This window comes from Schistocerca cancellata, chromosome 8 (genome assembly GCF_023864275.1).
Source record: "Schistocerca cancellata isolate TAMUIC-IGC-003103 chromosome 8, iqSchCanc2.1, whole genome shotgun sequence".
NCBI lineage: Eukaryota > Metazoa > Arthropoda > Insecta > Orthoptera > Acrididae > Schistocerca > Schistocerca cancellata.
Genome location: NC_064633.1, coordinates 358,024,621 through 358,096,709, shown reverse-complemented (window position 1 = coordinate 358,096,709; position 72,089 = coordinate 358,024,621). Strand labels below are relative to the sequence as shown.

The 72,089-nt window shown below is 42.7% G+C and overlaps 1 pseudogene; it reads right to left on the bottom strand.

Moving 5' to 3' along the window:
- Positions 1 to 42,309: 42,309 nt before the first annotated feature.
- LOC126095969 (5S ribosomal RNA) lies at positions 42,310 to 42,426 on the bottom strand (annotated as a pseudogene).
- Positions 42,427 to 72,089: the final 29,663 nt, after the last annotated feature.

Sequence of the window (72,089 nt, the reverse complement as noted above, 5' to 3'; positions counted from 1 at the left end):
AAGACAAATAGTGCTGATGCATTTCGCGTGTATCGGCGCATAAAAGAAATACGGAGAAGTCCTCTTTCCGCGCCAGGGTTGAAGAACACAGTTAAAAGTTCGAATTAACGGCCCGCCGCTCGTGGTCTCGCGGTAGCGTTCTCGCTTTCCGAGCACGGGGTCCCGGGTTCGATTCCCGGCGGGGTCAGGGATTTTCACCTGCCTCGAGATGACTGGGTGTTTGTGTTGTTCTCATCATTTCATCATCATCCAGGAAAGTGGCGAAATTGGACTGAGCAAAAAGATACGGGCGCTGATGACCACGCAGTTGAGCGCCCCACAAACCAAACATCATCATCATCGAATTAACTGGCGATTTTGGAATTGCTCCTGTGTGATCACCAAGATCACCAAATTTTGTCTCATGTGATTTCCGGCTGTGGGGTATCAGAAGGACGGGGTTTGTCAACGGAACACTAATACACGTTGGAGGTTGAAGATAAGCATAAGCATACCGGGTGAAGTAGCCAATATCTCACCTAAGATGCTTCAGGCAGCGGTGGGGCAATATCGAGTGATGTTCCATGCTGTCGTGGATGCAGCTGGTCGTTACAATGAGCAACGTTTATAACCTGCAACGTAAACACGATACGCAGTAACTTTTAACAAATATGACCCTCTCATGTGGAAATTGAAACGTGTTTCTTGCAATGGCTTATTAGTTATTTCTCTTCTGCATTTCCTTACAACTGTTTCCATAAAGTTTCATTGTCGTGTGATCGCTCGTTCTTCATGGACGCCCCTCGTAAGTAATGAAAGTTTAATTATAACCACCCTGTATGATGACTGAAGTCTTATTATTACCTCCCTGTCTATCAAATATATATAGTAACTGCTACACAGATGCTCGTGATGGCATGTATTACTTTTAAGCTACGTTGAAACAGTTTCCAGTTGTTCTGTGCCCAATTACAATATTCCAGCGTGTAGCCCAGTGGTCGAACCAGCGGTCCGCAAGCAGCAACCAGTCCATGAAATATTTCGTGTTCAGTTTCTAATACATAAAAAAATATATATTGTCTATTTATCTAATTATCTGGAATTTAACTGATGGTATTCGTTCAATCTTAGCTGGAATGTAATGGCAATATCAGGGGTAATGACCTACATATTAAAGTAATATTCTTGTAGGTATCAGTGATCCAATGCGGTTGTAATTCTTTATAGTATTTGTTCTCCGAAAATCGACCAAATTACTCTTCTACTGCATGACGTCCCACTGCTAAGTTCGCTACAGTCTGTCACACGAAAAGGAATTAGACTTCTCGCAACAGAACACTCGGAAGTTGTCTATGCAATGGCACTATGCGAGACTGAGATTGGTAGTATGATCCGTCCAAGGAAAATCTCAAACAGGAGGAAAACATTTTTGCGGTGAACAAAATTTCTCTCAGCAGAGTTCTGACCGTGCGCAAGTTCGTGGATTTTCTACCGAAGTCAATTTGTTGGAATGTCTATTCCGATGTGCAACACGTCGGGATTCATGCACACAGTGCCACTTGAAAATGTATTTTTAGATATTCTTCTTGTACAGTAGTGCCCAGCGTTCATAATTACCTTATTTCGACGCTCCCATTTCATTATATTTAGAGTTCCAGAATTTCACAAAATGGCTAACTTACAACAATAGATTCCATTTGCGTCATGCAAAATTCAGTACACGTCCATCTAGTCGAAATCTGAACATCAGAGTGAGTTATTTCGTTTCCTTCATAGCTTACTTGCTAAGTCCAAGTGGAACGCTCCACAGAGCGCATACCTACTCTCTCGCAGTGACAAATTAGAGATTCTCCATTATATATCAATCATAATAGCAGGTAATTATTAATATCGCGTATTTGTTTCAACGTGGTGAAGGCTCCTCATTGTTAACAATCGATCTGCTTTCAGATTGTTGCCCACATCATAGTATGGAAACATATTTTGTCGTCCGTTGCACAGTGACACGGCAACAAAGAGCCTTTAGCTTTATTCTTACTACTGTGAGCTGTACTGGGGCTCGAACCAGGAACATAGCTCCAACCGATTGAGCTATCCAGGACGGCTCACAAACTGTCGACACAGCATCAGTTCCGGGTAGTTTCAACGTGGTCAAGGCTCCTCATTATTAACAATCGATCTGCTTTCACATTGTTGACCACATCATAGTATGAAACATATTTTGTCGTCCGTTGCACAGTGACACGGCAACAAAGGGGCTTTAGCTTTATTCTTACTACTGTGAGCTGTACTGGGGCTCGAACCAGGAACATAGCTCCAACCGATTGAGCTATCCAGGACGTCTCACAAACTGTCGACACAGCTTCAGTTTCGGGTAGTATTAGTCATAACTATTATTTATGAAGTTCCAATAATTATTGTATTTTTCAGTCTACAGCGTTCAGTATACGAGGGTTGTTCAAGAAGTAATGGCGCACATTTTTTTTAAAAAGCCAATAATACGCATAGGTGCTTCACATTTGATGTTTTTTCTGTGCGCCAGTGAAGTTTCGAACCGTTCTGACAGATGGCAAAGCCTTAGTACAGCGTCAACATACGACTCACAGAACAAACAGCGTGCTGTCATTGCATTATTGTGTGCAGAAAAAGAAACCATGGTGAACGTCCATTCACGTTTGTGTGTAGTGTATGGAGATCCTGCAGATGATAAGCAGTAAATCTGGGCGATAGGTACACAGAGTTACAGCCTCAGGAAATGCAAAACAGAGCTCCATGGTCAGCCACGCTCGGGTCGTCCTGTCACGGCCACTGCACCAGACATGCCGAAACGTGCCAACGGCGCATTAAAACTCGAAGATTGGCTCTACAGTTGTCGGGCAGCATTTGAAGTGCGTCTGCAATGATCGAGATTCTCGGATATCCCAAGGTGTGCTCACGTGGGTTCCGCGAATGCTCACAGCGGACCAAAAGATTCACAGAAAGGTCATTTTATCTGAATTGTAGGAGCGTTTTGAGACCGACGGAGAAGCCTTTCTGTCACGGATCGTTACAGGCTGGGTGCACCACTTTGTGCCGGAAACAAAAAAAGGGCCGACCGCGGTGGCTGTGCGGTTCTAGGCGCTCCAGTCCGGAGCCGCGCTGCTGCTACGGTCGCAGGTTCGAATCCTGCTTCGGGCGTGGGTTTGTGTGATGTCCTTAGGTTAGTTAGGTTTAAGTAGTTCTAAGTTCTAGGGGACTGATGATCACAGCAGTTGAGTCCCATAGTGCTCAGAGCCATTTGAACCAAACAAAAAAGGCAGTCCATGGAGTGACAGCATTCTTATTCACCACAAAAGGAGAAATTCAAGACATACCCCTCTGTCGGAAAAGTCACGGAAAAGTCACGGCGACAGTCTTCTGGGATTGTGATGGCGTCATTCTCGTGGAATTGATGTCAAGAGATTCAACCATCAATTTAGAGTCAAGAACCGTTTCCGACATGTTCGATCGGGCAGGAATCCAGCAGAAATCTTGTTCCAACACGATAATGCACGCCCACCCACAAGTCTGAGATCCCGGCAACACTTCGCCAAATTGGGCTGGACATCATTGCCTCATCCACCCTACAGTCCAGACCTAGCGCCTTCGAACTTCCATCTCTTTGGGCCGCTTAAAGATTCTCTACGGGGAACACACTTTGAAGATGACGAAGAGTGTCAGTCATGCAGTGAAAACATGGCTACGCCTACAGGACAAGGACTTTAACAGCAAGAAACGCATGCTCTCCCACAACGCTGGAATAGGGCCATAGAACGTGATGGAGACTACTTAGAAAAATATGACATGGACAAGACATGCAATCCTGTCTCTTACAAATAAATATGTTCCGAGAAAAAAAAAGTAGGGCATTACGTACTGACGTAGACTGCTGAAATATTCTTTTTTGGTTGTAAAAAATAACCACACCGTTGTCAAAAACATCTAACAAGGGCAGAACGAAACACAAGCGCATTAGCTTTAATGTACAATGACCCGCAATTTTTTGAAGATGGAACTTCGATCCTGGTAGCGAATTTAAAAATGTTTAACGTGTAACGTCCCCTTTGAAAAATTGTATACGAGACTGTGCTTAACCTGACACACAATAATTTTAGCGCAACGCAATCTGACTATCAAAAATCCCTGCAAAAGAATGGCCCTGAGTAACATTAAACTATACTTTTCAGAAATCACTTACCTCACAAAAATCTTCGTTACTCGAACTACTGCAATACAGCGAGCGCCACTACTGCCAGCTAAATAAAAGATTCAAACTACTGAAGGCACTAACTACTGATAGGGATAGTTAGCAAATGAAAGATATTAATAGAGAACAAACAATGTATTTACCTTAATATTCAAAATTGACATCCAGTATTACAAATTATCAAAACACCACCATCTCTCTCCCCACATCCACCACTGCTGGCGGCTCACCTCCAACTGCGCAACACTACGCGCTGTTCACATCCAGCTGCCGCTCTACAATGGCAGACAACAATGCAAACTAGCCACAGACTGCACACAGCACAGCCAGTGATTTCATTTTCATACAGAGAGCGCTACGTGGCGGCGGCGTTACCAATATAAGATCCTAAACAGCCTACTTACATAAAGAAAACATAAACAGCTTACTTACATAGCCCCCATGCTCCCCACAAAAAATTTTTACAAATGGTGTTGGGCACTGGCCAATACAGATTTGAAAAAAAATTTTTCACAATTACAGTAACAAAGATATAAAATGCACACACTTATTGATACAATGTTGGTCAAAAGCTAAAATTTTCTCACAGTCCATAAAGATAGTCCTGATCATTCATCATAATAGTAATTACAGTTTCTCATTAGTAAAAGAAATTGCACACAGAAGTAGTGGATTTTCATGCAGTCTTGAAGAAGTAGTGTTGTCCTTCCAACGGAAAGACAGTGCTGACTCTTGACATGCTGACAGGTAATGGGCCACAACAGAGCAAACCCACAGCAGAGTCATTCGACGTTTTGAAGAAGATTGGTATGTAGGTCATCACAGAGTAGACCCACTGTAGTCCTGGTAGAGATTGTGGTATTGGTGGGCCATCAAAGATGCAGACCCACTGCAGTCCTTGTAGAGATAATGATATTGGTGAGTCAGGAAAGGTGTAGACCCACTGCAGTCCTTGTAGAAATGGCCAGCAGCCATCTGTTGTGACTGTGCGGGTGCACAATCACCATTGAAGAGTCTTGCAGTTAATATAGCAAGTCCATAACCACCACTTGTGCACTCACAAAGTTTTTGGAATTGTCCTTAGAACGAGCAATGCTGTTATCCAGTCCCTTGCTGAATTATCAACACACGTGCAAACACTAACAGTCCCTACTTCTCACATATTGTCCATATACTATGACCAACAGAAATGTGTGCAGTGAAATGGAACTTACAAGTTACTTAATTTGATGAACTGCTGTCAATTACAATTTTATAACATAAGAATACAATTACAAAGATACGAAATACATCATTAAAAACATAACAATACAGATAACATATGTAGTACAGGCTTTACAACAGAATAGAAATAAACATATACATCCGTGTTACTGGAATTATGACATAAGTACATACATAAAAGATCAGAATAACTTTCGAAACATCAACTTTACACATGAGCATTAAAACAAAACAGAATAAATAATGTCTAAGCATCTTTACAAAGTAAATTACAGAGTATTAGAAAAATTCTACAACATAGCTCTCATCAGCTAAACACATAAAGACAGGAAAAACACAAATACACAAGGGTACACAAATATATAGAGGGATGACACAAAAGGAAAGGACAGGGTTTGTTTTAATGCAGTATTTTGCATGGAGATCTCCCTTCGTTCATCATTATTCCCAAAAAGTCCTATCTAAGCCTACTTTCTGTATTCTGTTCACATCCTCTGTCAAAAATAGTTTTTCTCCACTGTACAGTATCCTTTTTTTTCTTTTTTTTTGCCCAAACCATTTTCATATAGCTTCTCAATACATTTCTTCCAAGTCATCATAGTTAGTTTCTTATATAGTCTACCCCCTCTTAAGCTAACTTAAATCTACTGAGCTCAGATGCTAAACTAAGGGACGAGGCAATGCAGCAGCATACAACAAATTAACACAAACAGCAATGCAAAAAATGCCAATTTGCAAAGCAAGCAGCAGTAAATCTAAATTAACAGATAAAATGCAAAATTACAACTAATATGAGCCAATGTGCAGCAACAAGGAAAGCTTAACAGAGTAATACAAAGTTAAAATTAGCAGCACTATGCCTGGCAAACAGCAGCAGCAAACATGACAAATCTCAAGCAGAAAAAATATTTCAGTAAAGACAACAATGCAGAAAAGGGAAATGTCTATTCACATCTTAATGTCTATGTAATTAAAGTGGTGCACCACAACAACTTATTGTAAAAAGAAATATTACCATGTACTTGAAAAGAAAATTATGTGTTACTGTTACTAGTTCCTTCTTATTGTTCTTTCCTTTCCAAGTGCTCCTTTTTTTAAAGAATGTGGATCATAAAATAATTATTTAATAGATCTGTTGACAGAAAGTGTTCACATTAGCAAATGCATTTTATTTTATAAAAGCAATGCTGCAACACAGCTGGAAACCAGATATCAAATGAAATAAGCAACTATGAAAAGCAAAGCATAAAAATATCATTCAGTAGTCATGTGACATTTCATAAGTGAGAAGAAATTCTCTCAACTCTCATAGAAAGACGCTTGTCATAGTCAGGTGTGCAGATGTAAAAATATTTCTTGTCATTTTATTAGGCATTTCAGTAAATATCATAAATTAAGAGCTCCACAGTGTTATCATATGTTTTTAATTTCGACCAAGTCGTTTTTGCGATGCTTTCTAGAAACGAATGTCATTAGCGGATGTATAGGCCTCCTTTTTTTTCTGCCTGTGCTTCCGGAAAGGCACACCCTAATGGCTTGTTCTCCAGGTGTCTGACACAGCTGTGTGCCGACGACGCATGTGCAGGTGGTCACTTAACATTCTTATGGAAATATTTACGACATTTTTCCGCTACAGAGACAGTCTCATATACAAAATTTCACAGGTCAATTTGCGTTGCAAATGTGTAGAAACCAAATCTTATGAATATAACAGTGTCCAAAAAATTTTCGCCGGCATTGTGATACATTCACGCATCTACACACACATTTCATAACTCTTAAAGTACGATTCTTGGTTTCCAACATCCTTTTTCACAAGTCAAGATTCCCTAACTTCTATTCATTATTCATATACATATAAACACGTAATCACATTCCTCATATATGGTAGCATCATCTTATTGACATAAGCATACCTCAACAGCATAATACACATCGTCATCGTAAAAATAACATCATAACACCTCAGTCAAATCTCAAAAACGTCATAGCTTTCTGCAATAATTTCAAAACCTAAAGAAAATTCTCTGCTCATTTCAGTAGTGTCATCTACCTCAAACGTACTTTAAAAATCATGATCTCATACCAAATACATCATTCAAAGCTCTCATAGTATCACAAAGGGTCCGAAAAAATATGAACAGTTCACAAAGTACAGACAGAATACAATTTCATAAGTGTGAAGTTATCCAACTGTTTAATTGCGTAAACATGTGTCACTGTCGTAGTAAAAAGGTTTGTCTCTCTCAGTTAAATGATCAGATAGCTGTGTAATTTATGTTTTAGAGAAATATGCTACCGATGTGTAAAGTTGTATAAGCAAATACCATATTAGCTAGGGCTCCTTGTGCTTGCCAAACACATGGTACACAAAGCAGGCGTGTACCCCCCTGAGATTTAATGTAATTATGCCCTCAGGTGTTACAGATTACAGCAATGGAATGAAATGTATCACGGAAAACTTTCTTTGTAATTCAAAAATCTTTAAAAATAAATGTTTTAAGTACAAAATTAATCACTCAAATACGTGTCCTGTAGCGCTAAATATGTGTCTTGCTGTAAGATAATCTCTGTGGAAGTGTCGTAGTTATTGTCCTCCGAAAGCTAAGTTCTGCAGAAGTCAATGTACTTACCTCATGATACACAAAAGTGAAATGCTTTGCGTATAGATAACTTAGTTATTACGCTTATTGCCGTGATGAGGAAAGTACTGTGCTGTAACGTATTGTTGTCCTACGGAAAAGGCTGTCTCCTTGTAGCAATAGCACAAAAGTTACTACTAAAACATGTTTTACTTTACAGAAGAATTCAGAAAAACTGTGCAGATATCAAACAGATACACCGCAAAAGCAACATTGTAAATTGTCGCTCATTAGTAACGTCGTGAAAAAATCGTGTAGCTGTCACATAAACTAACCACTGTCTCATCTGGTATCTCACTGAAAGTACCTTAAATCCAGAATCCACTCTCAAGCAAACCAAAATGTTGCATGAAAATTTCATTAGCAGTGCCGGTATATGTTCCAAGTATGTGAGCCTTATAGTCATTACATAATCGTGCAACTAACAAGCAAGAATGCACACACACAATAACACTGTGTCGCCTGTTCACAATAACAATGCATTCGTAATTTCTGTTTAAATAAGTTCTCTTGGTTCTTGACTGGATATTTAACTTCAAACATTGTTGCATGTTAACAGTTTCTCAGTGTGACAAATTGTACAAGTAGCGTGAAGTGAAAATTGCAAAGACTAAGTTAAAAAGCAGATTATCTTTCAATAAACGGTTCTACACGTGAAATGTGGTGTAACCCTTTGCTCTTCTCAGTACGCAGAGTTTCAACTTGAATGCAATTATCATGCGGTATTCGTCCGTAAAGAATACTGGAATTTTGCTCCAGGTTAGCGTCAATGTTATTTTTCCCTGAGCCAGCGGGCGCACGCGGCAGCCTGCGATGCGAGTCATTGTCTGTTCCTTTGTTGGCGCGCGTCGTTATTGGGATTAGGAGGCCTAACTTCCACAAATTCGCCTTGCCGAGAGGGCCCAGCTCTGTTTAAAGCTCGCCAGTTCTGATGAAATTCACGTCTGTCGTTTTGTCGGTAGTTTACATAGTTTCTTTCTTGTCTGTCACGTGGTGGAGAATTTCTCCCTGAGTCGTAACTGCATGCTGGACCGTTGCGTCTAAAGTTATTCTGTCTCCCTTGATAATAATTGTTTTGGTTCCCATATTGTCTGTTTCTCTGATTGTCTCTGTGATAGTCATTACTGCGGAGAGGTGATCTTTCCCTGTAATTATTACTACTCTGCCAGCGGTTGTCATACGGGTGGTGTCTATTTTGGTCACGATTTGTGTGGTGAGAATAGCCTTGTCGCGTCCAGTTATCGTTTCTGTCGTCACGGAATTGTGACGGATGTGACCTGTAGTGATTGTTTTCCTGTTTTCGCATCCCGCGACTGTCTGTGTCAATTTCTAATTCTTGTAACAGTCCCTGAAAAGCTTCAATGTCGTCTTTGCAACGTCCTGCTAAAATAATATGTCGCAAATTTTCAGGCAGTTTGATTAAGCAAATGCGGATGAGTTCTGAGGGGCTGTATGGGTTTGATAGGTATTGATTCTTGTGCAACATGTCTTCAAAATATTTCACAAGACTGGAAAATTCAGATTGTTCGAAGTGTTTCATCATTATGATGCTATGTTTTACTCGGTCTTGTGTAGCTTGAGACCAATATGCTGAGAGGAAGGCATGATAAAAATCTCCTTCACTGTGACAATCGTGAATGACCGATCGCATTCTTACACCTGGTTCATTCTCTAAGTAGCCACACATAAATTCTAACCTGTGTTCCAATGACCAGTTGGGAGGGAAACAATGAGAGAATTGATGGAGCCACGCTTGTGGATGAATGTCGTTGGCAGAATTCTTAAACGTTTTGAATTTACGTGTAGTAATGAACAGCTTATAGTCAAAATCATCATGTCGGCGAGTAGCACATCGGTCATTGTTATGTCGTGTCGGCGGTTCCATCTCAAAATTCGGTGTACCTTGCCAATTTCTTTCATAATTACCGAAATGCCCTGTGTTATTATTTTGTGGCTTTTGCGTATTTCTAAGTTCCTCTTCCCGTGTTGGAGCGCGAGTGTCCTCTAAAATACGTAATTCTTGTATTACCTGTGTCAGCTGATCTTGTACCTCCCGGATTTCTCTTTGGTGTTGCGTATTAATTTGATTCTGATTTTGTTTGAATTTCCTAATTTGTTCACACTCTTCTGTGTCATTAAAGACTACTGGTTTTGTGTCATTCAGATTATCATCTACCTTCGTAGATAAATTATTTAGCTGATCCGAAAGTTCAACTACTTTCTCTGATAATGAACTAATTTCCCCCATGTGTCTTTCTACTGTGTCCTTTAAGTTTTCCTGAGTTTTTGCAAGTTGCGTAACCGAATCGGTAGATGCAACTGAGTCCATTTTAGCTTGCAAGGTCTCATGATTTTCATGAACAGTAGTCTGCAGTTCTTTTATGGCTGCTTCGTGATTCTGTAACGCATTCTCATGACGCGAAAAAATAGGTTGGAAATGCTCACAAATTTGTGTTTTTACGTCATTACAGACCTTTTGACATTTCGATTCGATGTTATGTAACTCAGTAGTTAAATCTTCACGTGTTTGTTCAAGTGTGGTGTCTAACTTCTGAAGCTTTTGCTGTGTTTGTCCCTGATTTTGTTCCATTGTGTCTAACTTCTGACGATTTTGTTCCATTGTGTCCATCTTCTAAAGCTTTTGCTGTGTTTGTCTCTGATTTTGTTCCATTGTGTCTAACTTTTGAAGATTTTGTCCCATTTGTTTCTGATTTTGTTCAAGCGTTGTGTCTAACTTTTGTAGCCTTTGTCCCATTTGTTGCATTAACTGTAATAACAATGCACTAGTGTCTGAAACATGTTCCTCAGTGCTTTTAGGCAGTGAATTTGCACCGGCAACATTCACATTTTGACAAGCGGAAAATGTGTCTTGACTCATTTGAGAAAACGGTGAGGATGCAAAACCTGAATCTACAGTATTTGCAAAATTGTGTCCTATCATTTCGGATTCCTGAGGCGAGCTGTTGCCGACCGATCGAGCGATAATGCTTCCCTGTTCACTACCTGTTTCACTGCCTACACCATTGTTTGACGCCCGCTCCATTTCCCTATGCACAGTTACCAAATTACTACTTTGAATATTAGTTAATTCATTACATGGTGGGGCCAACACACTGCTTTAGTCTTCACTGTCATTTCTCAGTTTACTTTGGAGCCGAGTGTTACGTTTTTCACACGCCATTATTGTCACAATATTTCACACGATAACACATAAAAGCACAATTTGAATAGCAAAAATAAGAGAACACATTAACATAGTACTGAAAATAATGTCTAGTTAATTGCAGCTGCGAAATACTTGGTGCAAATCTACATGCATGCCACAACTGTTTTACAGTACAACAATGAAAGACTGCAACTACAAAGGAGATTCTCTCTACAATTACGCGCTAGCAATAAACAAAAGCTACACTAAATACACAAACTACAAGGAAAAATCAGAAGATTCCAGTGAGGTATCCTAGGCTAAGGGTCGACATATGAAACGTCCCCTTATAACAATTGTACACGACTGTGCTTAACCTGACACACAATAATTTTAGCGCAACGCACTCTGACTATTAAAAATCCCTGCAAAAGAATGGCCCTGAGTAACATTAAACTATACCTTTCAGAAGTCATTTACCTCACAAAAATCTTCGTTACTCGAACTACTGCAATACAGCGAGCGCCACTACTGCCAGCTAAATAAAAGATTCAAACTACTGAAGGCACTAACTACTGATAGGGATAGTTAGCAAATGAAAGATATTAATAGAGAACAAACAATGTATTTACCTTAATATTCAAAATTGACGTCCAGTATTACAAATTATCAAAACTCCACCATCTCTCTCCCCACATCCACCACTGCTGGCGGCTCACCTCCAACTGCGCAACACTACGCGCTGTTCACATCCAGCTGCCGCTCTACAATGGCAGACAACAATGCAAACTAGCCACAGACTGCACACAGCACAGCCAGTGATTTCATTTTCATACAGAGAGCGCTACGTGGCGGCGGCGTGACCAATATAAGAACCTAAACAGCCTACTTACATAAAGAAAACATAAACAGCCTACTTACAAACGAAATAACAAGATGTTAAATTATGATCAAACTGTTATGCACACCTCTCGATCCCAGTACCATCCCAAAATTAAGCACTTTTTTCGTTAATTATTAGATCCCTTCTTACTACAAATGACCTCAGAATTTTGCAAGCAACACGGATCAGAGGTGGGAAGTATGGAATTAATTCTGCTCAGTTCTCTTCCTTCTTGAAGGGGCTGGACTGAACAGCCATTACGTGTGTCGTATGCCTTCGAAAAACATCTTCGTTACAGGCCGTAAACATTTAGCGGTACTTGTGCGAAGCCGGCGCAGTACACTAATATAAACTGTCCATCTGAATCAAAAGATCGACCGAGCGAGGTGGCGCAGTGGTTAGCACAATGGACTCGCATTCGGGAAGACGACGGTTCAATCCCGCCTCCGGTCATCCTGATTTAGGTTTTCCGTGATTTCCCTAAATCGTTTCAGGCAAATGCCGGGATGGTTTCTTTGAAAGGGCACGGCCGATTTCCTTCCCAATCCTTCCCTAACCCGAGCTTGCGCTCCGTCTCTAATGACCTCGCTGTCGACGGGACGTTAAACACTAACCACCACCACCACCAATTAAAAGATCACTTTTGCGAAACACTGTAATTTGCACCCATTGCGATCCTTAAGTGTTAAATTTGGCTCGAATCTGCCTACAACCTTCCTCTTTAACGATGCAAAAGCGTGGCCTCCTAGAACGTCGCCCTTGAAGTCAAAGCCGCTTCAAACAGGAATGTTTCGACACAAGCGAAAGAAAGTACACAGCTCTGAAGTTCATATGATATGTGAGGCGGGTTAATGATGCCACACTGGCACCAAACTTCACCACAAATCTGCCCACCGCCATCGAGTACATGCCACACAATGGGAATGTCGTCACACTACCTCTTACCAACATTTCACAACTTCTTTTGACGCCTTTGCGATGGAGGCTAGAACCACGACACACTGCGCTGAAACCATGCAATTTTCTTATAAGTGGCCGAGGAGAACTTTGCAGACACATGGCCGCTCAGAAACGGGACGCAAAGACCTCAGAGGCTGGCACAAAAGACACCATTGAAAGCATCCCTTTTCCTGGGGCGTAGATTCCCATATATTTTGCAGTCGAAAACAATGGTTTTCAGTGCGTTGAGCAACAGGAGGATATTATTCAAAACGTTTGACACTGTCGATGCTCTCGGACGTTACAACCCTTCCCTAAGGACATTCAGAGTGCATGCTCGTTACATGTGATCTTACCATTTGGAGCGCAACGTGACCACAATTTTCGTTTTGGTGCACAGGTTGGAACCGCTAGGAACCGTTCAACCGCATTCGAAATTTGAACTTGATCAGAAGCAGCAAAGTATGGATAAAACGAAAAAGGGTACTTCTAACACTCCCCGTTTGGCAAAATAAATGGTGCCACCCAGCCACCTTTGCTGACCAGCTTAAAAATGTATGTGTAGAGACAGAACCAATATTTGGAGTCTCAGGCGCCTGCAAGCAGTCTACGTTGCTGCTGTTTCACTGCTACATTCCAGCTCTTGCGCCTGATAGTAAGCCGTCGGAGTTAGTCAAAGCGGTTGCTGGTTTGCAAGTGCCTAGGACTTGGTACGTATTTAAGATTCTCAATAAATTTGGGCGACCACGCGGAGTCGCCGCGTGGTTTGAGGTGCCCTGTCACGGATTGCCCGGCCCCTCCCGCCGGAGGTTCGAGTCCTCCCTCGGGCATGGCCGAGTGTGTTGTCCTTCTGCGTAAGTTAGTTTAAGCTATTTTCGGTAGATGACCTCAGCAGTTTGGTCTCTTAGGAATTCACACGCTCATATTTGAAAGATGGCCGGGTGTCACTGATGGTTTTGCCGAACTGGGAATTTGACAGTGTCGCATCCCCCCGTGATCATGTCACAGGACACCAAATAGGAACGCTAAAAAAGCGCCTTAGCTGCTTCCAGCCACGTTGAAATTTCGACGAATTGTTTTGCATTGTACCTAGTGGTTCCAGCCTGTACACGTGAGCAAAACTTGGTGTCGCGCTGCTGTAACGTTCAATTGGGATGCAGCCATACAAGGTACTCAGAGAAGGCCCGAAACTCCCGAGAGTGCCAGCAGTGTCAAAGCTTGTGAAGAACAATTTCTTGCTGCTCATCGCACTGCGAACTGTCAGTTTCATGGGAATCTACGCCCCAGGCAAAGGTATGGTTTATTGACGCTCTTTATGCCATTCTCCGTAGCAATTTCTTACAGATTCTGGACGGTGGTGTGTCTGGAAAGTTTTCTCAGCCGCGATTTCAACGTTGTGCGTCGCGGCCCTAACCTCTTGTGGCTTCTGGCTTCGGAGCCATTCATTCCATAATTTAGGTGCGACAGCAGTAGCTGAGGCATAACGTGGGGTGAGAGGCAGACGACAGATGGTACAGTGAGTACCGGTTCCGTGAGAGATATTCTGAGAAGCTTAAGCCAAAGGAGTCCATGCGCAAAAGCTCTAACATTCATGTATTTATATTTGCTAAAGTATAATTCAGATTTAATTGTCTGTCATGCTCAATACACTCTCGGTAGAGGGCTATCGTCTACGTACGTCAGAATTTTGCAAGCAAATTTCTTTAATGTTAGAATAACGATTTTCAGACGAAGTACTTCGTGAATCTTCAGATCACGCCGAAGTGCACTATGAAGCTAAGTGATATGGGCTGGCTAGTCAGTGGACCACGAGTGTTTGAATGGTATGTTTCGCATTGAAGGCCGCACAATTAAGATCATGAATTCATGCCGTATAAAACTGTGTCATATAGTCGCGACTCTGCGTGCAAAGCAGAGAACAGTGAAGTGTCCCTCACAAGGACACAGTTAAAACAGTGATCAAGCTTCAACAAGTGTACTGACAGCAAAAGCCTCTGGTATAGTGGCTTGGCAGAGCTGCTACCTAAAATTCGCCTGTCTGTTTCTAGTACGTAGTAACACCACTAGGATCTTCCCAGGAAAGTACACCTAAAAGGAAATAATCCAAGTTCCAAGAATGTCGTCCTGATTATGTGTAAAAGAGGCACAGAAGTGTCTATCCTTAATATAGTCTCAGTCCTTAGTGGAAGCAACGATGAAAGATGACAACAGATCCGTCCCTATGCTAGGGTTTGTAATGTGACAACATGCCATTTAGTGAAGGCCAGGCATAGTCAAGGCGCAAAGGTAGAGAAAGTGGACGCTTATGCCATCTGTGGGCCAGAATCTAAGGCAAAGCGGGAGTGCTTCCGCCTGGTGGCAGCTAAATTAAAGAACACTATGCGGGAGACAGTGTCTGGCTTGTACTGCACTCTGACAGCTAAATAACAAAAGAATTAAACTAAATAATATTGTGATGTGTAGTAAAAATATAAATCTAATATTACTTTAATATATGAAAATGACTGTAATTGAATATTGTAATGCTATGGTATGTTTAATTGTAAATAGAGAACTTGGTGTTATGTAAAATAATGTTTAGGTGTGGGGGGAATCCCCGAGAATGAGAACAATTTACAGGTTGGCGCGTAATATTAGTGGCAGAAGTAAGTTGGCGTAGCTCTGAGGCAGAACAAGTGTTACGTGGCGTAAAAGTGACTGCCGGTGTGTGCTACGGTAACGTTGGTAACAGACCATTTAGAAGTGAGCTGAAAACAGATCTGGACTTCGTTTATCGTATGGCTACAAGCTAAATGGACACTAAGGCTTGTAAGACGCGGTATTTCGACGGATATGGACTGTGAGCGGCGAAATAGTACGGTTTCCCGCTCTGGGGTACATGCATGGTGCAATGCTCCGCTAATTGCGATGAGTTGCTTGTGCCAACGGCGAGGTGTGAAGGGACCAGTAGCCGCATCCAACGGCGTATTGTGATCTCAGTTACTGATGAGGTCCATTGTTGAGTTCACTTCGCTAGCAACGAACTAGAAGTTATCTTACAGGAGTAACTATATTGTGTTTTTTTTTTTTTAATCGTCACCTCAAGGACAAGAAATTCGCGACCCGAGCACTACGTCTGCACATAGACTGCGCAGGAAATTTCTGCCACCACAGTACACATTGTGTCTTCGGCACAATGCAAGCTCAATAACATTAAATTTAGTAATTACAATTTGTGTTGTTTACATTAATCTAAAACAAGTTCAAGTGTTTATCATGTGTGTATATGTATTCTGAAACGATTTCAGGCTGTGGTATTGTTTTAAATGAATAATGTCCTGCAGCTAGACAATATCAAACATACAGAATTAAGTGTTCCCTGTTCAGTAACTTCAAAGAGATTATCAGTGCTACTAATAATCAAATATAGACGTACAAATAAGTTGATTAGGCGCCATTATCATTATTTAATCCAAAAATTCCGTGTGGTACTTGGATCACCATTGGGTGTCTATTCAAACCTATTACACGCGAGAGCCGCTTTCCGGAAGTCCGATGCCACATGGTCTAATAATAATACAGTAAATTCGGGTAGTGGCATCGCAGGTTCGAGAGGGTCCTGAGACGATGAGGTGAACAGCATCCGCCCGTTGGCCAGGAGAGGTTGTCGAAGCAGGAAGAACTGGTTCGTGTGGTCCACGCGAATGTCTTCATAGCTGCCGGCGGCGGAATAGTCGTGATGCTGTATTCTTGTCACGTGTTGTGCAGACGCGAATAGGTCTCACGTGTTGTGGAGAGGCGAATGGGTCTCCTGGAAGTGAAGTAGTGGCCTCTGCCAGCATTGGCACTGGCGGGCGCCTGGTGTCCGGTCGAGAGTGCAGCATGGGGATCTCGCGATGCAGAGGCGTGCAGGGGCCAAGTAGACCGCACGCACATCCGAGACGCCCGAGGGGTTGCCGCCACCTGTTTCGTCGTTCTCCGATATAGCAAGCACAGTAAAAGTACGAGTATGCATCATCTTTGTGAAGACAATATCCCCAATATACTTAATGTAATAGACTTGTAATTATTTCTGACATGATATACGACTTGTGCGCCTCATAGGCGTATGTTTGTAGCAGAGATACTCTGCAGTTTCATGCTTTACCTCTAAAGTGATTCGGGTAATGATTTGAATAAAGAAAAGTATCTGGCGCCCCGAATTTGGAATTTGACAGATCATTTAGTGCAGTTGAGGGCCTTGAATACCTAACCATTTTTTTTTCATCGTCACCTCAAGGACAAGAAATTCGCGACCCGAGCACTACGTCTGCACATAGACAGGAACTGCTATAGAAGATATCAGGTTAAGTGGAGTGTTACTGAATTTCCTTGTTTTACCTTGACATGGCAGAACAACCTACGTCTCCTCAATTTCCAGTACTAATGGAAACTTACACTTTATTCAAGGTAACACAGAGGAGAGAAGGAAAGAATGAGATAATTTGGATGATGCATGTTACATTTGCGAGCGACTAAACTCATCCAGTTTGAGGGGTCGTTCAGTTAACTCTCAATTTGTCGCGAATTTCACTTCTCCTCCACCGTAATGTATTCATAATATTATATCCCAGGAGGTAAACCATCAGTTTTTGGACCTATGTCTATTGGGAATATTTTTTGTTTCTCTGTCTCCTTTACTCGCACCTTTGGTTTGTACCTATCAACAAAAGCACTTTTGAAAATATTCTTTCGTTTGAAAGAGGAGTGAGATTATAATTACTGCCGACCTACTGTGGGTTATTGTCGGGCTCTACATTTAATTCGCTGCAGCAATTGCATGGTAGCATGGCAGTTTTCATAAAGCACCTTTCGCTGGGTGTAGTTGTTGCTGATACATAAAATACTCTCACGAACGGCAGCGAGTCCTTGTATATCTTTTCTATGTCTGTTCTGTCACTTTAAGATGCCATAATCGTCTCTGGTGCGCAATAAAATATGATAATCTACTTCAACTGCTTCATAGAATTTGTTACTCTTCCAGTCGTTGAAATTATCGGTGTTTCCGATGGTCACTACACGGAACTTGATAACTCCATGTTAATGAACAAAAGAGGAAGTAGTAGTACAGAACTTCTGTGGAAGTGAGGAAGGGCTATCCGAAAATGGGCGTTTCACTGTTGATGAAATACTAATTACAGTTCTTTTCGTTTCGTTATTACACTCAATGATATAACACTTCTATCTGGTTATAAACACAACAATAGAAAAACAATTACGCTAATGATTGTAAGTTCTACCTCCGTAGCTTATACAAATTTGTCACTCACAGCTAAGAGTTTCCTGAGTTTCGTTTACGTCAAGCATGTTGAGATTCCGGAAAGACGACTAACTATAGGTAGCAATTATGTGTTTGGAAAAAATTACAGCCTTCTCACATAGCACTCAGGGATCGATTTTTAATCCCTTGTACCTGTCTCTTAGTACCCTTCTCACACGCTACTTAACTAAAGTTCTGCCTCTTGGTCATATCAATAAGAAACTGTGCATGTAGCTGGAGTATTTAAAGTTGCTTGACAGACATTGTCACTGAGAATGAAGATGTGTCGAAGCCCGTGAAGTAAAGAAGAACTAACTAGATTGTAGGCTCTTTCTCACCTTCTGATTCAGCTGTGGTCTCCTTAAAAGGTTTTAGTAAATTCACAAATCTTATTAAAAGCTCAGCTACCATATCCCTGCAATCAAAGATGAGCAGATGTCATCGTTCTTCATGTACCCTGCAATATATTTGGTAGCATTTTTTGTCGCTTTGATTTTTGGGGTATCATGTAAAAAGAAGTTACTTTCGCTGAAAGAATGACTAAATGCTGCGTTAATACAGTGACCACAGAAGGGAAGCTTTTCATGATTTTATACAGCTTTTATTTTAATGGCACCCTAATCGGTGACGGAAACAAAATTACCCAACAGTGCTGTAGTCTTCTTGTGAGGACACTACATTAGCCAAAATCGCAGATATTTGAACATTGATAATTAGTTTTAATAAATTGAATTTTCATATTCAAATCACTTTGTACAAAGTAGCACGGCCTACGTCGATCTTCTTTGAAATTAGACACTTTGTCATAACTGTGATTTACTGTTTTACTCACACATAGGCGTTATTACGTTACACCCCACAATAATGCCTTTATTGTGAGTAAAATTGTAAAACACGGTCATAACAGAGTGTTTAACTTCGAAGATCGACGTAGACACTACTACTTAGTACTAAGTGGTCAGAAGCTGGCGGTTTAATTTGCTTAAAATAGTTATTAGTGTACAAATGTTTGTGATTTTGGCTAATAAAGTGTTCTTACTAGAAAACTAAGATAATTATCAATCGCCTCCGGCAGAACTGTCAATGTGAGATAACTGTAAAATTATTCAACATGTTCGGTCGCCCTTTCTCACTTATCTTTCTCTCGTATTATTTCCTCGATCTTGTTAACGTCGGGGACTTTACTTGTAAATATAACATTCTTCACAAGAAACCACTCTACGTTTACGTTATACGCTGCAATGTCAAATGTGAAATTAGTCAACATATCAAGTGCCGCATCACTTGCATTATCACTAACTTCTGTAGCAACAGCAGGAAATATGCTGTTACGAACAGCATCAACCTGTTGCTTCATATGTCTACTAATAACAGAGGGACGTGACATTAAATCTGTAATGCTATATCCATAATGTGCACCAAGGTACATAAATTCTGGGCCTATTTCTTTTAAACCTTCCCCAGAAACCATATTAATAGGCCTCTTATCTTTAGTATGTTCTGCAACACACGTGGTCCTTACACTATCTTTTATAACTCTCGGTATTCCTGAAAGCATTATGTCGCATGGGATATCTTACAACTGTGTTTTTTTTTTTTTTTTAATCAGTCGAACATTGCTTGAAACACAATAATTTGGGCCATTAATACACTTTTCGAACTTATTAGACTTGCTGTTTTGTATAGAACCAACAGAAAAATATTCCAGATGTCGCTTTCTAAAGCCTTCTGTTACTTCAATGCGTACGCTTTCGTTCCAGTTTTACTTCTTTCTGCACTTGCTTCCTAAAACAGCTAGGCTACGAATGGGAAGCCCTTACGAAGACACGTTTAAGATCAAAAAATTTCTAAGATTGCCTGTAGATCATGACTACCATGCTGGGCCACAAAAGTAGTGCGGGCAGCCTAACCTATTAGGCTGTACTCTGGCAACTCACATTTTGTATTCGCACACATTGTCTTGCGGGAATTAAGTAAAGACGTTCACAAATCAAGACAAAAGACAATGATCGACAAGTTAATAAGAAGATTTCAGATTCGTGCTGTATGTACAGTAACGTCTGTGATAGAAGAAACAACGCATTGTAATGGACTGAGTAAATTCAAACTCGACAAATGTTCACAGCAGTGTAAAGAGAATAAATTACTAAGGTAAGTAAAGTGCACGGTAAACCAAGTGAGCTCAAATGAGTGGTGCGCCAAACTCGTAAAGTGAAGAACACTGAAACTAAATGGGGACATGGTAGAAAGTGCGGATACGTGTTTTCAATAGCGTGTCACTTAATCTGCTTATGATCACCATATTAATAAAGTGTTGGTCCAACTTTGGAATGAAATAAAGCAGTCATTCTGCGTGTCGTAGGCCCAACAAGTCCTCTGTAGGTTTCGGGAGGTACCAGATGTCTAAACACAAGTCACGCAATTCCTGTAGATTACGGGCCGGTGGTTTGTGCGAGTTTCGTAGGCACCAGATGGCGTCGTGATATGTTACATCGAGTTTTGACCAGACGAATTTGGTGGCTGATCACGTGAGTTTATTATCATGCCCAAGAAGGCACTGAAGTATGATTCACACGTACAGTCATACAGCTTGAAAATAAGACATCATGAATGAAGGGATACAGGTGGTCTGCAATTATGTGCACGTAGTCCAAATTGTCATGACATTTCGAACAGCACTTCCCCTAGACGACGACGTAGGCAGACACTAGCAGCGACCTGATGTAGCAAGGAATGTGACGTACCTGGTGACACGTTTCCACTGATAAAGATCGCAGCTCAGTGATCTAATGTGTTTTTAATCGCTACTCACGATGTTGTTGGGTCAAAAGGAGAACACTTAGCGGCTGTCTGCCGTGGAAGTCCAAGTTCAACATGTGTGCTAATGAATGTGCTCCGAAACACTTTTGTCTGCAACAGCGTTGCACACTGTCGTCACGTGTACAACAACCGTCGCCAGTCGCGCTTTACAAAGCGGGCCAACTTTTGACCTCCCACGTTCTGTGACGAGGCGTGGACTCCAACACCTTGTCACCCACTCGTGGCTTTATCGTGTGTTGTTTCAATCAGTTTTCATAGATGTTTACCATCGTAATGGACAGCCAAGCAGCTTCTCCGTTTCTGGGATAGTCGTTCGCAGGCGCTGAGACGTAAAAATATGCCCCTTGTCAGAGTCGTCTTGTAAGCAGCTCTGCCCATTTGTTTTCCCATTCTGAAGAAGGTCATGATTTACCGCCGAGTGCTGCTGATAAAATTTGCATCTTGGACAACCAGTTTCGGACCACGGACCATCATCAAGATTTTTAAGGCATTTACAAACACCATACTAGACATAATACCAATGGCGTCACATAATAAAATCCAGCAATTCGTCACTGCTGTCATATAGTAGGGGAAAGTGCCCTTTTATCCGATATCACTTGTAAATTTAAATTTACATGTATATTAGTGGTCTTTAAATTATGGAAAATGTGCTGTACTATTGGAAGGGAATATTTAAATATTACCCGTGCAAAAAACATTCCTAATACACTCCTGGAAATGGAAAAAAGAACACATTGACACCGGTGTGTCAGACCCACCATACTTGCTCCGGACACTGCGAGAGGGCTGTACAAGCAATGATCACACGCACGGCACAGCGGACACACCAGGAACCGCGGTGTTGGCCGTCGAATGGCGCTAGCTGCGCAGCATTTGTGCACCGCCGCCGTCAGTGTCAGCCAGTTTGCCGTGGCATACGGAGCTCCATCGCAGTAGCATGCCGCGACGGCATGGACGTGAACCGTATGTGCTGTTGACGGACTTTGAGCGAGGGCGTATAGTGGGCATGCGGGAGGCCGGGTGGACGTACCGCCGAATTGCTCAACACGTGGGGCGCGAGGTCTCCACAGTACATCGATGTTGTCGCCAGTGGTCGGCGGAAGGTGCACGTGCCCGTCGACCTGGGACCGGACCGCAGCGACGCACGGATGCACGCCAAGACCGTAGGATCCTACGCAGTGCCGTAGGGGACCGCACCGCCACTTCCCAGCAAATTAGGGACACTGTTGCTCCTGGGGTATCGGCGAGGACCATTCGCAACCGTCTCCATGAAGCTGGGCTACGGTCCCGCACACCGTTAGGCCGTCTTCCGCTCACGCCCCAACATCGTGCAGCCCGCCTCCAGTGGTGTCGCGACAGGCGTGAATGGAGGGACGAATGGAGACGTGTCGTCTTCAGCGATGAGAGTCGCTTCTGCCTTGGTGCCAATGATGGTTGTATGCGTGTTTGGCGCCGTGCAGGTGAGCGCCACAATCAGGACTGCATACGACCGAGGCACACAGGGCCAACACCCGGCATCATGGTGTGGGGAGCGATCTCCTACACTGGCCGTACACCACTGGTGATCGTCGAGGGGACACTGAATAGTGCACGGTACATCCAAACCGTCATCGAACCCATCGTTCTACCATTCCTAGACCGGCAAGGGAACTTGCTGTTCCAACAGGACAATGCACGTCCGCATGTATCCCGTGCCACCCAACGTGCTCTAGAAGGTGTAAGTCAACTACCCTGGCCAGCAAGATCTCCGGATCTGTCCCCCATTGAGCATGTTTGGGACTGGATGAAGCGTCGTCTCACGCGGTCTGCACGTCCAGCACGAACGCTGGTCCAACTGAGGCGCCAGGTGGAAATGGCATAGCAAGCCGTTCCACAGGACTACATCCAGCATCTCTACAATCGTCTCCATGGGAGAATAGCAGCCTGCATTGCTGCGGAAGGTGGATATACACTGTACTAGTGCCGACATTGTGCATGCTCTGTTGCCTATGTCTGTGTGCCTGTGGTTCTGTCAGTGTGATCATGTGATGTATCTGACCCCAGGTATGTGTCAATAAAGTTTCCCCTTCCTGGGACAATGAATTCACGGTGTTCTTATTTCAATTTCCAGGAGTGTATTTTCTTATTCTGTATTAGCAGAAGAGAGAATAAACAGTTCTATTTTTTACCGACGGAAAATATTGTTCCTAATTTTGTGTTTTCTGGTTTCCCAGTTACGGACTGTAAATATACACAAAAATTTGATGAGTTAGCAACATAGCCTTTATTCACACCACATATTTGTTTCAAAAGTAGAGTGCAGCGTAACTGTTGATTAGTCTGCAGAGATTTCAGCCGTAGCTGAAGTTCTCAAGTCTTTGTGCTTTTTGATAGTAAGTCACACTTAAAACTTTCCAAGTAACATTGCTGATGGTTGCACAAAGCTCATAACACGCGCAAATGCAGCCGATGCATATAATCGATATCTCTTTAGTCGTGTCAGTTGACCACAGTTGGTCGCAATACTGACGCTCCTCGTCCTCTTTGCTCTCAGATGAGTTCTTCAATGCGATTTCATGAAGGTCTGAATCGGAGTCCTTTTCACGCTGTATGGTTCTTCGTCACGAACAGCTTCGATTTGAGAACCCCAGGTGCTGAAGATCTGTCAGATGCATCAAATGACGTTCCTGGAGTAGATTTTGTTGAAGGTACTGTCTTCTTGTAGCCTTGGTACCGGCTTTCTTTCTCCCTTTGGCCATGGACTGTTCCAATGCCTTTTTAAAGGGAGGTGAAGTCAGTATTACTGCTTTGCCTGCTTTTGGTATTGGGTCTGATGGTGGAAGAACATGGGGCGGGCTGGTTTCAAAAGTATTTCTATTTCTTTCATTCCATTAACAGCAGTCGACAGTGGTATTCCTGTGGATTAGAGATCTTATCCGCATTTGTTGCTGACTGCTCAGGAGGAAAATCTACAGACGCAGAAATCAGGGGTTGCAAGGATAGATCTCACATTTTTTGAAACCATCTGCAACCACTTCCATTGTTGCGGCTCTGCAATATAAACCCATCAATGGCAGAACGTCTTTGTCTCTCAAACATTGGAAACGTGGTATCTGGAAGAAACTGAGAACATCTGTATAAACTAGCGCCAAATTTCGGGTACCCGAAATAGTTCAACCTATCCGCTATTAGGGATCTTCCCTAACTTCTCCTAACCCTTAAGTGAACTTTGAACGACACAGTTTATCAGTTCGATAAGAAAGAGCCTGCTTGGAACTAAAGTCTCGTATGAGATACTTTGAAAGTACGTCTTACCTGGCTTGAAGAAGGACTTCCAACCGAACTCTTTAGATAATGTTTATCTTTAACGCTATGGAGAAATGGCTACGGAGAACAAAACGTTAACAGCACCGGCAGCAAACTCATGAAGGTGTGTAGAATGACTTTCGCTATTGGTTGTGCAGCACCAAGCAAGGGAGATATTGGGTTACTTGGAATTAGTCAACCACCCGAAATATGGGCATTTTTCCCTAATATACGAAGTATATAAAAAGAATCATCCGATTTTAAAAAATCATTGCTGTTATGTTATTTGAGATATTTGCGTGAACAACGTACTGTTGGAAAGAGGAAACTCTCGAGTTTTACATGTTTCCCGCTAGGTAGCAGCAGTGTGCGCCCACTACAGTTCTAGTAAAAATGGTGTCGGGATAACAGAAAGCGTTTTATGTTCTACGTTCTGCGCAGTGCGGGTCAGCGATAACTGTTCAGCGTGACTTTCGTACTAGGTATGATATAGATTCTCGTACATCACAGACGATTAGACGATGGCATAAACAATTCCGAGAAAGAGGTTGTTTGGGTAAAAGCAAATCGCCGGGCCGTCCCCGATTGTCTGACACATACGTCGAACGCATCCGCCGTGTTTAAGAAGGAATCCGCAGAAATCCGTTTGCCGTGGAGCTCGACAGCTCAACATGCCCCCGATATACGTCTGGCGTGCTATGCGTCAACGTTTACACATGAAACCATACAAAATTCAGCTATTGCAAGCTCTTCGTGACGGTGACAAACAACAACATGTGGAGTTCTATAATTTCGTTCCTGGCAAGATAGAGGATGACAGTTTTCTTCCGCACTTTGTGTTTAGTGAAGAGGCAACATTCCATTTAAATGGCAAAGTGAACCATCATAATGCGAGTATGTGGGGTACGAAACAACCACATGAAATTGTATATCATGAGAGACTCTACAGAATTTAGAGTGTTTTGTGCAGTTTTACAGGAAAAGGTGTATAGTCCATTTTTCTTTGCCGAGAACACTGTTACTGGAAGCACATATCTCGATATGCTCGACGACTTTGGAAACTGATTCGAACAAAGTAATTTACCAACAGGATGGGGCATATGGAAGTGTGGGAATTTTTAAATCAAAGGATTACTGAACAATGGATCGATCGCACTGGACCAAATGAATCAGCCTCAAATTACTGCCATCCAAGGTCACCGTACTTGAATGTATGTGATTATTCCTTGTGGGAGTTTAAAAAAGACTCTGTTTGTGTGCCTTCGTTACCAATGACAACGATTGAACTGAGGCATCGCATAACAGCAGCTATGGATGCTTTAACTCAAGACATGCTCGTCAAAGTGTAGGAACAATTTGAATACCTTACTGACATATGCCGTCCATCTCATGGAGGCATATTCAGCACTTACGAAAAGGTACGAAAGAAAATTTTTTGGGTTCTCCGTTCATTAAAAAAATTGATTGCACGTGTTCATTAGTTTCAGAAATATAGACATGTGAAATCGGAAGATTCTTTTTGATACATCCTGTACATTATTTCATCAGCCATAAAATAGTGACCTTCTTCGCGCTGTATAAACAGTCAGACGATATTGATTTTTTATTGCCTAGTGTGATGATGTTAATTCTTTTATCGACCTGAAGATGGCCTGGGGACCGAAACTGGTTGTTCGATAAATAAATTTTATCAGTAGGTGTCGGTGGTAAATCATGACAGGCAGCATCCAGAAGTTTTTGTAGTTCGATGATTCCCAACTACAGAACGCAGTACGTCCAGTAAGCATGATGCGTTATACCTGCACTAAATCCTCGTGAATTGGGCTGTCCGGCTGTGTTGCATCGGATGATGCGAGGCGCCGGAGCGCCGGCAGAGGGAAGGAGCCGGTGATCGTGATGTGCGCCTCGGAGTCCTGCCGAGTTTCCAAAAAATAAAAGGAGCGCGCCGGGCAGCGGCTTAATTCAGGGTCTGCGCTCTCCTAATGGACCGGGCGCACGTATCCGCGGGCCGGCCTTGGACGGCCACCGCCTGCGCTCCGAGCTCCAGAAGGGCCAGTGGGTTGCCGCAGCACTGCATGCAGCAAGCAGCATGCAGCCTGGCTGCCCCGGTCTCCTCTCCCGAGGCTCCATGCTGCCAGGGGACTGTAATGCAAGAGACGATGCCTTTCCTGCCCGCTACCATATTGATTCACTTCCCAAAGGATCACGTACAAGGGACAAAAATAATGAAAGCCAAAATCACATCATCATGCCTAATACACTACTGGCCATTAAAATTGCTACACCAAGAACAAATGCAGATGATAAACGGGTATTGATTGGACAAATATATTATACTAGAACTGACACGTGATTACATTTTCACGCAATTTGGGTGCATAGATCCTTAGAAATCAGTACCTCTGACCGTAATAACAGCCTTGATACGCCTGGGCATTGCGTCAAAAAGAGCTTGGATGGCTTGTACAGGTACAGCCAGGTACAGGCCCATGCAGCTTCAACACGATACCACAGTTCACTAAGAGTAGTGACTGGCGTATTGTGACGAGCCAGTTGCTCGGCCACCATTGACCAGACGATTTCAGTTGGTGAGAGATCTGGAGAATGTGCTGGCCAGGGCAGCAGTCGAACATTTTCTGTATGCATGCAACATGCAACATGCGGTCGTACATTATCCTGCTGAAATGTAGTGTTTCGCAGGGATAGAGAGAAGGGTAGAGCCACGGGTCGTAACACATCTGAAATGTAACGTCCACTGTTCAAAGTGCCGTCGGTGCGAACAAGAGGTGACCGAGACGTGTAACGAATGGCACCCGATACCATTACGCCGGGTGATACGCCAGTATGGCGATGACGAATACACGCTTCCAATGTGCGTTCAATGCGATGTCACCAAACAAGGATGCGACCATCATGATGCTGTAAACAGAACCTGGATTCATCCGAAAAGATGACGTTTTGCCATTCGTGCACCTAGGTTCGTCGATGAGTACACCATCGCAGGCGCTCCTGTATGTGATGCAGCGTCAAGGGTAACCGCAACCATGGTCTCCGAGCTGATAGTCCATGCTGCTGCAAACGTCGTCGAACTGTTCGTGCAGATGGTTGTTGTCTTGCAAACGGCCCCATATGTTGACTCAGGGATCGAGACGTGGCTGCACGATCCGTTACAGCCATGCAGATAAGATACCTGTCATCTCGACTGCTAGTGATACGAGGCCGTTGGGATCCAACACGGCGTTCCGTATTGCCCTCCTAAACCCAGCGATTCCATATTCTGCAAACAGTCATTGGATCTCGACCAACCCGAGCAGCAATGTCGCGATACGATAAACCGCAATCGCGATAGGCTACAATCCGTCCTTTAGCAAAGTCGGAAATGTGATGGTACGCATTTCTCCTCCTTACACGAGGCATCACAACAACGTTTCACCAGGCAACGCCGGTCAACTGCTGTTTGTGTATGAGAAATCGGTTGGAAACTCTGCTCATGTCAGCACGTTGTAGGTGTCGCCACCGGCGCACAACCTTGTGTGAATGCTCTGAAAAGCTGTCTTGCTTCCCGCGCCCGGGTTCCCGGGTTCGATTCCCGGCGGGGTCAGGGATTTACTCTGCCTCGTAATGACTGGGTGTTGTGTGATGTCCTTAGGTTAGTTAGGTTTAAGTAGTTCTAAGTTCTAGGGGACTGATGACCATAGATGTTAAGTCCCATAGTGCTCAGAGCCATTGGAACCATTTTTTTTTTTTTTTTTGAAAAGCTGATCATTTGCATATCACAGCATCTTCTTCCTGTCGGTTAGATTTCGCGTATGTAGCACGTCATCTTCGTGGTGTAGCAATTTTAATGGCCAGTAGTGTACGATGTAGGACAACAGATGAAGCTAAAAAGGGCGTGGATAAACACAGGTCCTTTACCATTTTTAATGGAAACTTCCACCAACCTTCTTGCAAAATAATGGCGAGTTCTGGTAGCAGTTAGACCTGGTGATTGTGGTAGTCACGAGAGATGCGAGAATTTTTCCTCGTGCTCGTGAAACCAGTCGCGAACGATGCGAGCTGCGTGAACAGAGGTCCTGTCGTGTTCAGCACATCATCAGCACTGTGTAACGAATGTTATACCAGGAGATGGACCTGATCATCCAAAGTGACGCATAATCCTTGACCACGCGGAGTATGTATGAACCGATGGAATACCACGATATGGCTACCCAAAACATCACCAAACCCCAGCTATTTTTCACTGTTGATAGCAAACGGTCTGCATTGTAGGCTTGTAACAGCGTTAGCCAGACGTAAACTCGACCAGAAGTTATGTACAGCGTGGTTCTTCCATTGCGTCATAGCCCAGGTCACATGGCTTGGGCACCACTTTTTCCTCCTACGGCAGTTTCTACCACGGTTGTATGGTTTTGGAATTCCAGCTCACCCTGGAATTCCGAACATCTGGAGCTCCCTTCGTGTTGTTTTGCTACTGATGGGGATCGTGAGTGATACATTCAGTTCTGCGGTAACTACTACAACTGTCTTATTTTTTCGTCCCCGTCTCTCAACACATAATTTGCCTGCTTTGTGGCTTAGCGGATAGTGTTTTCCCGCTTCCACTGTATGCGGTAAAAATCTTTGAAACGGTGCCTCTTAAAGCACTAAATACTTCTTTACTTTTATTAAAAATGAAACTGTACGTCGGATGTTATATTTAAGTGAAATTATCTAAAATCTTAAGTACAGCTGGAGGAGTTTCATTTTTAATAAAAAATTATACCATCTGTGTCCCACCTTCACCCCATTTAAACAGGGATGTGCGAAGACTAAATACTTCGTTGATTGGCGACTCCATGGAGTGCTGTGTGCACAACAACCATATATGTTAAATTAAAAGAAAAGTCAGCGTTGGCCGTAATATTGATGTTTTATTGATAGCAGAATCGATTTTCGATCACATAGGGATCGCTTCTTAGTTTTGGTTATTGATAACTTCATACCAGTGTCTGAGTTTAATTTGTACAGCACCGAAGATGATCACTATGTGATCGAAAATCGATTCTGCTATCAATAAAACATCAATATTACGGCCAACGCTGACCTTCCTTTTAATCTAAATACTTCGACTACCTTGCCTACGGATACATGCATCATAAGAGCACCAACGATTTGTTCACTTTCGAATTCAAGTCGCTCTCACACGATGCACTCACACCCACATAGAACACTCTTCTGACCACGACTACACCAAGAACTGAGGACTTTGCGCAGGCGCCGTTCGTACTCAAATACAACAGTGCCACCTGTAGGCTTGGGTAGTGTCTGCATTTATGTTAAAGCTTGAACTTCTCGACCTGTGTTCGTATTTCTCTCTATCCACTGTACATCTGCCTACACACATACACTCTGCAACCGTATGATGAGGTGACTGGGTTTACATCTCGTGCGACTACAAATTCTACAGCCTCCACCCCTCCCATTTTTCAGCTGCATAGAACGTATAATAGCAACACCAGAAAGGATATAAAAAAAAAGATATTTTCCTGATGTTGCATGTACAATACAGTAGGAAGAAATAAATTATAAAATTATTAAATCCCTAGCTACGCGCCCCAGATTTTCATGGGCAGCACTAAGTATCTCCAGCTGAATGACTTGTCTGGTGCAGCGATATAAAATTATGCACAGAAACCTTACTCGTGAGTCTGCCTATCTATTAGTGAAAACTGTTTTAAACTCCCTACAGTAGTTCCTGAGATTAGTCTTCGCATAGAAACAAAAATATATATAGACTGCCATACACAAATGCATTACCGTTAAGGAAAAGCTCATTTTATTGACAACTGCTACGACAGGTAGTTCATCGCTGATTATTTCTAAACAAATCAAACACACGTCATAGTAAAGGGTGTCCCAAAAGTGCTGTAACAGTGTGTTCTGAAGGGTAGGAATGAGCGATAAGCAGTTGTTCAAATGGTAGAATACCGTAATGATGGGCACGAACAACATGGTTTGGCACATCTGAAACAGATGGGATCGTGATCCTCGGACGCCTGCACGCCGTTCTAGACGTCCCCACATAGGCGTTCCCCATGCATGGTGGCGACTACTCAGCTGCTTAGCATGATGACGGATGGCGGCTGAAGGCTGCGTGGCAGTGAGGCGATTCCCACATGCCAGGGTAGGATACTCAGATGGCAGTCGTTGGTTCGCGGAAAGGCGGAGGCAGTGTCATAAATGCAGTGACGACTAACAAAGGCTGTGCAGCATTGGACAGCCCAGAAGTGACGACTCTTTGACGGGCTGGTCGTGGTAGTTTAAATCCAGTTTCCACGAGATGGCAGTGTCGGAAGGCCCTTGCACAGGTTCCGCGTCAAACGTCAGGAGCGAGGTCGATGGTCTGTTGTGGCTTAAGTGGTACGTCGTCAGGTCATACGGCGGGAGTCCACGTGATGTCCTCCGTGTTGGCACAGGGAAGCGCCGACTTCAGAAGCAGAGTGTCTGCTGATTCTGCTGAGCTGGAAGGGCAGTGACCGACGGTCCGCGGCCCTATTTTCTTTGCTTGAGCTTCAGCCCCGGCTGCTGGCGTTTGAGCCCTTGCAGTCCCATCAACATACAGTGCACTGTCCTCTGGTGGAAATGCATCTGAATATTCCCGCGAGAGTAGGACGATAAAGGCGCCAAGTGACATTCTGCAGTAAACTGTCTCAGGAATCTTGCATTCTTCGTTGCATTTAGGCAATGGTCTTACATGCTATGGAGGATGAGAATGTTACCGTTTCATCGTGTCCCATTCGTATTCAATTGGAGAGAGATTTGGTGATCTGGTGTTTCGGTGGCCAGGACAATACCTGTACAACACAAAAGGTTTAGCCGTCTGTGACCGTGCACTATCCCGCTAAAAGAGAACATCATCTTCCTGTTGAAGAAAGGGCAGTAGCACAACTTCTGGAACACAACGGACACTGTGTACTTTACCCTGCAGGAACACTGTATGTGATCAGAAGTCGTAACAGATAGCTCCCTGCACCATGAGGCCGTTGGTGGGAACTGTATGTTGTGGATAAATGCACTCCAGAATAAGCCGCTCGCCCTGTCCACACTGTACACGCGTATGTCCACACTTTCGTCACTGAAGACAATAGTGAGCCATTACACCCTACTATTGACACCCCAGCCACAGGAGAGTGCTCGCTCTTGGCTGTAACGTGGTTGCAGTAGTAGCCTATCTAGACGCAAACGTGATAACAGTCCTGCTGTAAGCATACAGTTCCCAATAGTCCTTAGTGACACGGCAGAGGATTTCTTCCTTGAATAATGTTCGATTGGGCACGGCATCATATATACTATATGGACCTTCAGACCCGAGCTGTTGTTGTGATAATGTATCACACACCACTACTGAAAGCAGCAACAGACCATTGATACATTGCATCCCACCTGCGTAGCAGTTCATCGATATGTCTATCCACGTCCCCACAGACGCTACCCTTTCATCTGGCTGAAGATGTTCAACAGGAGTACATGCTCGTCGGTGGGACATGATTGTACTTTAGAATGAATGTTGCAAACATTGTTCAACTCTAAACTCAGCATTATTACTGCCTGTAGAGTCAAACACAAGGTGAAAAGGCAAGCCTTCTTAGCACTACCTCATCGCTGATGACTTTGGCTTTTCAATAACAAAATCTACAACCCTCAGCAAGCACATATCTTACCCTAGATGAACACAGCCGTTGTCGGTGTTTCACTTCTTTTCAGCAGTATCAACACACGGTTAACAAGCTCTCCATTAACAAAAAAAAATGGTTCAAATGGCTCTGAACACTATGGGACTTAACATCTGAGGTCATCAGTCCCCTAGAACTTAGAACTACTTAAACCTAACTAACCTAAAGACATCACACACATCCATGCCCGAGGCAGGATTCGAATCTGCGACCGTAGCGGTCGCGCGGTTCCAGACTGAAGCGCCTAGAACCGCTTGGCCACACCGGCCGGCTCTCTATTAACGAACTTTCAATGTTCGTAGTATGGGCCAAAACGTTAAAAAAGTACCTGAGAAACATGGGCTCTAAAATGCACACCTTAAGAACTATGAGCACCTTCGATACTGTAATACGTGACTCTTCTAGAGAGATTTCTTCGTTTTCCATATTTTGGGAAGTGATAGAATGGACCAAAATTAGGAAAATACGTTCAGGAAGCATGGATTCTGAGGTTCATAACATAATAGGTATGAGCTCCTCTTCAGTAGAAGAGATGTTTTTCAAAGCAGTGAAAATGTAAGTGCCCATGTTTACTTGACATTTTTTCTTGTTTTGGTTCATACTACGACATCTGTAAATATGGAAAGCAACGAGTTTTTAGTAGAGTATATGTGTATCATAATAGTGGAGACGAACAAGTGCTCTTAGAACTGACGGACTGCTCCAATGTTTCTTGGTGGAATATTTTATACAGTATGAATGAGAAAACACGCGACATTACTGTAATACTCTACAATATTTATTATCTTATGAACCGGTTTTCTTCTCTTACCCCATCATCAGATACAAACGTACGTAAGTGTGGCTGTGAAATTTTGTATGATCAAACATTTTAAACTAGTGCATTACAGAGTACCTCAGTTTGTTCCCAAAGATGACAGTTTCTAAAGTTTGGTTTACGACTGAAATGAGAGGAATTACGCAGGAAAAATGTTAAATGTTACGTAAAATTATTGACCTTAGACCTCAATTCAGTTGACTTAGTGACCGAGTTCAAAGATATCCAAATCCCCTTTAGTCTCAAACTAGTTTCCTTTTATGTCAGCAACTTCTTCAATAATGTACTAACTCAGCGGTGCCTAAACATTCTCACAAACTTCCTACAAGGGCTATTCAGAAAGTAGGGAACGTTTCCGTCTGACGGCGCTAGGCGAGCGCCGATCGCGCATGTTTTGGTAGGTGCGTGCTCGGCAGCTCAGTCGGCATCCATCTGTGACAGTGGGAAAGTCTCTGCCCGCCTAGTTTTTTCGATATTCGAATTTGAAATGTGCGCGGCAATCGAAAATCTCGCCAGTTGTGAGGTGCGGTCAATAATACGGATTTGTTGTCAGAAACCTAAAACCTAATAGAAATTTATCGTGAACTGTGCCAAGTGTACGGAAACAACATAATGAGTGAATGTTCCGTCCGGAAATGGTGCATTCCTTTTAAAATTGACCGAACCAACGTTCATGGTGAAGAGAAGAGTGGACGCCCGAGCGACTGATGATCTTGTCGCTAAAGTTGATGAAACGATTCGTGAAAACCGTCGATTCACAATAATGGAGCTATCGCTTTCTTTTCCATAAGTTTCACGGACTTCAGTGTTTGAAACTGTCACTCGAAAGCTAAGCTACCACAAATTTTGTGCTCGATGGGTGCCCAAATGCTCATAGGGCACCATAAAGAACCGCGAATGGAGGCAATGTTGTCATTTCTGGAGGCCTACCACAAACATAGTGATTCATTAATGGATCGAATCGTAACCGGTTACGAGACTTGGGTGAAACACGTCAATTGCGGGACAAAATTACAGTCCATGGAGTGAGGACACACTAGGTCCCCCAAAACCCAAGAAAATGTTTGCAAGCCTTGTCGACAAGGAAGCTGATGGCGACAGTGTTTTGGGATAGGCAAGGTTTGTTTCTTACTGATTTCCTCGAACTTGGAGCAACCATAAATTCTGCCCGGTACTGTCAAACTAAGCACAGCCTTAGAAGAGCAGTTCAAAACAACGCAGAGGAAAGCTGACGTTCAAAATTTTGTATCTGCACGACAATTTCTGACCTCATACGGCACACCGCATTAAAGAACTCCTTAATTCACTCAAATGGGAAATTTTCCCTCATCCGTCCTACAGCCTCGATCTTGCACCAAGCGACTTCCACTTGTTTCCCAGGATGAAGAACTGGCTTGCATCGAAGCGCTTTGATGACGACGCGGAACTCCAGGCGGGCGTGACTCACTGGCAGAAGTCTAAGGCGGCAGAATTTTAGCATGAAGGTATTTCAAAGCTTATCCAACGCTATAAGTGCCTCAATGTGTTTGGTGGAAAAGTAGTATGTCAGTCGTTGTTTCAGATGTATGTAATAAAATGTATTACTTGTACTCAGGTTTTTTATACCAAAGCGTTCTCTACCTTCCGAATAGCTCTCATAAATGAACCAACGGTTCACCCAGTTGTCACAGATGAAATACGATTAGCTACGATATATAATTTTATGTAGCATTGTCGAAGAACAGCGATCTTATTGTGATAAAATTGTTTAAAAGCAGTCTTGATCGCAGCCGATGATAACTTCTGACAGGCTTCGGCCTTTTAATTATTACGGGCTATCATCAGAGCCTGCACTATCGATATGGTGCAAACTCTGATCATGGCCCGTAATGAAAAGGCGGAAACCAGACAGAAGTTAACATCGGCTGCGATCAAGACTACTTTTAATTAATTTTAGCTACACACAGTTACATAACACGAACTTATTTCTGTTTCAGTGTCGAGCAATTGGACGGTCTAGCTACAGGATACCCCGTCAGTTCACGATTCTCAGAAAAAGTTCTTGGAAAATAATCATTGCTCTTCAAAAGTTGGATACTGGCATAAGTACGTTGATGGTGTGTAGCGCCTATGGACGGGTACTGTCAGACAACTTCAAAAGTACCTCAAACTGCTAAATTCTAATCACGACATTACGAAATTCACAAAGGAGGTTCTGGGTAACTCCATAGTTTATTTTGACCTAACCACAATTATCAATGATCAAATCCATAGTTTAAAGTTTATAGGAAAACAACCACCACAGACAATGCAATACCTGCTTGTTCCCATCACCCAGTGACCCATAAACACGACGCCTTTCCATCCTAATGAGTGATGATGACTTCCAACTTGTATTAAACACAATCAAGGGAATAGCACCCAACAGTGGCTACCCTCCTTCCTTCGTGGTTTCCGTAACGTGTAAGAAACAGAAACAACAGGTCTCTTCACCTCTTCACTCTATTCTCAACTCAGCACCTCAAGACCTCAATAAATGGTTCACGATTCCATATTTAGGAAAAGTCTCTCTAAACGTGGCTGCAGAGTTTAAGGCCGAGTACTTATAAAACGTAATTTTACATGCACAACACTGTTGGTCACTTTTTGCCCAATGGTAAAAACAGCGTTCCAACTTTGGAAAGGAATGGAATATACCAAATCACTTATAAATGTGGCAACTTCTGTATAGGTTAGTTTAAAAAAAATAAACTCCGCCCCAGCAGGCTATGAAGGCCCAATCTACCGACCGGTCGCCGTGTCATCCTCAGACCACGGACGTCACAGGTTGCGGATATGGAAGGGCGTGTGGTCAGGACACCGCTCTCCCGGCCGTATAACAATTTACGAACTCTGCGCCGCTACTTCTCAATCAAGTAGCCCCTCAGTTTGCCTCACAAAAGCTGAGTGCGAACCGCTTGCCATCAGCGCTCAGCAGAGGGAATGGTCACCCATCGAAGTGCTAGCCCGACAGCGTTTAACTTCGGTGATCTGACGGGAACTGGTGTTACCACTGCGGTAAAGCCGCTGGCATATAGGACACTCTGGCAGGAGACTATGCACTCGCTTGAAGGAACGCCATAGAATTGGGAAACTTAGAAGAAGCGACTCTACTTTCTCAGACCATCTGCTGAAAGAAGTCCATAGTTCCAAGGAGCAACATGAAGTTCTACATCACATCCATGAAGGGAGAAGTTTTTGAACTACCTGGAAATTAGTAAACAAATGTCTATTTCGCGAAGGCTATTACCGAATGATCAGACACAGTTCTCATATTCCCAACTCGTAGCGACAGATTTTACTCTTAATTCCATCCAGACCATGTTGCAAATATCCCCTCCAACTCAAATGCTCACTTTTTCCTTGATACCATTTTCTATAGTTTGCGCCGTTAAATTTTTTTTACTTTGTATAAACACAACTATTTCACTTAACTGCTTAACCTCACTTGTACATCTCAGAAGTTTGTATTACTGGACATTTTGATGATAAGACTATTTTGTTCAGCTACTTCCTGGGAACATGGCACAGAAGCTTATTGTTAAGTTTATTTTCTCCATAGAAGAATTGTTGTAATTTATTATGTTGTTCGTTATTTAATGTGTTACATATTTGGTCTAAGTGCAATTAGTTTACATAACATTTTCTCAGTAAAATTACTCTCGTTTTAGACCTAAGCCACACGTTAAGAACTGTCTTGTTTGGAAACCACTGAGGGACTCTGTAATGCTGTAGTTTAAAATCTTTGATCCTGCCAAATTTAACAGCCGCTCGTGGTTGAGTCTGTACCTGATTACGGTGCAAGACCGGAAAAACGGTTCATCAGATATTACTACTGTAAAATATTATGTCAGAGTTGTGTGTGTGTTCATTCGTAACTTCTCGAAGATCTTGTACTATGATTTTTACAGCACATGTTTACTATGTACAATTTTTTTCATACTAGCACCACTGAAAGCTTATGGGTTGAATTCTGATTCACCCTCTACATAGATAGGGCGTTAAAGGAAAGTATTCCATATTTTCAGAGGTTGTAGTTTGGGCCAAACAAGAAGAAAATACGTGGTAAACATTGGTCTTAAAACTGTCTAACGTGCTAGACATCTCTGACTAGTCCGTTACTTATTAAACGTCTATGCCAGGTGCTCTCGGATATTCCGGAGAAAATGCGGTGGTGCTGCATCATGCAACGAACTACTTCTCCAGTCTGCCCATTAGCAAGAAAACCAAGACGTTTGATAGGAATGGAAGATACGCTGTACCAGTCGACCACTTTCGTAATATGTAAGGTCTTATTAGCCTCTCGTCAATGATTCCTGTCCATCTATATGTTGAAATTCGGTGCTGATGTCATGCTACTTCAACTGCGTGTGGATACGCATCCAACCACGTTCGTCGGTTATGGCAATTGTCTATCGCATCTCGCGCGAAAACAGCCTCGTCTGTGTACATTGTCTTTGTTCTAGACAGTAGATCTTCACCACATCTTAGCCACAGCCTTTGGGAGAACTACATTCGATAAGTTGATCTTGTGGCCGAAAGGCTTTGACACGCTGCACATGACCTGGGTATAACAATTGTTCCTGTGGCATCGTCAAGAATCGAGGATGGCCAATTCCGATGGATGTTGAAATTCTACGTGCTCTCGTTCTAAGGTCATTTTCCGCTCATAGCAATACTTGAGCCACCACAACAGGAGTTGTGACATGATCCGTCATTACTGGAGCTACGGAGCCAGAGTCTCGTCGTCGCTGAGAAAGGCCGCTGAATAACTGTGCAGATGGTGCCCTGCATTCTTGATATTTTTACGGATACAGGTCACCGACTCATTATTTGCTTCCATTTGCCGCAATATACAGATCATGTCTGAGATTTCCCACGTGGATAACAGATCTGCATTATGTCGATAAATACAAACGGGAAACATTTCACAAACCTATCAAAATACAAAACGCATCCATCATAACTAATGTATGCATTCCAATTACCACCACCGTTTATAGTAACGCTACTAATATTTGTTTCCTGCTTATTGTATCCAGGGACAGTAACATAGGAATATGTCCTCATTTCATTACTGAATTCTGCAAGTCGTTCGTAATAGCAAAGGTTAACAAGTGCTCATCAATCTTAAGGTATTTAGTTTAGAACCCATATTTACTGGTCAAATTTATCTTGTTCTCATCAATACCATCGCCTCTCAAAAATGGGATAATTTTTATGTTTTTTAATATGCCGTAGATCCTAGTAAGTTCCGCTGCTCCCTGGAGTTGCCTCCTGCTTTCACCGCCACATAACACGTCCTCTGTAGCTGACCAAATCGTAACCATCATAGCCGCGAGGTGCCACTTCCAACGCAAATTAAATATGAAACAGATGACAACAAATATATTACACTATCTTACTTACTATAATTATAAAGTATATACACAGACCTTCATCAATGAAATCCGTATGAAAATCACCACAGGAGTTCATGATATCAGCCTTCAAATCTCTGTCTCTCCCTTTCCTTCTCTAGTTGTTAGTCGATTTGCCGGCCGGTGTGGCCGTGCGGTTCTAAGCGCGTCAATTTGGAACCGCGTGACCGCTACGGTCGCAGGTTCGAATCCTGCTTCGGGCATGGATGTGTGTGACGTCCTTAGGTTAGTTAGGTTTAAGTAATTCTAAGTTCTAGGGGACTGATGACCTCAGTAGTTAAGTCCCTACTGCTCAGAACCATTTGAACCATTTTTTTGTTAGTCGATTTCGACTCTCTGTGACGCCAATTTCTTATGTCCTGCAAATCTACCGTAGACTTTCCAACCTGGAATCCGTAAGTTAGCCTTCACAAATGGCTCTGAGCACTATGCGACTTAACTTCTGCGGTCATCAGTCACCTAGAAGTTAGAAACTAATTAAACCTAACTAACCTAAGGACATCACACACACCCATGCCCGAGGCAGGATTCGAACCTGCGACCGTAGCGGTCGCTCGGCTCCAGACTGTAGCGCCTAGAACCGCACGGCCACACCGGCCGGCTAGCCTTCACATACAGACAGACAAACGACGCGACAGACGTTAATTTACGCGGTCCAGTGTCATCAATGTCACCACCGCCTGTGTTCGACGTCAAATGTGCAGTTACCATTCACAAACTGCAGGTGGCAGCACTAGCAGTGGAGGGCAGACAAAGCGTCTTGGGGGCACGCGGGAAACAGTGCAGTCGTTGGCAAAACTCAGAAACGGAATGTTATATGTGACGTCCAAAAGGGCATGATCATTGGATTTTGGGCCAAGGTTGGAAACATTTCAAAACGGTTAAGTCTGTAAACAGCTCGTGTTTCGCTGTATACCACGCATGACAAAACGACGCTATCCACAACTGGTACCGAAAAAAATGTGTTGCACCAAGGACCACAGATGACACTGTTGACCGACGGCTGCAGAGATGAGTACGGGCGAATAGACGTCCAACTGTTGAACAACAGACCGCCCAGGTGAACCAACGGGCTACCAATTGTTCAACGATCGTTGCTGCGTATGGGTCGCCGCAGAGGACGCCTGGTTTATGCACCCATGCTGAATGATTTTCATTGGCGACGCAAGCTTAAATTTTCACGCCAGTACCACATCTGGACGTCCACTGAGTGGCGGCAGGGAGATGAATCGCAGTATTCTGCAATCATCGTCGTGAGGGTCCAGGGCGAGGGAGGGAGCGTTATGGCCTGGGTAATGTTTTCGTGGCATGCGCTGGGTGATCTCGTCATTCTGGAAGGCCCAACGTATCAGCACACGTATGCACTATCCTTCGGACCATGTCCACCCCTACATGCAATTTGTTTTCGCTCGACAAGGTGGCATCTACCAGCAGGACAATACAATGTGTCACACAGCTCGCTGTGTACGAGTGTGGTTTGAAGAGATCCAGGATGAGTTTACCGTACTTCCCTGGCCACCAAACTGCCCAGACTTAAACACAGTAGAGAATATTTGGGTTCACGTCGGTCTGTCGGAACCTGCCATGCATGCTCAACCGAGAAACCTAGCGCAGAAGGGGACGGCAATAGAGTGGGCGTTTCTACACATTCCTGTCAGTACCTTTTAGAATCTCTTTGAGTCTCTTCCTGTAGGCCTCTCAGCGGTCCGCAAAAGGTAGCTATTCAGGCTTTTAACAGGAGTCACATTAATATGGCTGACGGTGAATAATATATGTCGATTCGGTGTGACTTGTACAGGATGTGAAATTTAAAACAAAACTCGACTGGAATCGAATATAACTGAGCTTGGATGAAAGTTAAATCAATCCATGATGCTTGAAATACGTACCAGAGGCGATCACTCGGGTGGCTGGCGACCAACTATTACCAGTTGTTTTGATGGACCACTTCGGAAGACGTGCTGTCCAGGGAAACAGTTGGACATTGTCTGTATCTAGGTGAGTCTGGACAGCACGGGCAATGTGTGGTATCGCATTATCTTGTTAACAGGTAACTTCAGCAAAACTCCAAAGAGAGGGGGCACCCAGCTGCCTTAAAACACCAAGTCTAACACCTGCTGACGAGATTACAAGCTAAGTTGATCAGAGGAGTACCGTATGGCAGCTCGAACCATCGTCGCAGATGCTGGGCCCGTATGATGACGATGAAAGCAGTGTGGCTGCGTCCATTCTCCTCGCAACCACCACATACTGATCCATCCATCGTGAAGCTGCACCTGAGCCTCTCAGCTGGTCTGAGTAGCCGACGTGGAGCCACGCCTGTATCCAGACTAGTGGTTCAAATAATGGTTCAAATGGCTCTGAGCACTATGGGATTACATCTGAGGCCATCTGTCCCCTAGAACTTAGAATTACTTGAAGCTAACTAACCTAAGGACATCACACACATCCATTCCCGAGGCAGGATTCGAACCTGCGACCGTAGCGGTCGCGCGGATCCAGACTGAAGTGCCTAGAACTGCTCGGCCACTACGGCCGGCAGACGAATGGTGCTGATGAATGCACGGCTGTCGGCGCGACTCTGCTGAGTATATTTTTCTTGGTGCAAACAGTCCCATTTACTCATTCATGGTGCATGATGTGACTCCGGTTCAATCCTGCGCACGCCTTCTGTCACTGAGATTCTGTAAGGCGTTTAGTATGCACGTCCTGAACATAACGATTCCGCATTCGTGTGACAGTCGTGTAATAACGACCAAAACGAGCAACAGTATGGTGAAATAGCAGACTGTACTTTCGATAAATGGGTATCCTGTTGCTGTCGGATTCTGGTACGTGGTCCATCTTACACAAGTAACAACACCATCTTGTAAAAACAGACAACATCCAAAAGTAGTTTGTGATTGAGAAACCCGCTGCATTTTACCATATCTGCGGTACGTGCAGGTTCTGCACAATTAAAGTGCCAGCTTGAAAACGGAGAAGAAAGAAAACCACTGCTCAAAATGCCGTCAAATTTGAACTGTGTGTTATTGATACAGGGGAATACGCAAGGGAAAATATTGACCAATATATGACGCTGTAAGCGTGAGAAAATGTACAGCAACAGACGTGCGGCACACGGCTATTCTTCAGTTAGCGTCCGAGACGCCAAACATGACTGTCCGCAAGAATGATCGAGCGCTGCTTGTAAAGATCTTTTACACAAATGGTTACTGTACCCCAATAGCCTAGTGGAAGTTCCACACACTCGAGGGTAGCAAAAAAGTCATTAGTTCGATGTCTACTAAGGGTCTGGAGTAACAGATTACAAAATTCGAAAAGACAGAGGAAGGAAAGCAGCTGAGCCGACGTCTGTCGAAGATGTGGCCAGAGCAGCGCAGCTGCGGTGGGGCGCATCACGCAGTGCACGGGGTATCGGCTGATCGTTGGGCATGGCTGCGAGCACGGTGCACAAAATTCAACGACCCACCCTGCATTGCTATCCATAAAAAATCAGTTTCTGCTGACCGGCCAGCAAGGTAAACGTTCGCTCTTGAATTTCTTCCTGGCATGGAAGAACACAATGAATTACCACGGAACATTGTGTGGACAGACGAAGACCATTTCCATCTCAAAGGACATGTAAATACCCAGAATTGCGGAGTGAGCAATGCAAAATCCTCAAGCACGTCAACCGGTACCATTTCATTCTGTAAAGGTGACGGCATCGTTAATGCACTCCGTCTTCAGGCCACAAGTGGCCCATCGGGACCATCTGACCGCCGTGTCATCCTCAGATGAGGATGCGGATAGGAGGGGCGTGTGGTCAGCACACTGCTCTCCCGGTCGTTATGATGGTTTGCTTTGACCGGAGCCGCTACTATTCGGTCGAGTAGCTCCTCAGTTGGCATCACGAGGCTGAGTGCATCCCGAAAAATGGCAACAGCGCATGGCGGCCGGATGGTCACCCATCCAAGTGCCGGCCACGCCCGACAGCGCTTAACTTCGGTGATCTGACGGGAACCGGTGTATCCACTGCGGCAAGGCCGCTGTCACATCGTTTATAGTACGGCCGTATTTTTTCGACTGGATGAGACCTGCTCATCCTGTTACCTGTACCGTACTAGTAAACGACAGGAGAGTCCTTTACGTACCACTCTTCAACAGTGTGGAAGTGTGGGTAGGGTCATTTCTATGTAAGACGGTGCGCATCCGCACATTGCACAGACAGTGTAGCGGTTGCTGCAGTGGCATTTCGGAAATTCTAGATTTTCAGCCGTCATTTCCCTACAGCTTGCCCGTCCAAATCATCCAATCTTAATCCGTGTGACGTCTGTAGGATTATCTGAAAGATGTGATCAGTGTTCCAAGTAGAATGTAGCTGTAGACACGCACTGCGCAACGTGTTCTGAAAGAGACCAGCGAGACATTCCGATCTGCTGAGGAACTTGCTGTTTCTCGATTTCAGTTTGTAGAAGAAAACGGTGGACAACATACTGAATCTGTCTTACGCCACTCACACGACAATCAGAAACCGATGTCGTTTAGCTTTTTATTCAGTTTTTAGCTCAAGGACGGTTTAAATGCGACGCCATTTTGCTTTTTATACAGTTTTTGGCCCAGTGACAATTAAAACCAATGACATTTTGCTTTTTATGCAGTTTTTGGCGTTACGACAATTAAGAACCGATTTCTTCCATCTGATGTGGTGCGACCTAGCAGTGATGGATTGTAGAATACTAGTGAAATGCAATTAGTCTTCAAAGGAGATTGCTTACACTTCAGTCGTGCGATTTACCTCATACTATTGCTTAAGAATATGGGACCCGTACCAAATAGAACAAGCAGAAGTTATTGATCTTTTACAGAGAAAGGCAGCACGAATGTTCACATGTTTGTTTGACGGGTAGGGGAGTGTCACAGAGATGATAAATTAACTGGACTGGCAGACTTGAATACAGACGGAAACTGTCCTGAGAAAGTATACTAAGTTTTAACAATGGTCTTTAAGTGCTTACCTTAGGAATAGAGGCTACCTCAAGGCCATACATATCATGCCCATAGGGATCGTGAGGACGAGGACTAATTACAGCAACACAGAGGTGTCTAACCAATAAGTCTTCCCGCGCTCCGTACGCGAAGGAATGGGAAAACGCCCTAACAACTGGGACTGTAGGACGCATCGTCTTCCTTGCAGTGGTTCGCAGAGTATAGATGTAGATGTAGATTGGAAGAATTATTCAACATGATAAATTTTTTATAAAAAATCAAACTCCTCCAGCTGTATTTAAGATATATTTATTTGGCTACTAGTTTCGACGTTGCGTCAACGCCATCTTCAGGCCCGTACACTTTGATGATAACAATTGTGTGTGGCTGAGTACTAGAAGTCCGCGGTGAGACCAATACGTGCTCCACATGGATAGCGGACATTAACTTCAGACAGTACTGCCCGCCATCCATGTGGAGCACATATTGATCTCGCCGCGGACTTCTAGTACTCAGCCAAATAAATATGAAATCTTAAGTACGGCTGGAGGAGGTTCATTTTTAATAAAAATTTTACCAGCTAATGTCCCACCATCATCCAGTTTAAATATGGATATAGGAAGATTGAATAATTTTTTGTCTGTTGGGCATATATTTTGAATTTAATAAAATCAATTTGGGTGGTAAAAAAAGAAGTAGAGACGATCCTGTGTTAAAAACACCAAATTAGCGTCACTGTTGTGAGACTAAAAATAGACTCTTTTCAAGGGCACCCATACGATAGTATTTGTGTGTGTTTGGGGGGGGGGGGGCGGAGGGTGAAGGGGTAGGCGGTAGGATATGTCTTTGGGTATGAAGTAATTTTGAAGGTGAATGGCAGTTTGTAAGTAGCCATTGAAACGGTCAAGTTTCGACCTTGTTAAAAACCTGCGTGAAACTGTTAAATAATTTTCTTGAAAGACGAACATCTGACTACATTATACCTTTCTTTTCCTTGAGAGATAAGGATGCCCCCTCCCCTGCCGCGCCTTTCCGTCGGACTCGGGCGCCCTTGGTTCGTTTCCTCACACAAATAAAGCTCTTCCATGGCGTGCCGAGAAAGGTGATCTGCTATTTGAATATTGTTACTTTCTTAAGATTTACGGAAACAGAACTGCTTAGCGGAAGGAAGCCATCTGGAAAATACCATCATGAGGTAACGAGCTGCATAAAATTATAGAGAATGAGGAGGAATACTAGAGTCCAAACTCGGAATGAACACAGCGTGGATATAAAAAGTGAAGTACTTTTCAAAGGAATCTCGCAATTTGCCTTAAGCATTTAACGGAAATCACAGAAAAACGGTGGATGTTTTATAAACAAGCCGGTCAACAATCCGTTCAAAACTCATTAAGTTGATAAAGGACTGAATCGACTGCACACAGTTTATTTTTAAAATTGGATTGACCCGGTTCGGGTCACATGCAAAACTTTAGCGACACGTTGAATATCGTTAAGCTACTCCTAATGATCGAGCATGTAACGAACTACACTTTCAGTGTACCGCTGAAGAGGGCTAACTAGTCAGCCACTGGTCCAGCTTAATAAAATTTTAAAAGTAAGTCATACAAAACCAGTCTCGACAGATCGAAAATGAAAATTATGTGTATCAGGACGGACAGACTTCGGTTCAAATCGTCTTCATCCCGAATACGAGTCCAGTATTTCTCTACAATTCAGAAAAGGTCGAGGAAAGGTCTACTAATCTCCGTACACCAATACCGCAACTTTCCCCTCAGACAGTAGAGGGCATATATAGCGGGTTTCTCTGCTAACAGTGATCAGACGAATTTTCTCTGGTGTTTCGGCAGATATCTACATTGAGTAACTGGATTAAGCCCAAACAATTACTGTCATCACTTGTTTTTTGTGATGCCCAGTGTCAACAGAAAGCGTCGGTTTGTTTCTAAGTACAAACAAAATTATTTTTGAATCGGAATTTTACATGCCAATTCGATAGAGCGCTCCCAAATTAGTCCAGTTAGATATGCGTTTTAGCGACATATCTTAACAGGGGTAATAAAGCACAAAGAATAAACAGCAATGCAGTATCGACTCAGTACGCGCGGCATGTTTGGCGGCAGCAGACACCATAAAAGAAATATCCCACTAGACTAACCTGGACCGTTCTTTTGAACAGGCATGTAAAACTGCTGTTTAAAAATTAGGGGAAAAAAAACCGACGCTTTCCGTCGAAACTGGCCGTCGCGTGAAAGATGTAATGAGCACTGTTTGTTTGGTCTTCCTCCATCTACACAATGCGAAAACGAAACTGCAGATATCTGCTGAAACAGCAAAGAAAGTGTGCCTGACGACTCTTAGAGAGACGCCATGTTTACAGGGTGACTCACGAAGATATGCAAATATTTTAATATGTTACTCTACTAGTCAAACTAAACAAAAAAGTTACTATAAACGTAGGTCCCCAAATGTTTAGTTACGGAGTTACGGCTAATAAAAGATTTTGCCTGAAATTTAGCAACTTCGCTAATATGAAGCCATTGCAAAACTGTGCGAAGTTAAAGCAAGGCACTATTTCCATCTACTTTGTTGTTATTGATTTGGGGAATCTAATGAAACATGTCCCATACATGTATTTGCAGCAATTTTCCAGCACATCCAGAGAAGCAAAGATGTAATGCGGTAACATTTTTAATTTGTTAACTACTTGGCCCATTTGTTTTTTAAATTCCAGACAACTGCACAAAGTTTTCAATAAAAGCTGCACAGAATTTAATTTTGGAAACATTATGGTAATAACGTTACCTGAAACTGTATGAATGTGTCAGATTATCTGCTTTTATTAATATCATAGCACACATGAATTCATGTTAAACCAGAAAAAACAAAGCCCAGTGTTAAGGAAGTTGTACAGCGTATACAATTTCACAATACATTTACAATAAATGTTCAAAAATATCCCCACCGAGTTCAACGCATTTAGCTGCACGTGTATGAACAGGTTTTATTTCTCGTTTTAGTTTCATAGGGTTGTTCTTAATTTCGTCTGTTGGATTCATAATGCAACTAATGTCTCACGTGTATTGTACTTTGTCCTTATAAAATATGTCTTTCATCCTTCCCCATACACAAAAATTCATTGGTGTTAAATCGGGTGATCTGGGTGGTCACAGCCGTGCAGCACCACGACCAATCCATTTCTGGAGAAAATGTTCATTTAAATGTGTAGTAACGGCGTTCTTTCACTGAAAATTACAGGAAAGTAGCTCGTTTCAAGCTTAGGAAACGACTGAAACAACTCACTAACGGTTGCCAACAAATAAACGTTTCTACATTCTTAATGGAAAGCAAAGAAATTTACTTGTATAACAATCTTTGCTTCTCTGGATGTTCTGGAAAGCTACTGCACGTCTGGCACATGTTTTATTAGATTCACCAGACCAATAACAAAAAAAAGTAAATGGAAATCGTTCTTTACTTTAACCTCGTACACTTTTACGGTGGCTTCATATTAGCGAAGTTGTTAAATTCCGGGCAAAATTTTTTATTAGTCGCAACTCCGTAACTGAACATTTGGGGACCTATGTTTATATGAACATTTTCCTTTAGTTTGACGTAGAATAACATTTTGAAACATATACAAATCTTCGTGAATCACCATGTATTTGAGCAGACGGGTCCTTTCGGAGTTGCAGAATGACAAAAGCTTTCGAGTGTTTTCGTTCTCGTTTTAGCTCTATGTTTGAATCAACTCATCCAAACATTTACGCTTTGAGTAGGGAAATCAAAGAAGCAACGGAAGACAAGTATCCATTAAGAAAAAAAATGGCATAATGACAAAATGGTGAAATGGACGTATTGTAGCTACTGAAATGTGCTTCGCACAAGGCTTAAATGTTATTGTTTCCAACTAAAAGTGCCTGAAAATAAGTCTGTTTATCATACACTTTTTCTTTATACAAATTTACTTCATTTTTCGGTCGATTAGCTCATTTAGGATTGTTATTTACCATTTTTCAAATATTGTAATTAACCCTTTAGCTTAAGACTATTACGCTACTATAGTAGGGCTTGCAAAAGAGTAGGTAAGAGAAAATTACAGATCTGTTGCCGTTGCAAAGCATGAGAGCCGGTTCTAAAGGCAGTTTTACACAAGTTGCGGAGCTCGTGTTTTAAGGAGGTAAAAGTTGCAGAGTTAGTGTGCTAAGCAGGTAGGAGTTACTGAGTTTATGTGAGCAGTAAAGGGATCAAGGACGCTGTTGTTTTTTTGCACTGCCAGGAACATACAAATACGAGAATGAAAAATGTGCTATGCCACTGACTCTTCCACTTTGTACAAACGAAACAGCTCTCTTCTTCGAGTTGCTGTGCGTCTTGCCGTTGCCGCCTCGGGCAAAGACGGCTTGCGTGGTTTGTAAGTCCTCCGTTCGGCGGTTTGCGGAGGAAATTTCGCCGAAGAAAAATTGCGGAAAAGTGGTGCACGGCGCGCCTCGGCCACGGCACGGCAGGCACCTGCAGGCGAGGCAAAAGTCGGATTCTTCCGGCCTCCGCTGATATTTATGACTTCCGGGGCGGGAGGGCTTTTGTGGGAAGCCGTAGGCCCGCGGGGGAAAAATTCCAGGAGTCGCTAGAACCGCGGACAATCCAGGGACAATGAGCGCCTCTGCGCCTTGGCGCAGGCCATTTTTGCGGCGGTATTGTGGCCAGCCTGACAAATGGTGCGTCCACCGCTTCCGTCGTTTTCCTCTGAAGCGGTCAGCAGCGGGTCTCACACCCCGTGGGACTCGCACCGACTTTTATCACGGCTCATGTTTGTCTAACGACACAGCAAAGAATTGTGTCCATTTCTGAGACTGTTAGCTCTTTGCTCTTCGGTTTGGTAGCTTTACGATCATTTCATATGTGGATTTTAAACCGATGGCTTCATCAGACCACCGTGTTGAAGGTCGTATGTCCACTAAGCACACACTACGATGACAAAGGTCACAGGGTATTGATATTCACGTACATAAATGGCCGTAGTATCGCGTACACGACGTATAAGAGGGTAGTACATTCGCGGATCTGTCATTTGTACTTAGATGATTCGTCTGAAAGTGTATCCGACGCTACTGCGGCCGCACAAAAGCAATTATCGGACGTCGAACACAAAATTGCAGTTGGAGCTAGAAGCAGGGGACATTCCATATTGGTAATCGTTTAGGAACTCAATATTATCAGATTCGCAGTAGCCGGACGGCCTTCTCAGGGGAGTTGGAAAGGGGACAAAAGTTTTTTCACATTTTCGGATTTTTATGTCATTATAAAATTTGCAACCTTCTGAATGAAATGATATACAGGGTGAGTCACCTAACGTTACCGCTGGATATATTTCGTAAACCACATCAAATACTGACGAACCGATTCCACAGACCGAACGTGAGGAGCGGGGCTAGTGTAATTGGTTACTACAAACCATAAAAAAATGCACGAAAGTATGTTTTTAACACAAACCACCGTTTTTTAAATGGAACCACGTTAGTTTTGTTAGCACATCTGAACATATAAACAAATACGTAATCAGTGCCGTTTGTTGCATTGTAAAATGTTAATTACATCCGGAGATATTGTAACCTAAAGTTGACGATTGAGTACCACTCCTCCGCTGTTCGATCGTGTGCATCGCAGAGCACCGAATTACGTAGGGATCCAAAGGGAACGGTGATGGACCTTAGGTACAGAAGAGACTGGAACAGCACATTACGTCCACATGCTAACACCTTTCTATTGGTCTTTTTTACTGACGCACATATTCAACATTGTCGTGATAGGGCGTTCCAACTCCCCTTCAACGAGCGAGAGCAGCAGCGTTTGTGTAGAGTCTTCAATGTTGACAGACTAGCCACACTGCTTGGAATAATCTCAGAAATTAGAGTGGGACGTGCGACGAAAGGATCCGTTAGGAGGTGTAGCGACATACAGCACGATTTTGAACGCAGCGCCTGTCTGAGGCTCGTGGCCATGTGGGTTGGACCCAAGACGACTGGAAAACTGTGTCCTCATCAGATGAGTTGATATTTGAGCCGGTAAGACCTGATTGTATGTTTCGAGTGTGGCGCAGACCCCACGAAATTATGGACCCAAATTGTCAACAAGGTATTTCCCATCCTTTTGGTGGCTCATAATGGCGCGGGCTGTATTTACTTGGAATGCACTGAGTCTTCTGACCCAGCTGAACCGATCACTCACCAGTCGGAGCTTTTGCATATTATAATCGCAGTTTGTTGATGACAATGCCCCAAGTCACCTAGTCACAATTGTTGGCGGTTGATCTGAAGAACTTTCTGGACAATTCGAGCAAATGATTGGGCCACCCAGGTCGCCTGCATGGGACAAAATGGAGAGATCAGTTCATGTACAGATTTCTGTATTGGCAACACTTTTGCAACTGTGGACGGCTATAGAGGCAGCATCCACCAATAGCCGACTGAGTAACACTACACAACAGAAACTATTTATGCACCATTATTCAAAAATGGTTCAAATGGCTCTGAGCACTATGGGATTAAGCTTCTAAGGTCATCAGTCCCCTAGACTTAGAACTAACCTAAGGACATCACACATATCCATGCCCGAGGCAGGATTCGAACCTGCGACCGTAGCGGTCGCACGGTTCCAGACTGTAGCGTTTAGAACTCCTCGGCCACCTCGGCCGGCGCACCATTATTCATCTTTGGTTATTGGTTTGCAAAGCAACCAAGCAGCAAGCTCTTACGTTTGTACAGAATTCTAAAAAAAAGTTATTCAATAATTCTCAACTTACAGAATACGTTTCATATACTTGCTGTTTTATTGAGAAACTATATCACTTGCGATATTTAAAGAGAACTGAGGATAGCAGTATCACCTGCGAATCTTACCATTGTAATCCTTTCACCTTGGATTTTTAATTTACCTTAACTGTTCTCTTATTTCCGTCGTTCCTCATTCGATATATAGATTGAACACTAATGGCAAAAAGACTGTGTTCCTGTCTACATCATTTTTATTCCGAGCACTTAATTCCTAGTCTTCCACTCTTATTGTTTCCTTTTGGTTCTTGTTCATGTTGTACACTACCCGTCAGAGTTCCGAAATCTTGCACCATTTGACATTGTCGAACGCTTTTGCCAGGTCGACAAACTCTATGAAAGTGTCTTGATTTTTATTTAGCCCTGCTTCCATTATCAGTCGCAACGTGAGAACTGCCTCTCTGTTGTCTTTACCTTTCCTAAAGGCAAACTGATCGTCATCTAACACACCATCACTTGTTTTTCCATTCTTCTGTACAATTTTTGTCAGCGGTTTGGATGCATGAACTGTTAAGCTGATCGTGTGATAGCACTCGCACATGTCAGCTCACAGTCTTCGGAATTGTGTGGCTGATGTTTTTTGGGAAGTCAGATGGATTATCGCCCGACTCATACATTCTACACATCAACGTGTATAGTCGTTCTATTGGCAGTTCCCACAATGATTTTGGCAATTCTGGTGAAATGTTATCGCTACTGCTTTATCTGATCTTCCATAGCTCTTTTAAATTCTACTCTAATACAGCACATCTTAGCTCTTTTATGTCGACTCCTCTTTCTTCTTCTACCAAGTCATTTGACAAGACATCCTGGTCATAGGTGCCTTCATCGAACACGCTCAGTCCATCCAATCTCTCATCTGCATTTAACATTAGAATTCCAATTTCACCCTTAATGTTACCACCCTTGCTTTTAATTTCACGGAAGATTGTTTGGACCTTCATATATACTGAATCAGTCCTTCCGAAATGATTTCTTTTTCGATTTTTTCACATTTTTCATGCAGCCATTCCGCCTTAGCTTCCTTGCATTTACTGTTTATTTCAATCATAAGTGACTGACATTTCTGTATTCTTGACTTTCCCTGAATATTTATGTACTTCCTTCTTCCGCCTATGAACTGAAAAATTTCTTCCGTTACCCATAGTTTCTTGGCAGTTACCTTCTTTGTATCTACGTTTTTCGTTCCACCACCTGTGATTACTATTTTTAGAGATCTCCGTTCCTCGTGAACTTAACTGCCTGCTAAGTTATTAACTATCACCATGTCTATTGTCTTAAGAACTTCAAGCGCTTGTCTTCATTCCTTAGTGCTTCCGTATCACACATATTTGTACATTGAGTCTTACTGCCTAGTCTATTAAACTTGAAATTTTCCCATAGCTCCCGGCTTTTTCCAGGTATACCTCTTTCCCTTGTGTTTCTTGAACAGAGTATGCGCTACTGCTAGCTGAAATTTATTGGACAACTCAGTTAGTCTTTCTCCTTTCTCATTCCTAGTAGCAAGCCCATATTTTAATGTAACGTTTTCTTCACTCCTCCCCCTACAACCGCATCCCGATTTCCATGTCTATTAGACTTTCATTTCCCTTTCATGCACTGATTTATCTGTTGATTATCTTCATAAACTTTCTGCATCTCTTCATCTTCAGCCTGCGACGTCGACATGCATACCTGAAACATTGTAATCGGTGCTGGTTTTGATTCTGATGAGAACAATCTTATCACTGAGCTGTACACAGTAAATCACTCTCTGCCCTACCTTCCTGTTCAATACGAATCCTACTCCCGCTGTACCATTTTATGCTGCTGTTGATATTTCCCTATACTCATCTGACCAGATATCCTGGTTTCTTTCCAGTTCACTTCAGTGACTCCCATTATTTCTAGATTGAGGCGTAGCGTTTCCATTTTGAGATTTTCTACCACACGTGCCATGTTCACATTTCTAACATTTCACGGCACGACTCATAGAACGTTATCCTTTCGATGGTTATGCAATCTTTTCCTCATGATCACGTCCCCATTGGCAGTTCACTCCCGGAGATCTGGATGAGGGACTATTCCGAAATCTTTTGCCGATGGAGAGATCGTCAAAGCATTTCTTAAAGTCCATGCCAAAGAGTCTGTAGCTACGTATTATTTGTCTTTAATATAACTGCATTACTGTTTCCATCGTTTTCTGCGTTCTCTTGCCGTTGATCATGGCTGATTCTTCCACCTTTAGGGGCAGTTTCCCACTCCAAAGAGCAAGAGAGTGCTTTGAAGCTCTGTCCACTCCTCCGTCCTCTTTGAAACGATCATTGGCAGAACGAGGGTCTCTTCTTATGCCGGGAGTCTTTGACTGCCATTGCTGATGATTTTTGTTCAAATTTTAAGCGGTGGCGCAGTTAGAACCCGGGACTGTGGACATTTTCAATTATAATTGAAGTCGCTACCCTAGAGAAAGGATGTCTACTCTTTCACTTCTCCAACATAGCAAGGGACCCGTATTGATGAACAATACTCAAGAGTCGGTCTTTCAAGTGTCGTGGTTGCCACTTTTTCCGCAGATAAATTACGTTTGTTCAAGATTCTTGCAATGTATGTTATTCTGGCATAAAATTTTCCTACAATACGTTTTATATGCTCATTCCACTTTCAGTCACTTCGGATGGTTGGTCTTGGGTGTTTTATAGTTGTTATCTTTTCAGCGATTTGTCACCAATAGCGTAAACGAACAGTAATGTATCTTTTGCTGCTGTATGCGTTGCATTAATTAACGAGTTAGGTCATCTACCAGCCGCTGTACCAATCGTGGACAGCCCCGAAATGCTTCCTGTTATTCACTCAGCCCCATCGAGCATCTGACGTTATCTATTACATAATTTGTATATACGGTCCAGTCACATTAATGTGACCAACGTCTTTGTTGTACGTCAACGTGTAATAACCCCTCACAAATGGGAGGCTGCTGAATCCTGCTGAAAAGTGATGCCAAGGCCGCACATCGTCGTCCTTTATAGTCCAACGATATATCGCTCTCCGAGACTATTTTCGAACACTAGCATTAGCTGTTTCTTACCTGGATACTTTAAGCCAGGAGCTTCTACATTTGACGGCAAAGTGAAATGGATACTCTGAGAAGCAGGTTCGTAAGGCTGTGAGGTTTGGACCATCCCCGGAGGCGCATGAAGCGGACCTTTATTCCTTATGCTGAGAGCACATCGTTTAAGACTGGAAGAATTTCACGGAGTGTGCACCGTCCACCTGCCAAGATTAAGGCACTGTTCGGCTCCCTTAAAAATGATCTGAGACTTACGAAGCCTGACATATACAAAATTCCCTGTCATGTGAGATGACTTACATCAGCTGCTCTATTCGCACAGATCAGGGCTGGTGCGTGGATCATCGACGTTACACGAGGCTGCGACAGCATGAAAAATTGACAGTACTCTAACATTGTTTAAGAGTATCGTCAGGAGTGCTCCAAGGGGTGGGGACCATTGTTATTTTCCACGTATGTGCATAAAATAAATGATATGACGAGCAGAGTGATGTTTGCCGATGATGCTGTGGTATACAGGAAGATCTCGACTTTGAGTGAGTGTAGGATAATACAAGATAACTTACACTAAATCTCTAATTGGTGTAATGAGTGACAACTAGTTCTAAATGTGAAAAAAGTGTAAAGTAATTCAGATGGAGAGGGAAAACAGTCCTATAATGTTACGAATACAGCATTAGTAGTGTAGTACTTGACACCGCCAGGCCAATTATATATCTAGGTGTAACGTTGCAAAACGATGTGAAATGGAAGGAGTATGTAAGGATTGTTTTGGGAAGATGAACGATCGACTTCGGTTTACTAGGAGAGTCTTAGAAAAGTGTGTTTCACCTCGAAAGGAGACTTCATATGGAACACAATGCGACCTATTCTTGAGCTCTGCTGTTGTGTTTGAAATCCCCACCAGCTCGGATTAAAGGAAGCCATCGAAGCAGCTCAGAGGCAGGCTGCTAGATTTGGTACCGGTAGGTTTGATCTATACGCAAATACAGAGGAGATGTTTTAGGTACCCAAATGAGAATCTCTGGATGGAAGGCGACGTTCTTTTCGAGGAACGTTACTAAGAAAATTTAGAGAACGGTTCAGCTGAAGCAAACTGTAGAACCATTCTGCAGCAGTCTACACTTCACGTAAGGGCGGCGATCATATGTCAAAAGAAATGAATAAGTATTTAGAAGTAGTTTTCCCATCGCTCTATTTCCTTGGGGAACAGGAAAGGGAGTCGTTTTCCTCTCGCTCTATTTGCTTGTGGAAGAGGAAAGGAAATGACTGGTAGTGGTGCTACGTACACTCCTCCACTCACCGTACCGTGGCTTTCGGAGTGTCTATATACACTCCTGGAAATTGAAATAAGAACACCGTGAATTCATTGTCCCAGGAAGGGGAAACTTTATTGACACATTCCTGGGGTCAGATACATCACATGATCACACTGACAGAACCACAGGCACATAGACACAGGCAACAGAGCACGCACAATGTCGGCACTAGTACAGTGTATATCCACCTTTCGCAGCAATGCAGGCTGCTATTCTCCCATGGAGACGATCGTAGAGATGCTGGATGTAGTCCTGTGGAACGGCTTGCCATGCCATTTCCACCTGGCGCCTCAGTTGGACCAGCGTTCGTGTTGGACGTGCACACCGCGTGAGACGACGCTTCATCCAGTCCCAAACATGCTCAATGGGGGACAGATCCGGAGATCTTGCTGGCCAGGGTAGTTGACTTACACCTTCTAGAGCACGTTGGGTGGCACGGGATACATGCGGACGTGCATTGTCCTGTTGGAACAGCAAGTTCCCTTGCCGGTCTAGGAATGGTAGAACGATGGGTTCGATGACGGTTTGGATGTACCGTGCACTATTCAGTGTCCCGTCGACGATCACCAGTGGTGTACGGCCAGTGTAGGAGATCGCTCCCCACACCATGATGCCGGGTGTTGGCCCTGTGTGCCTCGGTCGTATGCAGTCCTGATTGTGGCGCTCACCTGCACGGCGCCAAACACGCATACGACCATCATTGGCACCAAGGCAGAAGCGACTCTCATCGCTGAAGACGACACGTCTCCATTCGTCCCTCCATTCACGCCTGTCGCGACACCACTGGAGGCGGGCTGCACGATGTTGGGGCGTGAGCGGAAGACGGCCTAACGGTGTGCGGGACCGTAGCCCAGCTTCATGGAGACGGTTGCGAATGGTCCTCGCCGATACCCCAGGAGCAACAGTGTCCCTAATTTGCTGGGAAGTGGCGGTGCGGTCCCCTACGGCACTGCGTAGGATCCTACGGTCTTGGCGTGCATCCGTGCGTCGCTGCGGTCCGGTCCCAGGTCGACGGGCACGTGCACCTTCCGCCGACCACTGGCGACAACATCGATGTACTGTGGAGACCTCACGCCCCACGTGTTGAGCTATTCGGCGGTACGTCCACCCGGCCTCCCGCATGCCCACTATACGCCCTCGCTCAAAGTCCGTCAACTGCACATACGGTTCACGTCCACGCTGTCGCGGCATGCTACCAGTGTTAAAGACTGCGATGGAGCTCCGTATGCCACGGCAAACTGGCTGACACTGACGGCGGCGGTGCAGAAATGCTGCGCAGCTAGCGCCATTCGACGGCCAACACCGCGGTTCCTGGTGTGTCCGCTGTGCCGTGCGTGTGATCATTGCTTGTACAGCCCTCTCGCAGTGTCCGGAGCAAGTATGGTGGGTCTGACACGCCGGTGTCAATGTGTTCTTTTTTCCATTTCCAGGAGTGTATGTAGATGTAGGTAATACGTGGGACATGTGATGAAATTTGGCAAGCTCGGGATAGTTGTCAGTCCTTCCGGTTTCTGGAGCAGTGTTTATATTCTTTGCGTAATGTAAAACCTAGGCATTTTGAGTTCTGGATGGTCATCTTCAAGCATTGAATACAATTAAATTATCAATAAGTTGAATACTTTTTAGCCCATGTAATGTACACTGTTCATACAAACTATTCAAATTTATAGATGATATTCGCCTCTGCCTTCGATTATCGTCATCGTTAGTATTCTGCCGGAGGGCAAGTCTTCACATAGTAGCTCTCCACGTACCACTGTTATTAGGTTGTCAGACAATTTGATTAATAAAGACAAGTGTTTTCCTGTTAACAGAATGCAACCTTGTACGATACTGCACCAAGACAGAACGCCCTTTTGGACGTCCGACTCGAGTCTTAAAAAATGATCCCGGGGTGCGATATATCGTTGGCGGAAGAACACCAGCCCAGTGTAGGGGATGGAAAGCGTGGTGAGCTGCACAAGCGTCGTGTACGATATGGAGGTCTATATAGGACGACGATTTGCAACCTTGGCGCCAGTTTTCAGCATGACTCAACAGCAGCAGCAGAGTTCTCCTGAATACGGTGAACAGATGGATCGCCGAGATATACGATCACGTTCATTTTAGGATCCGGTAGAGAAGCCAAGACGACTACCAGAGTAATACTTTTTGTGTATCTTTTGATCTGCCACTAGTCATACTGTAGAATGGCTTCTTTACGTATTTTAAAGCCTAGGCATTTCGATTTCTGGATGGTCATCTCGAAGCATTGCAGACAATTAAATTATGAATAACTTGAATACTGTTTAGCGCAAGTAATCCACGATGTTCATACAAACTATTTAAGTTTATAGACGATATTCTTCTCTGCCGTAGAATATCATCATCATTAGTGTTCTGCCCTAGGGCAGTTCTTCACATTAAAGCTCTCCACAAACTCCTGTCATTTTCTATCCTCTTCGTTTTCTGATAATTGTCCCTATCCTTATACTATCTACTGTCTGGTATCTTCTGCGTTCTATCCCTCTTCTGCCATTCACCGTTCCTTCCATAGCATCCATCAGTAAACAATATCTTCTCATCCAGTGTCTAGGCCAGCTGTGTTTCCTCTTCGTGTTTACCTTTAATATACCTCTCCCTTCCCCCACTCTTCTCAGCACCTCCTCATTTCTCACTTAGTCTACTTATTCTATCGCTTCCCTTCTTTTCCAATTCCACATCTAAATTCCTATTCCTGTTTCTTCTCCTTTCCTCAACATACATGTCTCAGCTCTGTATAATGCAACGCTGCATATAAAGCACTTCGATAGTCTCTTCCTTAGATCACTGTCCATGCGCCCTCAGAGAAGACTCGTCATTTTATTAAATGCCTTCTTGGCAATTACTATACGTGTTTTGACCTCCTTATTACACTCATGTCGTCTGTAGTTATGATTTTTAGATATCTGAAAGCACACTTGTTCTATATCTTCCTGTCTTAACTTTATAGTTATTCTTACTTTTCTTGCACTTAACACCAAACATTTTTTGTGGTGTCCTACGGTCGGCAGGAAAGAACAAACTATCAAGTTTGAACACACTTTGCTTAACTAAAACGCCTTCTTGGCGTGCACTCATTTCTAAACTCAAGAACAACAAGAAACACAATAATTCTTCTGGTGGCAAAAGCCCCGTAAAAGTTACTTGACCATGAATAGCAGTAATAACAACCACAATATATGGTAAACAATTCAAAAGTGGCGTTACGTCCAATATGATACAAATATCTACAGAAGATTACGGCGAGTGTCTACTGGGCTAGAACCAGCGTAGGTATCGACCGGAGCTGTCCTAGCTGTAGGTACACACTGCCGGTCTGACTCTGCTGGTGTGCTCATAACACTGATTCCGCAGAGTGCTACACTTAGTCACAGTAGTTCTTATTGGTAGATCTCTGTTACATGATTTTTCACGAAGTAGTTCGTGTTACGTGGAAGGTCTGTTGATGTTTACATTCGCTGGCGATGTTTCATATGAGTTCTTGAAGGGAGGTCGGCAGCCCATCTTGCTTGTCTGTTGTGTGGGTCCTCTAACGACATAATTTTTTTTCCTATTAATTCTCATTCAGAATTCCTCACAGATCTTATTTAAATCTTTTAACATGCCAGTCATAGTTTTATCGCTCTCTATCAATAATACCGTATCGTCCCCGAATACATTGTATCTTCCCACGACCAGCGCACACTTCTCTTTATCGTTTCAGACATTCCTGAATAATATGCTCCAAATCTATGTTAAACAATGTTGGAGAGAGACAGGAGACTTGTACGATTCCCCTTCGAATTGTGCTCATTCCCAAGCTGTATTCGTAGTTTCTGTTGTAGGTCCTTCGAGTATGTCGCTACCCAACTGCGTGGAAATCGCGTAGCTGTTTGTATGAGAGCTGACCTTCCTTCTGGTGCACTGACGGCTACTCTCAAAGCATGAAGAGCGCACAGGGCGCGCGAATGCGCAAGCGGCCCGTGGCAGCGCAGTGGAGCAGAGTGGTGGCTGGGTGCCGGGTGGCTGTGGCCACCAGCCCGCGGCGCCTTGCCTTGCCTACGCGACTGCATTAGCATACTCATGCCGCGGCGCGCCGAGCCCGCAACTACCGCTGCCCCCTGGTGCTCTTTATATTTAGCCCGACGTCCCAGTCATTAGACATGGACAATTTTGCCCCCGCCTGTGTTTTTCCCCGTATAACCTCCAGGGCTCCCTCAGCAGTTCATTGCCTTGCGTCTTCATTTTTCACGGGTTCAACACTTATGCTCGTTACTGGACTGTGCGTAAGTTTAGGCATGTGTCCGTGCCACAGTTCTACTCGACGTGTTATATGTACACCTTGATATCTGTGACACTTATCATATCCTGTAGTAGACTCGCTGCATATTATACGAACGGTAATCGTAAATGTTTACTCTTTATAGTATTTCATTCGGTCTTAAAAAGTATCAAAACGCATATACAAATTTCATCTAAATATACAATATTGACACTTATAACATGAGCTGGTGCGTTTCTGGCGCCAGTTTCCATCGATTCGTTGCTTATTTGTTTTCTGCTCATCTTTGGCGGCGCGGATTTAACGGCAGCACGTGCACTCTACTGGGGAGGTGTGTCGGGATCGGCGGTGAACGAGAGTCACGTAGGACTGTGTACGTAGGCAGGACGGCAAGAGGACGAGTCGGACAACGAAGGAGCGGGGCCAGCGGCTCCGGCGTGTTGAGTCGTGGTTCTCCTAGAAGTCGGAAGGACAAACTCCTTTGAGTCTGTTATAAGCTACACCGGCCGATTGAATTGGAGTCGCCGAGTTGCTTCGGTGGGTTGCGTGCGGCTTAATTGAATATACCAGTGTACTAAAAACCCTTTGGAATCTTTTTTAGTTGTTTATCACTTACCTCGGTGTCGTGACTAACTATCTTGATGGCAGTTGAGGAAGTGTGGCTACGCCCAACGAACCGACATGAAGCGTGGTTAATGGCCTAGCTAGAAGTTCTACGAGTAACGAGAAAGTTAGGCTTAGGCGTTTCATGACACGCCGAGATACGTCCTCTATTCTACCTCGTAGTTCATTTGGTAGTTTGGCGTGTAAATGTGGCCCGAGATAATTCTTGTCATCTTAACTTTAGGGCATGATTTTTAGCGATTAATCAAAGTTTGGGGGCTGGCAATGGCCAAGTAACTCACGGAGGCTAATTTGTTTCTATTCAGTTGTATTGATCACCTGTTCTCTAGATAAGATTGTGAAGTCTTCCGTTGATGTGTGTGTCGTGTTACAGATAATTAGCAGCGGTCAACGCGAGCATACTGGGAGCAGAGCACCACGGGAGCAGAGAGATATTTAAGGCCCTGTCCTCTCCTTTACATCTTGGGTTATGTTGTCATTGTTGCGTGATTCCATTTTTCCGGTGGAGAATTATACCATCTGAAGTTCAACTGCAGTGCAAAGTTGAGTATATTTCTATGTCATTTCCTGTATCGTGGATCTCTCGTATAGATCTGAATCCTTGGTCTGCTCGGATCTATCGCTAATTCACACGCAATATTGAAGCAACCTCATGTTCTAGTTGTAATCATTCTAAGAATATTGTTGATTAATCAAGTGAGTAAGTAAATTTGAAGATTGGTTTGGTCAAAATTAAAGCACCTCTTTAATTGTCTAAGTCATTTGTGTATAGTTTTGTTTCGGAAAGTTGGCTAGCCAAACCTTAAATGTTCTGTATTCTTACCCTTAATCTGTTCCTCAGCTGATGGGAAGTAATCAGAGTTTTGACGGGAATTATATGGACATTTGTACTATTTAAGTAAAGCTTTACCTGAGTATATGTAGCTAGTCATATTGCAATTTCCAGTTTTATGGGTCTTGTTCGGGTTAAAGATATTCATTTGTTATGTGTCCAAGTGATCTGGCCTTCTAAGACAATCTCCTGTATTATTGTGATTGTCACTTTATAATGCTTCTGATTGTAATAAAAAATGTAGCAACTACAACGGACTCCTACTGTTATATTTGTGTGTCACTTCCTTTAATCAGTTTCATAACATTTTCAAAGCATGAAACTGTTTCTCCTTCAAAAATTATAGTAACGGTTGTCGGCTATGTTTATTCCTCCTAGTATTTAATTTGGCCTTAAAAATATTCGAAACGCATACACTAAATTCATCTGAATACACAAGATCGACACCCATGATACTTTCACTTCATGAAAGTGTTTCTGCTAGAAAAATTGTATGCTGTACGTCATTAATGAGACACAATCTGTGCCCATATATTCAAGGTAGTTCCAGTTACAGCATTAAAAATCACAAGCAATGGATTGTACCTCATAAATCGTTCATGAGACACTACCTGTTCCCAAAACTAATTTCAACGTACTTCGAGATACGACGTCACAAACTACTGGCAGTGGACTGCAGCCGTGCGGTCACACATCATTTAAAATGATGAAGTCAGCATAACCAATGTTGTGAACTTGTGTTTGTGAGAGAATCAATACTTGTAACTTGCAAATGAAAGAAAGAAGGCATGCAACTCTATGTTAATACAAAAATATACAAGAAGTTCGAGAAGAAGTGTTTGAACTGGAGTGACATGAAATTTTTAACTGAATACAGATTTTCAGACACTGATGATCGCCCACCCGGTTTATTTATTTTACTGGGTGGTGATCATTCTTACATAGCCACTCACTGTAATGAATCAGCTATATCCTTCTAGTTACCATCACTCGACATTCTCACTCGCACAGCACAATGAGCACAACCAGGTGCAGCTGATAAGGAATTTCTTTATCCAAGAATCTGCTTAGGTCTACAGACCACCCTCATGATCCTGTATACCAATTGAAAGAACATGTAAGAATCAGTGCAAGATTAAATTGTCACAGTTAAGTTAACTGATATGCACGTCAACGAAAACCGCACTTAATAAAATGTCACATATTCACATAAAAGTATTTACATCACACTACTCGATATAAAACCAATAGCGCCAAATAATAAAATCCATGATATTGCCACAGGAAATAAAAGTGCGATGTACAGAATGGTGTAACCAACGAAGTAATATAAACTGCATCGTCAGTAATAAAACGCACCAAACAGCGCATTCCTTCATGCTACACCAACAGTCAGCATTCTACATACTAACGACTGCACAGCTGATCACTGTTTACCAGTTGAACAAAGATGATGTAGAGTTATGCATACATCTATAGCTCCAGTACGATACCAGTGATTAGTACATTACGATTATATATGTTATGTGTCATATATTACAATGAGTAAATGAGGCAGTTATAACTATTTAACAGTGTGTAAGTTACATTCAACAGCAGCTTATGTGTGTTTCAAGAACAGTTGCTGAGACAGCAAATGCTTAAAATTAAGAACTCATATACATACGTACACGTCTGTGTGAAAGAAACTACAGAAAAATTCACCGTGTAGACTGCTTCCATCCAACAGTGACCATTGAGCGACAAACTACAGTTCAGCCAAAAGTAAGTGGGACAACAAGTAACCAAATTGCTATTGGATGTATCTGAGTAGTTTCCACAATCAAAATCACTCTCGAAATTTGGCAGAAAATCCAAAGAAGTTCTGGTCACAAGTATGGTACACTAGTGGGAACCACAACTCATACAGTCACCATGTGATAGTAACAGTAATGTTAACCGATGACAGCACCACTAAAGACGAGTAATTAAACACTGTTTTCCCTAATTCTTTCATTTAAGGAAATGCAGAAAACACTCCAGAATTCGAATTACGAACACCTACCAACATCAACTTGGATGTACATATCTTAGATGGAACGAAGTCACTTGATAAAGGGCAGTCTTCCAGTTGTGGTTGCATACCAGTTACGTTCCTTTCAAAGTATTCTGGTGAAATAACTCCATTTATAGCAATCATACAACCGCTTGCTGGACAAAAAGTCCACGTTGAAGGACAGGAAAATTGTACAGAGCACACCAATACAAAAAAGCGTAATAGAAGTATTCCACTGAATTATAGATATTTTCCATTATTAATATGTTGCATTTTGCGTATCTCACATGTCATCTTGACTCTGTTTACATCCTTGATCAAGAGGAAATGAATGATATCTTCGTAGCTTTGCTTAATGACAATCTTTAGAATGTAAACAAAAACTTCAAATATATAGCACGAGTGTGTTGCTTCATACTGACATTAAAAACATTATGAAATGTGCCGCAGTAATTTATTTACAACATGTGCGCTGTCTGCAGTTCAGCAACATAAACATCAAGCTTGAAAACCATGTGGATAAAAAGGAAATTCACAACCTACTGCCACATGTAACTGAACAGAACTATTTCGCATTATATCTAAATAACCGTTATCATTTCAATGTGTTTTTATTAATGAAACATCTTATAAAGCGACACTAAATATTCAAATATTCTTGTCCAGCGTAGGAGCAGACGACACGTCATTGACCAAAAATATGTTTAGCTCAAAATATTAGCCATCAGAAGATAAGCATGGCAACCCAAAACCGGTATTCCTCTAAAATAAAGTATTTGAAAAGAATTTTTGGCTGTTTGCCCACTCGACAGCTATAAACTGCAGTTTTTTTTTTTTACGTTTGTGGTTCTGAGTGGTTCAACACATTATTAGTCAAGGAAAGGTACCTGTTTGCATGATAACAAGAGTCAGGCAGAGCCGCCAGTTTTCCATTTAATGCAGACACTTAACTAGCCCGGTATTTTGATGGGGCAGAGGAAACTTAGCAGGAAGCTGAAGTACGAGGAATGATTCTGTACCGTGGATGACGTTGTGCAGCTCATGAAACAATTGTGAAACTACGTTAACAAGTTTTCCATTGTTCAAATGAAAGTGGATCTTTTATTGACTACAGTTCCTGGTAGACTATCTTCTAGACCACTGTATAACGAAAATTCATTTAAATTTGTTGCCAGTAATATCGGAAACTTCATTACTGATTTACTTCATATTTTTACACGATGCTGGAATAAAGTTCTTGGACATAGGCTACATATTTAATCTGTATCATAAATATGGATTTACTTCAGTTTTTTATGGAATACTCTAATAAACATTTGAAGCGACATAGGCTATAAATTTTCCAATGTATATAACACATAAATATTCATACATCATATAACAGTGATAGGTTGTTAGCAATGGTGGCGAAAAGCTTTTGACAAATTTGCTTCAATTTTTTTCTCATAAACAAATATTTCGACAAACATAGGCTGCAAATTTTTTAATATGTGTAGCGTATAAATATGCATGTGTAATATATAAAGAGTAAAAAGAGTCAGCACATATCCCAAATGTCCTCAATCAATTAATTCAAATTTTTCACGATACCCTAATAAATGTTTGTATAGATATCAGGTAAATATTTTTGTAATATATAAGTAATAAATAAATGAGAAACGAAGTTAGCCAAAATCTCAAGATTTCTCGACCGATTCATCTTAAATTTTTCCATGATACTCAAATAAACGTTCAGACTAACATAAGCTACATATTTTTTAATACGTCTATACACACTGAAGAGCCAAAGAAACTGGTACACGTGCTTAATAACGTGTAGGGCCTCCGCGTTCCCGTAGAAGTGACGCAACACGACGTGGCATGGACCGGACTAATAACTGAAGGGAACTGACACCTACGAGGGGGTGGAGATCTCTTCTGAACATCACGTTGCAAGGTCTGCTCAATACTGTTTATGTCCGTTGTGTTTTGTGACCAGTGGAAGTGTATAAACTCACAAGAGGGTTAACACGTTTGTTTGTGTGGCCATCTTCCGCAGCAAGCATGTAAATACTTGTTTTGCAAATCAAACTGCCTTTTCCTGCTGCTATTTATTTTATTTAATCCATACGCGTTTCGCCTTCTACTGTTTTAAGGCATCATCAGTGGGATCTACAATGATACAGCTTTGTTAGTTATAGATTATCAAACAGTTCACTTGTGATTTTTTGTAAAAAATGTAATTACTTACGATTTGCTGATTTGCGTTTCCTCACAACTGGTCTGGAGGTCGCACTACCACTTTTATCACTGTTCTATATTCACCTCTTCGTGTTTTCGCCATCCACACACTGTTCAGCATGTTTGTCACTCTTTTTTATGGTGGACTATCGTTCTTCTGTCACTCGATACAACTATTTCGTCGTACACTTCTTTTCACAGCGTAAATATTGCGACTCCATTACGTGTTTCATCTTCTTTGGTATGTTTACCTATGTGTCGCCAACCTGACGAAGTATATGTTCGTTACTAACTTCTGTTTATGCTGTTTATACCGTCTGTGTGCGTATGAGTGAGAGAGAGAAGGGGGGATAGAGCCGATTTTTTTTCGGGGGGGAGTGCTAGTTGTACTAGCTGTTAGCGAGTGGCTGAAGTTTTGGTGACAGCTGTTTTGACTTCCCGTTTCAATATTATGGGGAGGGGTCATGGATGAGTGAGTGTAAAGATGTCGGGTTCTATTATTATTACATTGAACACTGTTTTTATATTTATCCTTTTTGCGAACATTATTCTATTATTTTATCTATTAGTGTAAATAATGAATTATTTGGCATGTGTACTTGGTCATTTAACAGGATTTTCCCCTCTGCTTTGGTTTCATGTATGTGGTAATTTTCTTGCATGTCAGAAGGTGCTTTTTATTGTTGATTCTAATTATTCTCATGTCATCTTCTCTAGTGGTGGGTTTGTGGTCATCTTCTCTCAGGTGTTCTGCGAATGTGGAGTGGTTGGTCCCATATTTCCATGCCCTCATGTGTTCCTTGTATCTGACATCAAATGTTCTCCCTGTTTGCCCTATGTGTGTGCCTCCACAAGTGTTACATTGTAACTGGTATATACCTGCTTTCTGGTATACGTCTCTGTTTTTTGTCAGTTTTTGGGTGTATTTTTGTATAGAATTGTCTGTTGTGTATGTTATGTTTATTCTCTGTCTTTTGAAAATGTTGGTGATTTTGTGGGGGAGTTTGTGTTTGTATGTCACTGTGTACCATCTTGTGTTTTCTTTCATTTTTTTCTGGTTATCCTGTGTAGTTGTTATGGGACTGTTCTCATAACAACTACACAGGACTGTTGTGTTGTTATCTGTGGTTTGGAGCTTTCTGGTTTTGTTTTACTTTTAATTTTGTTGTTTAGCTTTGTGACTGTGTTATTATTGTAACCATTATTTTGTGCTATCTGCATTATTATGTCCAGTCTTTTTTGGTAGCTGTCTTTGATGAGTGGTATTGTGTTAAGTCTATGGAGCATATTTCGGAGTGCTGCTTGCTTTTGTGCGTGCGGGTGGTTCGAGGATTGGGGAATGATAATATCCATTGCTGTGGGTTTACGGTAAATTTCAAACATATGCTTATTGTTTTCTTTTTTGATTGTTGTATGCAGAAAGTTAATTTGGTTGTTCTGTTCTCTTTCAATTGTGAATTTTATATTTTTATGTATCTTGTTGATGTCAGTATGTAGTTTTTCAATTTTTGTTTGTGGTTCATCTGTTAAACAAAGGATGTCATCCATATACCTGAACCAGTATAATATATTGTATTCTTTTGCTACTTTTTTGTGAAAATGATCTGTCCCCAGTTTCAGAAGCCTTAGAAAATATTTTTGTAAGCCAAATTGAACGTAAGCTATGAAGGGGTCTTGATTCTTTTAAATCTTGCTTCCATCATCGACCGCAACCTCAAGATTGCATCTTTCGTGCCTTTCTCTTTCCTAAACCCAAAGTGATCGTCATCTAACCGTCAATTTGCTTTTCCATTCTTCTGTTTACTGTCCTTGTCAGCAACTTTAATGCATGAACCGTTAAGTTGATTGTGCCACAATTCTCGCACTTGTCGGCTCTTGCAATCTTTCTCAGAAAGTCAGATGGTATATCACCAGACTCATATATTCTACGCACCAATGTCAGAAGTCGTTTTGTTGCCTCCCCATATTGTTTTAGAAATTCTAATGGAATCACGTACATACTGATACTTTAGTAAGCATGGCATGTTTTTTTCTTATTTTTTGCTGTAATAGTTTTTGACTAACGTATGCTGTTAAATATTGTTGCTGACATTAACTGAAATTCAATTTTCTGTTTATTTTCAAATATCTGGAGATGGCTAATTAACCGAAATTGCTAATGGCTAATGGTAATTTTATTGTCTGCTGCTATCAAGATTATTAAAACTTTTAGCTTTGCTAGACACATTGTATGTGCCTTTAAGCTTTCCATTCCTGTGTATGTTTCCACAGAGTTTTGGGTACCCTAAAAAAAATTCTAGTGCTTCGAGAAGGCATACTTTCTAAATTTTTACCGTCCAGTTAAGACACATATCATACTCATTCAGTTTCTTTTCCAGTTTTGTATTCCACTGAGAGAACGATTTCGCCAAATGTTGGAGTCTCCCTTCAATTCCAGAACGAAACACGATAAGAGGCCTCCGTAAGACTTTTATATAGAGCCTACTGTCGTTCTGTGATCCAGCGCGAATGAAGTTTGTGGTGCCTGAGACTGCAGGGGTGATGTGCAAACTGCCCGACGTCTCTAGAAGAAAACGTTGTACCTGTGTTTCAGGATTCGCTTAAAATAGAAACGCCACGCCAACGGTAGATAAAGGATCCGCTTGAGCGCACTCTGAGCTAAATTACTACGGATGGGGTCCACTCGTGGCCTCCTGCTGCGGGCCATCAACCAGTCAGCAAAATTTCCCTCTTAATCACAGCGAAGGAGAATACTAGGTATTGTGAGTGGGGCGGAGTGGTGGGGCGGCGGTCTTAACGAGCCGCGAGCAACAAGTGCCCGACAGCGGCCGGGGCGTGGCGGGCGGACAATAGGCTGCCGCCGCAGGTGGCTGGCCTGGCTCCCTCTGGACAGGGCGCCCCGAGTCAAGAGCCAGCCGGTCTCATTACGCATCGTAAACGGCGACGGTTTCAGTGCTATAGTCACACCTGTAACAAGGAGAGCACGGCAAGCTCTATAACTTGACTTTCCAGAAACTTCGCAAAGTGGAAGAGGTGTCTCGTCTCATCCGTAGATACTCGACTATTTCTGAGAACATGACGATCAAAGTCTTCCAGGTACTTTATGAACTTTTAGCGAGTAAAGAGTTCAACCGATGCGATGGCACACTCTCTAGCGTCGCAGTTTCACTGTCTTACGACTCACTCTCGAAACCCGAGTATTACTTTTATTTTTGTTTTCACTTCCCTACCCGTGTCCGTAGACGATAGCTGTACAAATGTTTCCAGTGTGTATTGGAAAATTATAGTCTTTAATCGTCTACTAAATGTATGTCTGGTGAATGAATTAAACAAACAAATAAATAAATGAATGTGAAAATTATTTCAAATTGGTTCAAATGGCTCTGAGCACTATGGGACTTAAAATCTGCTGTCATCAGTCACCTAGAATTTAGAATTACTTAAAACTAACTAACCTAAGGACATCACACACATCCATGCCCGAGGCAGGATTTGAACCTGCGACCGTAGCGGTCGCTCGGTTTCAGACTGAAGCGCCTAGAACCGCTCGGCCACACCGGTCGGCAGTTCAAATTGTTGTGGTGAAATTCGTGTCGTGTATCTTGATTCGTAATTAACTGCAAGTGCCATTTTTCGGTAAAGTGATGCGTTATGTGTGGTTCGGCGCGAAATTATTGGCAACATGTGAAAGCATCGGCAGTGTAACGACATTTCTTTCTTGAGCAAGATTCAGACCAAGAAATGTCACTGTGGGAAACCTCTCTGCACGTGGTGCGCGTAGTATTCGGAATATCTGGCTCTGAGCACTATGGGACTCAACTGCTGAGGTCATTAGTCCCCTAGAACTTAGAACTAGTTAAACCTAACTAACCTAAGGACATCACACACATCCATGCCCGAGGCAGGATTCGAACCTGCGACCGTAGCGGGCTCGCGGTTCCAGACTGCAGCGCCAGAACCGCGCGGCCACTTCGGCCGGCTCGGAATATCTGTATTTCGAAGGTTTCCACTACCGGTATCACCCGAGGGAATGCATCAGATCTTCGTGAAGAATAAATGTAACAATAAAACATAAGAAATATAGCATTCTTAATTAATAAGAAACATTCTTGTAGTCTATATAGGTTGCCTCTTACGTAGAAGTCTTTAATAAAGACGTGTGAACCCTGATGGTATCTGTTAGTTGGTATCTTGTTATGTATTTGATGTTTCGAAACTGCCTCATAGAATGCCACATTACTGCGAAACGTGCATGGCATTTAAGAGCAAGCACATCTCCCATGTTTTACTTTCCAGTACTACATTTTTAATATGTACACTACCTTCGATTTCAGTTCATTTTCGCATTACATGTTTTGGCCACTGTTGTTTGTCAGATTGGTAGTTATCAGCCACTAATTTTACATGTAAACATTTGGGCAGAGTATTCAGCAAATACGATTTAATTTATAGATTACGCTAGACTTTTGGACACTGGATGCTAGATAGCGTTTACACCGTCTACAAAGGTGTATAATGCGATAGGGGAATTAGAGTGTCAGCGGTTGTTTGATTTCAGCGTTATCCTACGTGCATGCGGCCACCTAACCACTAAATGCAATACAATAACGACCACAAAAAAATCGACATGGCAGTTATCTTGGTCTGTGTTTCAACACACGACTTACGTAGCACGTTGTCGGGTAATCGTTGTACCTGTTATCTGCAGGGGTATCACCGAATCGCGTTTTCTGGTAGCAAGGCTACCAATTTGAAGGTTGTAACAAACGCTAGAAAGGTGTCGTGTTGGCCTAGAAGCAAGTACCTTCGTGCTTGTCTGCCCTACACTCTCATCACTTGTAGGAACGCAATTCGTTAAAACGTGGAATATTGTATCATTTAGTGAATAATATAAGTGGATTTGATGTACTGTTACGTCAGTAAATCGGACTGACTTTTAGTTCTTACGGCACAAGAGATTTTAGTATGTTTTATAAGCTACTATTGAATACTTTCTTTCAACGGTTCTTTTGTCAATGAAGATTTCAAAAAAATTTAAATTGCTTTTAAAAAGATATTGGGGAGGGGACACACGGCAATCTACCCCTGACGACGACACCCATGTAAGTGATAGGCGCATGGGAGCTATCAGAATACGTTGCCCTAGACTTTCGAAACGTCTTTGCGACTATGCCACATTTTCGAGTAATAACCAACAATGGTCATAAGGATGACTACTGCCATTCAGTCGACGAACTCTTGCCTTGCATGATTCACTCTGCTAGAAAAATTCGGAGTAGGAATTAAAATCCATAGAGAAGAAATAAGTACTTTGAGGTTCGCCGATGACATTGTAATTCTGTCAGAGGCAGCAAAGGACCTGGAAGAGCAGCTGAACAGAATGGACAGTGTCTTGAAAGGAGGATAAAAGATGAACATCAACAAAAGCAAATCGAGAATAAGGGAATGTAGTCGAATTAAGTCGGGTGATGCTGAGGGAATTAGATTAGGAAATGAGACACTCAAAGTAGTAAAGGAGTTTTGCTATTTGGGGAGAAAAATAACTGATGATGGTCGAAGTAGAGAGGATATAAAATGTAGACTTGCAATGGCAAGGAAAGCGTTTCTGAAGAAGAGAAATTTGTTAACATCGAGTATAGATTTCAGTGTCAAGCAGTCGTTACTGAAAGTATTTGTATGGAGTGTAGCCATGTATGGAAGTGAAACGTGGACGGTAAGTAGTTTACACAAAAAGAGAATAGACGCTTTCGAAATGTGGTGCTACAGAAGAATGCTGAAGGTTAGATGGGTAGATAATATAACTAACGAAGAGATATTGAATAGAATTGGGAAGAAGAGAAATTTGTGTCACTACTTGCCTAGAAGAAGGGATCGCTTGGTAGGACACGTTCTGAGGCATCAAGGGATCACCAATTTAGTGTTGGAGGGCAGCGCGGAGGGTAAAAATCGTAGAGGGAGACCAAGTGATGAATAGACTAAACAGATTCAGAACTATGTAGGTTGCAGTAGTTACTGGGGGATGGAGAAACTTGCACAGGATAGAGTAGCATGGAGAGCTGCATCAAACCAGTCTCTGGACTGAAGACCACAACAACAACTACTACACGTGAACACTGACCAGAAACAGAAACACCGTTGGATGTTTCCCAAGGAAGAGTGAACCACAAATGAAACCCTTCCTGCAGAAAGGCAAAACGTCCACGTTTTCTACTTTTACACTAGAGACAAAAAAAAGTGATAAAAATCGGTTTAATACAGTTAATCTCCTGACATGTATTTCTGGTTTCTGTTCTGGTGAAAACGTATTGTTGCTGCTCAGAGCCTCGGATTAAAATTTTGTTCAAGATTTCACAAATCATTCAAACTGCACAACACCGTAACTCAAACGGCCACTCGCAGAGCCATAAGTTCAATTTAGTCGCCCTCGCGCAGTACTCACGAAAACCTTAGAAAGATAACAGTCACAGTTGAGAGCTATATTCGTTCTATAAAAACGTCTGAGAAAATCTCTGCCCAGCGGAATTTGAAATTCAGTATGCTGGACAAAGTGATTACTACTGCAGCGTCATACACTCGCATTCGCGACCAAGTGTTTGCTATCGAATATCGTTTTGATGCTGCACGTAGCTGACAGACATACGAGTAACTAGACTTTCGTGCATAACGATGCTGAGTTACACACGCTTCCACAATCCTTAGTCGGACCTAGTAACATGTAGATCTCGCTGCACGGTCACCATTAAGTCGGGAATTGACACGCTTCCTGCAGAGTTCTGCAGTCTGTTCAGCATGTTTCACGCACGATTCAAGTTCTATGTTCGCCGTTGCTGAGAAGCCAATACCAAAAAGGTATAATCATAAATCCGCAAACTCCACTGTTCGTCGTTCGAAACTTCGCAGGTAATTGTTGTGCCCTTTATCACATCAGAAGGGTTTGTTAGGAGCATCTTTTCATCAGGAGTTTGCGTAATTTCTAGCTGATAGATCCTATCATCAAAAACATCTCTTAACACATTCCCTTACACTGCCCTGCGTGAAATAACTGTTATCATCCTTGGTTGTTAGTTCTCTGAAAAAAGGTAGGGGTGTACTGTACACAGTCCATCAGAGGTTGTGAATCTTTGGAAAAGGATCGGTCCACTACTTCCTGCACTAACTGAACGACGCGCTGCTGTTATTACACTAAATACAGCCAGGCAGAGGCTCTTGATGCAGCTGTTGAGGATATTTTGAAATCCAAAGTCGATACCAGTTCACAGATCTCTATAAAGTCACGCAGAAGAAAGAAAAGTCACATCAGGCTCAACCTCTATGTCAACTACAGACTGCAACATCCAATTGCAGTAGTGACAACGAGTAACATTGTATGAACTGAACAGTCGACGCTCTACTGTTGCTTCATAAGGTCTCAGAGTGCACTCAGTGATCTGTGGACAGATGCTACAGAAACCAGTTTGAAGAGCTAAATGATGATTTTATCGTACATCTTTCCAAGGCCGTTCATAACTCGTCCGCTTTTCCAGTCATTAGTCTTCTTAAA